This window comes from Xenopus tropicalis, chromosome 2 (genome assembly GCF_000004195.4).
Source record: "Xenopus tropicalis strain Nigerian chromosome 2, UCB_Xtro_10.0, whole genome shotgun sequence".
Classification (NCBI taxonomy): domain Eukaryota; kingdom Metazoa; phylum Chordata; class Amphibia; order Anura; family Pipidae; genus Xenopus; species Xenopus tropicalis.
The window spans coordinates 77,884,039-77,956,127 of record NC_030678.2 but is presented as its reverse complement, the minus strand read 5'-3'; the positions used below and the strand labels follow the sequence as shown (position 1 = coordinate 77,956,127).

The following is a 72,089-nucleotide window of genomic DNA, read 5'->3' as shown; positions in this document are numbered from 1 at the left end:
TGGCTTTCATGTACACCTAACTCACAAAGAAAGTTACACAAGAAAAGACAGGGAATACCTTCTGGTAACACACAGAGATGAACAGATATTTTCAGCTATTTTATCTGTACGTCTGACATATACAGTACATTGAAAAGTACTACATCAGGCCACGTGAAAATCCAGTACTACTACAAACGTCATCAGAAAATCTGCAGTACAGTACTTTCATAAGAACTGGATTGACAGGGTTTCTGATTGATCTGATATGGTCAAGGCAGCTATGTGATTGTGCCATTTGCTATGAGCTGTTCCTGCCTGCATCTTACACCCTGCCTAGGTCTGTGCACAGTCTGCACCTTGGGTCCTGTCTAGTGCAGTAGATTCATGTCCATTCTGTCCATGTCTGCTGCTGGCTCATGCATTCCCCTAGCAGCTCATGTCTGGGTGCCACCTTACTGCTGCACTACTGGATGTTCTGGGTTTTATCCAGGACTGTAGCTTTGACACTCACCAGACCCCTCCCTTAGAGTGGAAACCTCTGTCTGTCATTGTCAGGAGCTTCCACATCTTTAAATTGGCAGCTTCCATGTCCTCCTTTGGCCAGATCACTATACCAGCAGAGTGCCTTATGACTGGCAGGCCACACATGTTGATGGCATAGATTTTGACCTGGTTCTTTGGGGTTCTTTGAGATCTGTCTTATCATATGGTGGTACTTGGAGGTTGCGATCTTCTTTGCCTCCTCATTGTGGTTCCCATGTGACTGCTATGTGCCACTGCTGGCAGTTCCACTCCATCTGTCTAAACAACTTTTTCTCTCTTTGTTACCATCTGCCCAACTTTCTCCAGTCCTAATGACATCCCAGTGTCCTCACTGTAGATCAATGTCAGGTGGATGGGCTAGTTAATGTCTTGTTTAGTCTTAAGATATAGTTTGAGGTCATGTATGTAGAGTAGGTTCCTGAATTTATGTCTGTATCCAGCCCTTGTGATTATTTGGCTGAGGTGGTGTAAGCCTATGCAGAATAGTAGTGAGGACAGTACGTTGCCTTGGTATATGTTAGTTAAGTTCTTAAAGAAGGCCCTTTATGCCCTGTTAACTTTGTATAGTGCCAGGCATTCACAGATCCATGCTTGTAGCATTGAGTGATGAACTTTTCTGTAGTCAATTCAGGCTGTGTTCAGGTTGGTCTATCTAGAGCTCTATCTATGAGCAACTGGTGTTTTTTCCCAATGCCTTTCTGAGATGTGCTCATGTACTGGCCCTTATGGTCTTGTAACTTTGCTGCTATGATGCCTGATAGAACTTTCCATGTTGTTGGAAGGGAGGTTGTTGGCCAGTAGTTGAATGGTGCTATTCCTTTGTAAGGATCTTACAGGATCAGCACTGTCCTCCCTCTGTATTGCAAGTTGTCTATATACTGCCATTAGTCACTTTAGCCAGTAGGTGTGGATCATGTCTGGACCAGGTGCTGTTCAGTTCTTCATGTTCTTAACATGCTGTTGGATGTCTGCTACTGTGATGATTACTGGTTCCCATTTTGGAACATTGCTTTGTTCTGCTCTCAGGTCCTGCAGCCAGATTGTATTGGTATAAGGTGTATTTCATTCTTCCACATGCTCTTCCAGTATTGTTCAAAGAACCTTTTGGTCACTACTCATACCTTGTTTCCCAGAAAATAAGACACTGTCTTATATATTTTTAAGCTCCAAAATATGCACTAGGTCTTATTTTCAGGGGATGTCTTATTTTTCCATGAAGAAGAATACAGTACACATTTATTCCATCGTTTGGGTGAGATTTATCGCCCAGCCCTAGGTGGGTGTCTTATTTTCGGGGGGTGCCTTATTTTCCGAGGGGGGTAAAAAATCGGGGGGGGGGGGTGCCTTACTTTCGGAGGATGTCCTATTTTCGGGGAAACAGGGTAGAAGCCTATTTTTCATGCTGTGTAAAAAAAGGCAACCAAATATACCACACATCACCATCTGATCGCCAGGTATTATTGTGTAAAAAATGGCATATTTGGTAAACTGTGTTTAGATTTATGGTGTAAAATGCTGTATAAAAATGCGGTCCAAAAAATTGCTGTTTTTTTCACTTGCCACCTAAATTTTTCACACTGACTTGAATGGGTTACACCGTAAATATTACGACAATCGATGGCATAAAGGAAATATGTAGCTTTGTAAATTCGCACCACTTTTACGCAGTTCTTCCCATGTAAATTATTTTGCACAGCATGATAAATAGCCCCCTTGTTTTTTTCATTTCTTGGTAAGAATGACACAGTATATCTAAATGATTTATTATCCACTGCTAAGACCATAAGGTAAGCTCCAGCCACCACACCCATTCTTTAGTATTCATCTATTGTCAACACCACCATCGACCAACCAGACAGACCTGCTGGTGGTATTTTTTCTCATCACATTTTAAGCATTCTTAAAATCCTTTTGTTGTGTACAACATAGGTTGTTTATCACCAAAGGCCATAAAATAGTCTCCTTGTTTTGATTCATTTGAAGCTAGTACCACATAGGGCTGATTCTCAGCCTGCAGAAAAAGTCAGGCCGAGAATCAACCCCTATGCTGGCACCAGCCTGCTACTAGGGTTACCAGAACACTTGAACATGCAGGGATGTTTCTTAAAAATGCATGTTGCAAGGCTGCACTGATTGCATTTAAATTATATCGCTATCAGTGCAGCCCTTCCAGCTGGATTTTCTAGGCATGTCTCTAAATTTTCAAGTGATCTGGTAGCCCTACCTGCTACCTCCACCCGCATTGTCTCCACCCGTGTGCAGGCAGATTCATCAGGTATCAGCAAAAAACACCAGACTTTGCATTCTGAGCCTATATCCACTGCGTCTGCCTGCACCCAGGTGGAGACAATGCTTCTGTGTGCAGGCAAGGTAGAAGGCTGGTGCCAGCATAAGGATGATTCTTGGCCTGTTTTTTTTCCACGGGCTGAGAACCAACCCTGCATGGCATTAGCCTTAATCCCCCTTGTGCTGAAATTCTAGTGCCCTTACGTAAGTTCTTAAAAATACATTTTTTAGCCTATATCCCGATACCAGAGTTTTCCAAGGGCACAAACTGCTGATTTTAGAATAAACATGATTTCAAGCTCAAAAGAAAACATTAAGGAGAAACCTAGAATGTGAAAGGGCTGACAGGACACTGGGAAAAAACCTAATGGGCCCCACCAACCCACACCTGAAACTATGTGCAAGGTACGCACAGGGGAGTGGGAGAGGGGGTTGTGGCATTGGATACTCCATGTGGAGGACCTCAAGACCGGAGTGGGGGGCCCCTGAGGTGACAACCCTGATAGGCTCTGAACAAGCCAATCTGTTGCTGGTCACAATATGTATGTATTTGGTTTGCTCAACCTGTATATCCTGTTAGCTCTCTACATCTTGTGTCAGGTGATTTTAAGTCCTAGTTGAGCAGAAATTATACTGTTCTTCCATGAGATCATTTGTTTTTGATTATTGTATTTATCAAACTAAACAAAATCCATCTTCTATCCTTAAAGGAGAATGCAAGTCAAAATTTAAAAAGCATACTGCCCAATAGTCCTCCTATTGTTTAGAAAAAACACCACACTTTTGGCTCACCTAATCAAATCACTCAGTCACACTTGCTTCACATTTTCTATCTGTTTTCTTGAACAGGCAGCCATTTCTAAAAAGGTATTCTCCTTTCCTTTCCCTTCTTGCTTCATACTGCTCATGTGTTTCATTTCCTCCCCCCCTTCCCTCTGCCAGATCCGCTTCTGATTGGCTGGTGGGCATGTGTAGCTCAGAACAGGAGACAGGATCAAGTTACACACATGCTCAGAGAATAGGAAGGCTACAGGAAGGGAAGAGAGATTTCAGTGATGTCACTGTAGTCTTCACACTGCTGTAGGCTGCCAGCACCATATCTCAGAGAAGCAAGCAGGGATCTGGGAATTTAGATATGCAGTAAGTACTTAAAAAGAATGCCTTTAGACTTACTTTTAATTTATATTAACCAGTCCTTGTCCTTTAAAGGAAAACAATAAATACAGAATCAATACTTAACCAATAGAAAGTTTATATTATGTTAAGTGATATATTAAATAATCTCGCCAATCTGGATTATATATATATCAGTAACTATTGCTCTTTTACATCCTTTCCCTTGATCCACCATTTTGTGATGGGCTGTGTGCTCCCTCACATGACCAGGAATAATGCAGCTCTAACTGTAACAGGAAGTAGTGTGAGAGCAAAAGGCAGAACTCTGTCCGTTAATTGGCTGATAGTTACATAGGGTTGAAAAAAGACCAGAGTCCATCAAGTTCAACCCTTCCAAGTAAACCCAGCATACACAACCTATACTTACCAATCTATACACTCACATACATAAACTATATATACAACCACTAATACTAACTGTAGATATTAGTATCACAATAGCCTTGGATATTATGCTTTTTCAAGAACTCATCCAGGTCCTTCTTAAAGGCATTAACAGAATCTGCCATTACCACATCACTAGGAAGGGCATTCCCCAACCTCACTGCCCTCACCGTGAAAAACCACTTAAGCTGCTTCCAATGGAAGCTCCGTTCCGTTTTTATGGGAAAAACGAACACCAACTATCTGCCTATAATCCCCTTTAGTGTACACAGAGTAATTATGTCCCCTCGCAAGCGCCTCTTTTCCAGAGAAAACAACCCCAACCTCAACAGTCTGACCTCATAGTTCAAATCTTCCATCCCCTTAACCAATTTAGTTGCACGTCTTTGCACTCTCTCCAGCTCATTAATATCCTTCTTATGGACTGGAGCCCAAAACTGCACTGCATACTCAAGGTGAGGCCTTACCAGGGACCTATAAAGGGGCACAATTACGTTTTCATCCCTTGAGTCAATGCCCTTTTTTATACAAGACAGCACTTTATTTGCTTTAGTAGCTACAGAATGACACTGCCTGGAATTAGACAACTTGTTATCTACAAAAACCCCTAGATCCTTCTCCATTAAAGAAGCCCCCAACAAACTACAATTCAGTAGATAGTTCGTGTTTATATTATTTCTACCAAAGTGCATAACTTTGTACTTGTCCACATTGAACCTCATTTCCCAGTTTGCTGCCCAGTTTCCCAATTTTGTCAAATCGCTCTGCAAAGCGGCAGCATCCTGCATGGAACTTATAGTTTTGCACAATTTAGTGTTGTCAGCAAAAATAGAAACAGTACTGTCTATGCCCTCCTCCAGGTCATTAATAAACAAATAAAAAGCAAAGGACCAAGGACTGACCCCTGCGGTACTCCACTAACAACACTGGTTCATTTAGAAAATGTAATCTATCCTTCAGCCAGTTCTCTATCCAATTACAAATATTATGTTCTAGGCCAATATTCCTCAATTTGATCATTAAACTTCTGTGAGGTACTGTATCAAACGCTTTTGCAAAGTCCAAGTAGATGACATCAATTGCCATTCTAGCATCAAGGTTCCTGCTCACCTCCTCATAAAAGGCGACTAAATTAGTCTGGCAAGATCTGTTACGCATAAAACCAAATTAAGTGAAGAGGCTTGTTAATCACAGTGCTAAAAAAATACTTACTGCTCTAGTCCAAGTGTGCTACTCACGGACCATCTCCTAGAAGGAAAAATCTAAAAATTTAGTGGAACACTACAAGGTTTAAAAAATAAAAACAGTCTTTATTCGATCATCTGTAAAAAGCACATATACATGATTGAATAAAAAAACCTTGTGGTGCTCTGCTAAATTTTTCAATTTTTCAATCACAGCATTAAGCTTTTTTAATACCCTGGGATGAATCCCATCCGGTCCTGGGCCTTTGTTTACCTTTACATGTTCAAGTCTCTTTTGAATTTCCTCCCGAGTGACCCATGCGTCAGTAGCTAAATTACTAGAACTGGGCATATTACAAGGGAAGCCTTCATTATCTGGCTCCTCAGATGTATAGACAGATGAAAAATTAGAGTTCAAAACTTCTGCTTTTTCCCCGTTCTCATCAACCACTTACCCCCCTGTGATAATAAGTTTCCCCCCCCTTCTTGCTTCATTTTTTTTACTATTCACATAATTAAAAAATAATTTTGCATCTCTATTTTAGCTTGCCTGGTAGCTTTTTTGCATGCTTTATTTGCTTCCTTGTACCTGATGAAATTTCTGCTGTCCCAGCTAACTAAAGCTAATGCTTTAAAAGCACTTTTTTCCTTACCCACCTCAACACTAACACTTTAATTTAGCCATAAGGGTTTTGCTTTGTGATGCCTCTCCTTGCTTACAAGGGGGATATACTGATATGTATACTTGCAAAGCAATGTTTTATAGATGATCCATTTTCCTTCTGTGTCTAACCCTATAAAAAGCCTTTCCCAGTGACACATTGCAGAGATGCCCTTATAATGGCAAGTAGTATTTTTAGTTAATCTCTTGCAGAGCTGTCTCTGCAGCATTATCTCAAAGGAGACCATGTTGTGATCACTGTTCCCCAAATGCTCACCCACACAAATGTTAGAGATGAGTTAATTATTATTAGATATCACCAGGTCCAAAATAGAATCATTCCTAGTAGGTTCTTGAACCGCCTGAATAAAAAGTTGTCATTTAGCATATTTACAAACCTGCTATCTTTTTCTGACTTAGCCACCCCATTAATCCAGTCAATATCCGGATAATGAAAGTCCCCCATAATAACAACTTGACCTAGCTGTGAAGACTCCTCTATTTTCAACAGTAGCTGGGACTCATCCCCCTCACTTATACGAGGTGGTTTATAGCATACACCAATGATCATTTTCTTTGTGACCTTCAGCCCTACTGAAATTTCTACCCAAAGAAATTCCACGTTTTCCTTGGTAATGTCTTTATTACATGGCTTTAAATCTGACATTACATAAAGACAAACCCCTCCACCCTTTTTTATCCCTCTGTCCCTCCTAAAAAGTGTATAACCATTTAAATTCACAGCCCAGTCACATTTTTCATCCCAATTTTTAATCCCAACGCAATATCTTGCAGCTCCCCTAATTTACCAGACAAGCTTTGCGCATTAGCCAGCATGCAGCGGAGATTACTACTTCTCCCTCTGATATTTACATTATTTATTGGATAGTTAGAGCTAAGGTGAATTTTAGTCTGTTTTCCTTGTAACAATGAAAGCTCCTTATCTGATAAACTATGAGCTTGTTTATGCAATATATTTTTATAGAGACCTACATTGTTTGAGGATGTAGTTTTCCTTTAAAAGGCTTTACTCCTCAGCACCTTAATGCATCTCCTTACTTGCACCAATGTCTTTTAACACATCCACTGCCATGTCCCATCTTAAACCTTTCCCTCTTAAACTGACCAAAAACTTTAAAATCTGTTGTTTGGCGAGGATTTGGACCAATTTGGTCACCTACATACAAATCTGGCTAATGTAGTCGTTAATGCACTGGTTAATGTAGTCTTAATCTGTCCTACAGATATCTGCATATTTCTTTACTGTGTATTTAAAGTTATTTTAGCCATATATTGCCACTACTGTATATTTATCTTCAAAGAGTAAGAAATAAAATTCACCCCTACATCATTTCCCCAGAAGGGGAAAACAATCGCACAAATAACTGAAGCTGGAAATACTGGTTATATATATATATTCTTCCAGTTTTTTTTGTCACGCACCGGTTTCTTCAGAACCAGCAACATTTCTCCCACTCAAAATCCACATTAAGACCCAGTAGCAGACCAAGACTGGAGAGGATTGTAATTGTATTTGTATGCCCCTCAGTTGGAATACATTTGTGATACAGACACTAAGCAATGTAATTTGGCAGCTGGTCATATTGTGTTAAAGAATGTCCTCTTCTTAGCAGCTTTTCTGTTGGTCTTTATTATAGTTCTTGAATTTGTCTCAATCTCTGCCTAATTATATATTGCAAATGGGGGTTAATAGTGCTAAAACAACTAAAAAAACAATAGAAGACCAGCTGTGAATTGTCTCAGAATATATAACTGCCTATACATTACACGTGAACTAGCCCTTTAACTAATCATGATATATTGTGTTTATAGTGTTTATCAGCTGAAATGTGGCAGTGGTTAATATATGCCTCACTATGGCCCAGCAGAGCACAAGACATCTTCAATCTGTTACAATATTTCCACTTCATCAGAGGGGCAGTACTACAGAGCTTCCTTCCAAGGCTGGGGGTTCTCGTCAGTTCTCTCAAGCTCAGGAGATTTGGGATTTACAGTTTGAAAATGTTCTCTCTGACATTTTGGAAATAACAGCAGTCCACCAAGCCCTGATTCAGTTTGCTCTATTATTAAGGGGAACAGCAGTGGAGTTCAGAATAGACCATAGCAGTGTCATATATATAGAGACAGAGGGAACAAAGATCTCTCAACTTCTCCAAGAATACTCACCCATACTGGAGTGAGCAGAAATGAATATTACAGTGCTACGGGTAGTTCATGTTCTAGGTCTACAAAATAAACTGGATTTTTAGTGACAGCTATCCAAAAATTAAGGGAACTATGTGTGGGTCACATGGCCTTGACAGGCAATGCTCAGCTGCCCCTAGTCTTTTTGAAGAGTTATTATCCTCAAGCAGCAGGCACAGATGCTCTCCTTAAGAGGTGGAATTATCCTCTAACCTGTTCGGACAGTTGCCCCTTCTCTTTGCAGTACTGTTGGAAAATTTGACAGGAGAGAGCGGAAGCAATTCTAATTGCCCGAGACTTCTGTGATTTCCTTTGTTACAGCATTAGACAGGATCTTCTTTTGCAATAGTCAGTGTTTCATCTGGATCTAGTGTGTCTTTCTCTAATGGCTTGGAGAATGAGCAGACAAGACTGTCATTCTTGGGACTTAATGATACAGTAGTCCAGATATTTCTAGAAAATCTTCATCCTCTAAGCTCTATTACAGAATTTTGTAAACCTTATTTAGTCCAGCAGTCTCACGTTTTTGGCTTTCTACAGAGTGGGATAAATTAGGTCCACAATATAGAACTTTAAAAGTGTATTTATCAGCCCTTTCATCCTTTGTCTACTTGGTTACTGACATTAAAAACTCTGTTTTTGGTTGATATTTCCTAGTTGTCTTTAGTTGCTTCAAGATTAAATCTGCTCCAAGATCTTTTGAAAATAAAATTGTTCTCCCAGCACTATATCAGCAATATATCAGTATCAGTAGATAATCTAGTAATATATCAGTATCAGTATATAATCTAGTATTAGCAGCTAATCTATATTTGAAGATGTCAAAACCATAAAGAAAGACAGAAAAATTGTTTGCTGTTCCAGCTGGTCCAAACAGCATTTACAAAGCTTATCAATTTTAAGGCAAGCTAACTCCTTAAAGAGTAAAATGTGAACATTTGCAAAATGCATTGTAGTCAATTGGTGTTTTTGGCTTTTTTATGGCTACTTTTACCATGCAAAATACACTGGAGTCTATGGGGTCTTTTCACTGCAACTTTTTGTTGTGACAGCTTTTGCAGCAGTGACATTTTCTGTGAAGAATACATTGGGGTCAATGGGCATTTTTGTGGCAACTTTTTTATGGCAAAAATATGCAGCAGAAATTTTTGCCGTAAAAAAAGTTGCGGCAAAAAATGCCCATTGACCCTAATGTATTCTTCATCAACAATACCAATATGGCTGTTTTTCCTGACAAATTGGTTAATTTAAATCCTAATGCTCACAAAATGTGTAGTTTCACCACAAATCCATACCTAAAAAAAAAATCACTCATCACTAGTAAAAGCACATTCCAGCAGGGCAGTATCTGCCTTCTGGGCAGCAGTAGCCATGGACCAGACTTGTCAGACTGCCGAATGGAGATTATCCAGAATATTCATCAATCATTATCGGTTGAAGTTGAATTTTTCTTATAAAAATGTATTTGCTTCTGGACTTCTTCAGTCTCTCGAACGTATTTGCATTATGCTTCATTCCCTCCTTTTTATTTGCTCATTGTGGGGTACATTCCAGTGTTTATGTTGATATAAGGTGATCAGAAAAGGAAACATTTTGTAGAAATTTCTTTCATGGCCACTACTCATGTCAACATATCCTCCCTTTCTTCTCCTCAAAAGGGTAGGGTACTTATAAGCTTTTGCTTGGCAAGGCACTTTTTGATTTTACCTTGTGGCAGTTTATTCCAACATCATAAATAGTGGCCAGGAAAAGAAAATTACATCCACTACAGTTTAGGCTCATGTTTATATTAGTTAGAAATCCCCTTTAAAAAGTTGGCAACTATGCTACATCAGCCATGCATTTGTTTGGACTTTTTTAAAGCATCATTCACACCTATAATTGTTTGCTTGCCCTGATATGTCAGTTCCCGTACCAGTTATTCCCAAGACTAAAGGTGGCCATACACGCACCGATATTATCGTACGAAACCTCGTTTCGTACGATAATCGGTGCGTGTATGGCATGCCGGTGAGTCGACCGATATCGCAGGAAGCTGCTGATATCGGCCGACTCGCCGATCGGACCAGTTTGAAAATTTTGATCGGGCGCCATAGAAGGCGCCTGACCAAAATTCTCCCTTCAGAGCTGAATCGGCAGAAGGAGGTAGAAATCCTATTGTTTCTACCTCCTTACCTGCCGATTCAGCCCTGAACGGTGTGTGGCGGATCTTACGATGTTTCGTGCGACCGATGGTCGTACGAAACATCGTCAGATCGCCACGTGTATGGCCAGCTTAAGTGTTTCTGTGGAGCATCTATTTATGTGGTCTCCAATCCAATCATAGTAGATTTTATGTGATGTTATCTATTATATACAAACCCTCATACATTTAATAACCATCATGTTTGTATTGTGGCTTTTTTATAGGTTTCTTTTGTCTTTTCTCACCCAAAGTTAAAATACTTGCTCAGCTTGTTCTGTTTTATCTTTGTGCTGTCTGAGGTTAAGAGGTTACTATGCCTAGGGCTATAGTTTGCTCCTTTTTACTCAATGAAAAGTCCAGCAACGCATTTACTAAAATGAAGCATCTTCCTCTTTCATTTCTGAAGGAGAATTAAAGGAATAATATTATACAATTATCTCATTAACTGAGCATGGTTTAACAGTACTCTGTTCAATCATTTCATAAAGTAATTTTTTTGCCAAAGAGTAGTGGAAGCTGCTATCTATCTTGTAAGACACATGTTTAGATGGTTATTCACACTGACTGCCCCACTCTTTAGGGGATCGGCAAATAGCTGTTGTCACGAGAATTGACATGTACTCCTGCAGAGTGCATGTGTTTAAGAGCCAAATTACCTGCTTTAAACAGGTAATTCTGCTCTTTGCTCTCATCAGCTGTGAGAATGGCTGCCCCCCAACACATTCTTTAGAAAATACAAGCCCTCTATATAAGGTGATTGTGTGCAGGTCTGGACTGGCAATCTGTAGATTTTGGCAAATGCCAGAAGGGCTGCTGTAAGATGCCATAGACAGTCACTATTAATTGGTTTGTAGGGGGCTGTTTGGGCTCGGTTTATTTAAAATGCCAGGGCCTAATTGTGTGGATAATTATGGGGCTGGAATGGAATGGTGGGGTACACCCCTGGGTAACCCAAAGCAACCAACCAGCAATATGAAAACTGCAGCTTAGACAATTAAAGCAAATGTTTAATTGGCTGCCATGAGTTAGTGCACTTGTACATTATAAAACACGTGTGTACCCATTGAGGAGAAACCTCTGTATTTTATGTAGGTAGGTTGTAGGTTTTGTGTTGTTACAATATACAGAATAGTTTAGACATAAGTGAAGCCAGGGCATAAATAAGGATAGGGCTATAACAGAGATATTTTTGTTAAATATAAACCATTGTGCTAAGCCCAAATTAACATTTAACTATGCATGAATACATAATATATATGTTAGTTGTAGTGTGACTTATTACATTATTTCACCTGGCAGAAATACTTGTTTATAGGGAACACATAACAAGACATCCCAAAGTAATATACAGATGTTGCTACTCTGCTGCAGAGGTAAACTGTACAGTAGCAACAATTATGTGTATACTTTAAATAAGCAGAGACAGATGAACAGATGGAAGGCAAACAATACTTATAAGCAATACATATAAGTTAGCTTATATGGATACAATGTGTAGTTACCTGACAATAGATTTGCGCAAGACCATTTTCTATAAAAATTTTATACAGAATATTCATTGTTTTTAGTATCAGTCAGTAACATTATACTCCAATACATAGCTGTGCAGCCAACTGGGGGTGTGTCAGGCCTGGGGGTGGAGTATATTACAGTGAGTCAGTGTTATAAATAGTGTAAGCACACATTCACATACCTGAACTCAAATAAATAACACCTGCACACTTGGCTTGGATCTGCACAGCCATTAACAGGTAAGCAGCGGGAACAGGGGCCGCATATCCCTTGCTGAAATGACAAGGTTAGAAGCTGGACGCAGAGAGGACATAGTTTGTCACCTGATAGCACCTTCTGGCATTAGTTTAAGTAAATGGAGCCTGATGCCAGCAGAGCAATTGCCTTTTGTGTGAAACTTTGGAAAGTGCTAGTGAAACTGACTGAGGGTGCCACTTTCTTATGTGAATGTGTGTATTGTTACAGACCTAGGAAATATTTTGGCTATTCCTAGTCAGTAAAGAGCAACAGAAAATGTATTTTTACTAATGATTAAAACACAAAGCTGTGCAAAAAGATCCTTTTAAAAAAATGCACAGAATTTGCCAGTCCGTTGTGGCAGTGGCAATAGGCAAAGCAAGACAGCTGGGGTGAATTACGTGGTGATGACTTAGGCCCTGGCATTACCAATCCTCCCTCCCCTGTGACCTGTATACACAAACAATGATATTTTGCAGACAATTTAGTCGCTTTTTCCTTAACCATGCTCATTACACTTAAGTGTTTGTTATGCCACTGAAGTATGGAGCATATACAGGTATACACCATATAACCCTAATACAACAAAAGATCTGAATAATGGGCTTAAAAATGAAGTATGATTTGTTTAAGAAGTATTTATGTGTAGCAGAAATCCATCTCTTTTATCTAATAACAAAAATTCAGTCAGAATGAGATGTATTGTACTTTTGTTTAACACACACATTAAATGACCAAGCTGGGTGTGTCACCAGGACTTTTCTGACCTATTTAGGGATTGGGAGGCCACCTGGCTAATATCTTACAGGCCCAGCTGATAAAATAGTATTTTTCTGTGTCTCATGTGACTTTTCCTTTATGTTACCTGGACATAATATTTCTGCTTCTGGAAAAGACCCATGGTTCCTGTGCTGGTATTTTTTTACGCATTTTTTGTAATGCTGACAGATGGAGGGAGCCTTTCTCGTGTGTTTTTGAAACTGAAAAAGCAAGCTCTTGTGTGCTTGATACTGACAGATGGTGAAAGCTTATTCTGTGTGGGTGAGACAGTGACATACCAGAGGAGCAGCATTCTTTGTAAGCCTGAGGGCTCATACTTCTTGAGTACGTAGGAAATAGAGCCTGAGGGGGAACTTTCTGACACTGATATCACAAGGGTCTCTCATAATATTGTGTATACATATCCATGTCACCCAAGCCAAAGGATCTACACATAAATCTGCAGATGGAGTAGAATATCAGGAGAGTGTGCTAAATATTACCTTATGTTACACAGTTTGTGTGGGACTCACTTGCCTGTTCTGTGTTGAGACCCACAATCATTTATTTTTTTGTTGTTGTGTATGTGTATCTTATTTCTTAAAATAACCTGTCAGCAATACACAAATGCAATGGTCTCAGCACAACAGTGAGTGAGACTAGTGAGGAAGCAAAGAAATAAAAATTGCACCCAAAATGCCCCTTTTGCAAAATATCCATATATAAATATATATACAGGGGCTCATGATGTAGAGCATTAAATGTTATATTTTACTAATTTTGTAAAAAATGTTCAGACCCTGGTTGTGGCCATAACCCCTGTACCTAGGTTCTACCATGTTTTCAGCAACACATTATTGTTGAGCTTTTGCACCATATGACAGTGATGTGCACTAAAATTAGCCATAGTTAGCCACATGTGTTGTCCTCTGGATATTATTGAACTATATTTCTCAACATTTTTCATTAGTTAAAGACTTTAAGTTGGGGATACTTGCTGATGAATGTTGATACAGTCCCTCTATATGTTAATTGCCAATAAGTGGAAAACGTATATTGTCATTGTCCTATAAGCTGTCCTTGTTTTAAAGTGTGTCCAGGCCACACCTTGACTTTCTTATGGAGCACTTGTCCTGTGCGTGAGACACAAGAATTGCATTAGCTATATCCCTGTGCTAAATGCACACTAACAGAAAAATACAGGTTGTATTAAAATATAAGTGCATGTTATGCAATTTAGGAATTCAGTATATAAATAGCTATATGTATTGTTTTATATACAATATAATCTATTTATATACTACTTATTTCTAGATTAACAATTATTTATCAATATATATTTAGCAATTTATGCTTCTACATACTGTATGATCTATCTATTTATCTATCTGTCATCTTCCAGAAATGGTCACTCATTCTTGAAAGAGTTCTAAAATTATTTCAGAAGTTAATTTGTATCCATGGTAGGAATATTTCCGCTTTAATAGTTGCAATGCTGTACAATGTTAATAAAACCTGTGGTTTCCTCTGAAATATAGATAGATTGTAAAAAGCTGCTTTCGTTCTGATTTTCCATGTTCAGTTTCCTGAACTAAAGCTGGGCAATGAAAGTCAATCTAAGCTGCATTACAAGAGATGTAAACTCAAAATAACATTTTGCCCAATAAAAGAAAATGCCATTATAAACAAATGTTAAATAGTTATTTAAATTATTTTTCAATTCCAATTATTATCTTTCTCCCATTGCTGCTTATCACATGAAAAACATACCAACGAGAATCAATTTGAAATGCAATTCAATTCAGAAAAACGTATCTCACTATGTATCCAATAAAAACTCTATTGAAGTCTATGGAAAAAAAACTGGAAATGAATTAGGAGAAAAGTTTTTTCTCTCCAAACTAAACCTCGCCCATGAATTTTCACATGAAAAACCATGAGATACATTTTTCTCACTGAACTGAATCAGGCCCAATGTAGTAGAAGGCAGCTGATCCATTTTGGTTGCCAGAAAGCTGACTTTTGTCACACTATTTTAAAAATAGTATGCTTTCTCTTTAATTTCCTACCCAACAAAGCAGTACCAAGAGTACATATTGATGGCCTCTGCAAAAGGTACTTCTCTTTTTAGAACTTTATTATTATATTCTAACATATACTAAGTATTATTACGTAATGACTAATACAGAATTTACATTAGCAAAAACAAACCACTCAAATAATTCAGTGAGGAACATATGAGTGCATTTTTGAGTAGGGGTAAATTACAGCTAGAAACCAAAGGATATAAAACACTGTAATTTGGGGTATATATAAAGTACCACAAAGTGGTTATTTATTGGACAATTAATACAGTTGTGTGTATGACTTTATGTGAAAATTAGCATAATCTTTTTACAAAAATGTGTTGCTTTCAGTTGTCAGTATGGTAGCCATACTATAAAACCTGTCTGCAAATTATGAAATTATTAGTTATGATACAGTGGCACAGGTTCTAAAACAGCTTATCCACATGGGTAACAATAACCTGTTAAATGTTAACTTTAAGGGCTTGGCTACATGGGCGTTGTAAATTGCTCTAGCCAGTCACCACTTTTCTTTTAAAGTCTCACAGGAGCCAGACAGGTTGTTGGGCAGGACTTATACATTTATATTAAAGAGAGAAAGGAATTGCCAGCACTTGTACTAACCTGTGCTGTAGTGTCAGCCAGGTGCTAAAAGCCAGCTTTTAGTCTAACTTACATGCTGCAGTTGACCAGTTGCTAAATCAACCATACGATTTGGCATATCATGTGGTCTAAACTACATTCTGAAGTTATTGAGGATATGTCTATCTTACATTCAGGAGTTGACTATTCACTTGAAGCAACCATATACAATCTCTTTATACTACATTCTGGAACTGATGAGGATATGCCAGCTCTTAGTCTAACCTACATTTTGGAGTTGACCAGCTGCCATTATTTGTCCACAAAGAGAAATACAATAATTAGCAGCATATGGTTTCAGCCTGTCTATTGATTTGGGTATATATACAATGTTTGAGAAAGGGGTGCCTGTGCAAGAAGAAATCCACAACTTCAAAATACATGCAGATCAATGAAGCACAGCACTCCCATCATCGTTTGCATTGCTCTTTAATGAGGCACGTAGCGCTCAGATGGTTATAACAGACAGCAACATTAATGTTTCGGAAGCATCCACTCCCTTTGTCAAGCATAAAGTACCTGATTAACCCACCTGGGTTTTAATAGAACATCATCAGTCACGTGATCTTATCACAAGTCCTATCCAATAAGGCAAAAAATATATACCATTATGGTCTATGGAACAAGACACATTAGTGAACACCTTCTTAGCATATACACAATAAGTCCAAAATTACAATATAGCCCCAGTGACTAAAATCCTTTTTAGCCTGGGCTGGTCCTTTTCTCTAAAAAACACTACCATCTGTGTGTGTTTTTAGAGAAAAAGGGGATTCCTAACAAATTAGCACCTAGAAGTGATTTTCATTTTTCTTCTCCTGTATTGGGAATGCAATGGTTAAACCTTCAACTAGTATAGTCATCATTCTGTAGTTACATGAATATGGCAGTAAATAATCAAAAATTATACAATTTTTCTCAAAACTTTTAAAAAATCACTTTCTAGAGGAAGCACTTTATTTGTCTTCCACTGCATCAACCAACCCTTGACCTATGTACCTTTTCTCTCTCTCTCAGGGCCGGAACTAGGGGTTGGCAGAACAGACAGTTGCCTAAAGTGCATCTCCCTGGGTGGAGAAGGTTTGCAGCCATTGGGAAGGTATTGCTGCAACCACCACAGGCAGGGGACTGAGGTCAAGAGGAGGTACCTGCCTTGGGTGCAAGTACCTCTTGGTCCACTACTGCCCTCCTTATTTTGTTTCTTTCTGTCTTCTTTGCCTAATAGATAGTAAGCTCTACAGGACAGAGACCTCATCGCCACTGTGTATTCAAACTCCTAGCACAAGTATTTATTTTCACTTATTATTAATTTAAATAAATTAAATAATAGTCCAATATATAATAACTATACCCCTGTTTATGTTTACGCCTTGTAAAGCATTGTGCATATTTGTGGTATTATATAAATACCATACAATACAAAATAAACTTTTGTCCTAATTTCCACCCAAAATGCCCTTTACACTGCACTTGCTATCTTTAGCCCACCTAAAGGTGGTAGCATCATAGGCTGGACACCTATGTACTACAAAATTAGGGCTTTAGCACATATAATTTATATCAGTGCAACACAAATGTGTCAATCAGAACTTCCAAGAAATGTGATGGGTCCTGTAAATATCAATTAAAAGAGACATGGACAGGCAAATTTTTTACTTGTACCACTGGGGAACCCCATCTCCTGTTACAGTCTTACATAATCATATACTGTGTATGGGGCTGCCATAAAAAAACTTGGGGCCCCAGACAAGTTACAAATTATTTGTCTGCAGCCCTCCCATGAATACTAGTGTGTAGAAACAAACATTTTGGCCCTTGTATGCTTTACACTAGTGATCCCCAACCAGTGGCTCATGAGCAACATATTGCTCACCACCCCTTTGATGTTGCTCGCAGTGGCCTCAAAGTAGGTGCCTATTTTTTACATTTGTGGCTTGCAAACAAGTTTTGGAAGCCCAAAGACACAGTTTTACTCCTAGCAGAGCCTCCTGCAGGTTAACAGTCCATTGTGGGCTACAAAATAGCCAATCACAGTCCTTATTTGGCATCCTCAAAGAACCTTTTTTCGTGTTTGTGTGGCTCACCAACACTTTTTACATCTGAGTGTGGCTCACAAGCAAAAGTTTGGGGATCCCTGCTCCACACAAAAGAACAACTAGAAGTTATGCAGGTTTTGCTAGGACAATAGGTTGAACTTGATGGATGTGGTGTTTTTTTCAACCCAGCTAGTATGATACAAACTCATAAACCATTTTAATGAAAAGCAGGCTTATAACAATAAAGGAAACACACCCAGGAACTGTGGGGGGATTTCAATTGATAAGCAGCTGCAATATATGTTTATTGAAAATGTCTTGTTCCCAAATTCTAGGGGCCCAATATTCTTGCTGTGGGGCCTAATAACTATGCATTCCAATGTTTAAAAGCTTATATAATTCAGTAAACAGATCACAATATAAACAGTTGATGTTACTCAATAATAAGTAGCTCATATAAATAGTTAAATTAATTATTGTGCTAATAAGTCAGTCCTTTGGGGGTCAATATAATTTACATTAGATCATTTACAATGGGGGTCAGTGAATTGTGCCCTAAGTATAAATACACACCAGTCTGTCCCTGTCACACTGCTCGGCATTGTCATTGCTTGAAAAGTTACATTACATAAAGTTATGTAAGTTTTTATGTAAGTTTCAGAAGTTTCTTGGTAAGTTATGGAAGTTTGTAGGTAAGTTACAGAAGTTTCTAATTGAGTTACAGAAGTTTCTAGGTATGTCACATATGTTTTTATGTAAGTTACGTAAATTATGTATGTTTTAGCATGCCCTTTTATATAAGTTTGTGCCATACACCCGGGCTCTCTTCTGGTCAATACTTCACCAGGTCTAGGATACAGTCCCCACTGTACCCCCTTTGATGGTGGCCCTGACTGTATACATATCATTGGCTCAATAAAATCTCATAAAGATCTATTTCCTGGGTCATGCTGACATTTAAATACCTAATTGTATGCAGCGTAGTAAAAAGCATATATGCTGTCTGAATCTCAGCTCTCCTTTTGTGAACGGAAAAAATTAAAAACAGAGGTTTAACTATAAACAATGCAGACCCTTCAGTTGCTGGAGGACCAGGAATAATAGGGGGACCAGAAGAGCACTGACTTATAAGGAGTTACAATTTAAATGTATGAAAAATGTCTTACCCCCAATGTTTAGGTGACCCTAAAATGATATTGCTGCTGGGCCAAGTAACTAGTAACTAGTGGCGTCACTGAATACAAATCAGCATTTTGTGTGTTTACTTACAGTGTTTTAACTGTTTTAACTGAGTACATTAAAACACTCAGTTTTAATGTAACATCGTTTTATCATAAATATACTGTTTGCATAAGTATTTAATCCCCACACTTTAACCTTATGCAGCAATAACAGATAAGCTAAGTAATTACTAACATTTTTGGCCCATTCATCCAGGCAGATATGCTCTAGTTGTTCCGGTTAGGCAGGTTACACATATGCACTCCAATACTGCCGCAGATTTTCAGTTTGACTGAGATCAGGGCTTTGTCTAAGCTGTATGTAGGATGTTCAGCTTTTTGTTGTTGAGCCATTCCAATGTTACTTTGGCTTTGTGTTTTGGATTATTGTCCCGGGCAACATGTTAAAACAGAAAGAAGAATGGATGGTGAAAAATTCAGGGAAAAGCTGCAAGAGAAACTATTGCTGTCTACTAAAGACTGAGCAAAAGTTTATTTTTCAGTAGGACAATTACATTTTAAGGCCATAATCTGAGAGTGTGCACTCAAACCCCTAAACTTAGTCCAACAAGGAAGCAAATGTGTCTGGAAGAATGGACTGAAATCTCTCCTGAACAAATCAGAAATGTAATATATACTCTCCCCAAACAAGTTAAAGAACGTCAACCCCAATGATAATTTTTTTCCTAATAAAAGAAAACATAATTCCAAGCAACTTTAGAATGTGAATTCACTGAAAATTTGTATTGCTTTAAAATGTAATTGCTATTGGAAGTAGCATTTGCTGAACTCCTGGTTGTTACTTTTTAAACAATGTTGCAAAGGTCAGTCTCCTCCAGCAAGAGAAGTGTGTCAGGCTGCTGCCTTGTGTTACATGGTTTCAAATGCCAGAGCGACCAGGGAAGAGAATATAAAAGGACAGGCAAACACTACTTCTAATAGCAATTATATATACAAATAAGTCAAAAAACATTGAATACATGTTTTCTTTTATTAGGCAAAAAATTACATTTTGGGGTTGACTTGTCCTTTAAATCTACAAAATATAAATGCTAATATGTGGCAAAAAGCCTTACATCTTTGAGGGGTTCTGTCAAAAACATCATCTAATTTGTTTATATATGCCTGAAGAGGTTTATATAGCCCATGTTTACATGGTAGCATTGGGTATACGAAAAGCTCTTCCACAGAAACCAGCATCAGGACCCACAATCGATGATGAAATGCAAGAATGCAAAGAGAATATTCCGTGATATGGGAAAACTAAACCTAATGGCGAGGCTGGATAGGCAGCCCAATTCTATGCCTCATTCAAAAGGTCATAAATAAATTCAATACAATCCAAGATTCTCCATACATTGCACAAGGATATGTGCTGTTTCCTTATTTCTATTTTTTAGTGGTGCTGTTTTTTCTATTATTTCAAGTACCTTAAAGATGCAGTATACATCCAATGAACGGGGCTTGTGTTAAACATACTATTGCCTATTGTTTTAGCCATGAAAAATATATTACTTTATACTGGGTCACATATATGTGTCACCTACATTTTTCAGAATTAAGTACATGATGTGCTACCCAGTTATATAAATACAAGCCTGCGTTGGGCAGACTGATCATTTCTATGTGCATATATATTATTCTAATATTGTAGATAAAAAGTGGCTTAAATCAGTGTTTTCTTTTTGGGTGGGGTATATTAAATCTTTAAATGTCATACATGGCTGCAATAGTATGTCTTAACACCATTTGGCCCTCGTTTGCCAGCATTCTGAGGGCTGTTGTATGGTTAACCCATTTATTACTAGAAACCTGTTACTCATCATTTCCTACCTCTGGTTTGCTATTTGTGCTAAGCCACATCCTGTATAAGTACATAGAGCAACCTGCACAAATGCACAGATATTGTGTATGTTTATTGTTGTTCTTTGTAGAGTCTCATGTGGAGCTATTATGTGTGTTTTTTTTTATTAAGTGTTTCAATTGCTTTATTATATGTTTCTATATATCTTTGGAATATATTTTTGGTATCATATGGCATATTATTATTTGTATGTAAGGTATTATTATACCATGTATGTGTATTGTATGTGTCAGCTTTATGTGGCATCCAGAAACTGGCAGACAGATACAAGAAGGTATACTATAAGTATTAATTTCTTTTTGCAGGTGCCTGGAGCATATCTTTGCCTGACTGAGAGGTGGAATAGGACTTGTGCACTATAAGTATGAGAAGCATGTGATCTTGCTGCAATCAAAGCTGTAATGATCCCATGTGGGGAAACAATGGATCTGGGGGAGAATGGGGACCTTCTGGACCTAAGTTTTCTCACAGGAGAAGAACAACTAATGATAGTACAAGTACTAGAGCGAGACACAGAGCTAAAGGCAAAAGAAGATCAGCGGATAAAGTAAGACACATAGCAACTTGTTCTTAAATGAGACTAGAAGTAATAAGCTGATGTATTGCAAGCATTTGTAAGATAAACACTATGGGGGTGATTTATCTACGTTAGAATTTTAGTTTTGTTGCGCTAAAACATGCAAGATTCAAATTATGGTTCAGAAACGCAAATGCCTGATGTTGATTAAAACCTAAATGTAAAACATTGGCATCTAAAGGCTTGTGAGATTATGTAGAAGTCTATGGGGTTGTCCTAACCAAAGTTCTAGCCAAAGTTAAGCCATACTTTCAATTCAGGATCTTCCCATTTTTTTTGAGGTTTTCCATTTTTTTCAAGTTTTTTCTAGCTTCTATACAAATTCGAGTTATTCGAGTTTTTAATTTAAATGAGTTTTCCATGTTAATAAATAAGCAAGTATTCAAGTTTTTTTTTTTTAAATGTGAGTTTATCTGAAGTAGAAAAAAACTCACTAGAAAATTGATAAATAAGCCCATATATTTTACCAAGCAGTAAGGGCTAGCTCAGCAGATCTCAGATATATGAGTTAGACTGAAATGTGATGAAATGCATCATTTTTGTTTTTTCTTCCAGAATTGATCAGTTTAAGGGCTGTAGCCTTGGTTCAACAAAATATAAATGGGGCACATACAAATATATTATGCATATATGTTATATATCAGTAAAAACAGAAGGAATGTGCCTACTACTAGTATAGGATCACTACTATATTTGCACATTAAAAAATTGTCTGGCTACCCAAAGCTGCCAGACAAATGTTTATTTAGGTCACAACTACTTTTTGACCATTCTGCCATGACCACATTCACTCATAGTCACAACCACAAAGTTCCATTTAATAATAAACATTAAATATATCTGTTATATTTTATGGCTGCTGGCACTGCTGCTGTCAACCCAAGCAGCTCCCCTACAGCATAATTCTGGGGCAGATGAGCTGAAAAATAGGGACGTAATTGAGTCAATGACTTGAGGGGTCGCCTCAGTATGGAGACATTTTACCCCAGCGTAACAAGGTCCTGAAACTAGGGCATGTCCCTTTGAAATGGTGACTGATTATAACTTTATACTAGTACTACCCATACTTTCCACTGTTTTCCAAAGCCTATGCACAGTACTTTGCATTATAGGATGTGCAGTATAGGATCAGCAGATAGACAGACTTTACAGGTAAAGGCTGTATGTATTTTTCCTGTTTACAGGTAGAGCCCTGACTAGCTACTCATTAGTGATGTGCAGGTCAGAAAACACTCAACCAACACTCAACCCACTCGACCCTAACCCACAAAACCTTAACCCACACCCAACCCTAACCAGCAAAATGTTACCAATGTAGGACCTGCATCCAACCTGTACCCAAATCTTTCGTCTCTGTATGGTACTTCTGTGTGTACTTAAGGTAACAAGGCAGGAAAACTTTGTGAGCAGAGGAAGAGTATACTTGCCTAGTCTGACCCACACCCAAACCCACAATAGTCGCTCAAACCTTAAACTTAACCCATCTGACCTGAGGGTAAATCCACAAGTCATGTGGGCTGTGGGTCAACCCGCACATCACTACTACTCATATCCTACTGTGTTTTTGGACAAAGACAATTAAGACACTCTCAGTGTTCATTAATAAGAGACCAGAAAGGATCTATGAGAATCTCCAATAAGGTGCCATTTTAAAGTCTGTGGTCTTTTTTAGCCCACACTAAAACCATGCACCATGTATTATTCCCCATTGTTTATATAATTAGAGTTTTTTTATTTATTTATTTATTTTAAATCACTTTAAATCACTTAAAAGTGGTGGTTCCTCTTTAAGTTACCTTTTAGTTTACCCTACTCTTTACAACTTTGCAATTGGTTTTCATTAGTTATTTTTTCTATAGTTTTTGTAAGCAGTGGCATAAGTAGTGTGCACAGGCCCCCCCTGCAAAAAATTATTCAGAGAGGCCCAGAGCACAAAGATCCCTACTAGGGCCCCGACCACCCACACCTTGTGGAGTCTCCAGGGTCTTCCACCCACTTCTATCCACACTCACAATTAGATGAGTGGCTGAGGAGGAGGGAGTTCTTCACTGCTATAGAGATCCTGCAGTCCGGGGCCCCCTGTGAGCACGGGGTCTGCTTCCACAGTCTGTGAGGCTACAATTTTATTGTTATTGCTACATTTTATTCTTTATCTTTCTATTCTGTCCCTCTCCTATTCAGTTCCCCATCTTTCATTTAAAGATTGCATGGTTGATAGGGTAAATAAGGCCCTAGCAACCAGATAGCTGCTAAAATACCAAACTAGAGCTGCAGGAAAAAGCCAAATAACTGAAAACCCATAAAAGATAAAACAGACCAATTGCAAATTGACTCAGAATAGCAATATCTACATCATATTGAAAGTTAATTTAAAGGTGAACAACCCCTATGCCACTAAAGTTAGAGCCACAATAAATGTACTTACCATCCTCTTGTGCAATCATCCACCTCCATTTCCAGGATTCTGCAACACCCTAGATTGGATGGTTGTGCTACAGGTTCATGGAAGAAATGCTAGGGAAATATGGGGGCGGTGCTAATGTTAATGCCATAGGGATGCTTCCATGAAAAGTCCTCTACTATTAAAATAACACATTTTGCTATGATAGTGATATACAGGCATGTACCTATCTAAACTGCACAGGTTGGCACATCAATCACAATACCTAAATGTTGCTGCATAAAGAATTCTGTAGCTGGAGTGACATATAGCCAACATAAAAAATGCTAGAAGTAATAACAGTATTTCTTTTTTCAGCTGCAGTCAGACTGATCAATTTGGACTGACAAAGTTACCTTTAGGTCTGGGCCGTACATCTCAAAATTCTCTAAAAGGCGTAAAAATCAAAGTTGCAATCACTACTTCTGTCTCCTCCTCCTTTAGGAAGCTGCGGTCTACTCTTCCAGACAAGAAAGCATTCAAACGTCTGTCAGGGGAATGGTTCTGTGATGTGAGGGCTACACGTCCTTGGGGACAGACAGGTGGTGTTGACATAGTGAGGGCATCAATTAGAAGGAAAAAAAAGGTCAGAGGTAGGTCCTAAAACCATTCCCATATCCTTAAGTTCCTGTGCATTAATCTTGAAAATAATATCTTACTGTAAGTGTCACAAACTAAGAAGTAACTAGATTAAATTATACTTATTCCAGGTGAATGCGACATAAACTGGGACCAAGATGAGAATGAAGAAAGGGAAGGACCAGAAGAAACATGTGCACCTGTCAAAATGTAAGACATGGGGTATACAATAGGCAAAGGTGATAATATGCTGTTAGAGATGGCACAGAGCAATGTGATTAATTGTCACCATTTCTTACCAAGTATACATTTATTTCAACTTGTGCTTTATCTATGTCCTTTGCCACAGATCATCCAGTGAATCCCTTCCAGATCGCCTCTCCAGTGATGCACAGGTACATGTCCTTAAGCAACAAACCATGGCATACCTACCTCAAGAACTAGTTCTTCTACTGAAGCCCTGGCTAACACTAATTTTATCCTCCACTGCCCTCATTAATGTAGCTACCCCAGTAGCAATTAGGAGTCCTTTTGTGCAAGGACTTTTGTGCAATTCAGAAATGGCATGATATGGACAGATGTACGTGATTATCAATGAAGACCTGGTGAGAATAGTGAGAATTCTTCCTGTACTCGGTGGTTTATTAATAGATGTACTTGTATATTGCACAATAATATATATATATATATATATATATATATATATATCCTACTAACCGGCCTCCCAGACTCCCACCTCTCTCCCCTGCAATCAATCTTAAACTCTGCTGCCAGGATCCTCCTGCTCTCTCCTAAGAGGGATCCTGCTCAGCCTCAATTAAGCTCACTAGCATGGCTGCCTGTCAAGCAAAGGATAGCTTACAAAATCCTTCTGATGACATTCAAAGCTCTTCACTCCCCTGCTCCTCACTACATTTCTTCACTGGTCTCCCTACATGTTCCTGGTCGTCTCCTCCGCTCCTCTCAGAGCCTCCGTCTCTTTACACCATCCACACCCACTGCGCTCTCTGGTCTTAAACCTTTCTATCTCGCTGCTCCTTACCTCTGGAACTCTATCCCTGAATCCCTCCGTAGGGAACACTCACCCACTCTCTTTAAGAAAAAACTCAGCTGTTACCTTCTGGAGCACTAAGACATTATTTTGCCCAGTCCTGCGCTTAAGGGCAAATGCCCATACCTGGTGCACTCTTACCTTCCAGTTTGTGCCTGTATGTTACCCAACCACTCAGATTGTAAGCTCTACGGGGCAGGGACCTCCTTCCTACTGTGTCTCATACCACATGGCACTTATATATATATATACATATATGTATTTATTGTATTTATTTATTATATCACTCATCCTCCCTGTGTGTAATTTTGTATTCTGTAAGACTGTACCCTTGTGGCGCTTTATAAATAAAGTTATACATACATACATTATATATAAAATTTGATTAATTTTTGTTGTAGGATTGGAGCAGCTCAAAGGAAGATGTGGGGGGAGACACAACAGGTCAGTCAAGCTTCCATCTCTCTACATTTTTATATAAACTTTTTTTTGACCATTTAAAAAGGTTGGGCAGGCTTAAAGGGGTTTATCACCTTCCAAACATTTTATAATTTCAATTGTTTTCTAACAGTTCATCAGAAATAACTTTTTCAGGTTTTTTTTTACTAGATATAAGGGTAGTGGACAAATCTTCAGAAGAAAGCTTTCCCCTCCACGTACTGTACCTTTAGATAGCCACATTACTCACAGCAATCTGGCTTAATTGCAGGTAATTGCCTTCTTTCACATTTTCATGCGATTAAGCCGGATTGCTGTGAGTAATGAGTTTTATGTACAGTAATACGAAGGTGGGCGAAGGGGAAGGCATTTTCAGGAGAATAGTCACCCGCGGTAACGACAAATCTCCCATGTGCCAGCCCTTCCAAAGGCATGGTACTCCACATTACTTGAGAAACCACTTTAATGTAATATGTTTCAGAAAACCACAGGTCAAAGGTAAACAGATCACACACCTGCAGTTAGTTTCTATACTTGTCTCAATGGGGGCATGTCAGGGGACTCCCATCAATCTCCCATGAGCACGCCCTTGCAATGCTGCACACAGAAAAGATGCATATCTCTGCTCTCGATTAAAGTGTACCCTTCCTTTCCCTTAGAAATGTTGTCATGCCTTGTGGCTAAGAATCTAGCCCATTGTTTATAGTACTGTGGCCTACAGGGCCCTTATACATATGTTTGTTGATACAAAATAAGAATCCTAAAGAAAAACAGCTGTAGTGTTAAAGCTGATTCTACTGAATCCAAATGCCTGGCTGAACTGAATTTAAACCCTTAAAATCACTTGACTTAGTACATGTAACATTGGAAACTGATGATGAAACAGATTTTATTCAGGAATTTCACTAATTAGGATTTAGTTTGACATTTGGGTTTAATTCTTCATGGAAGATTCAGTATTTGGCCAAATCCATAAAAAGTGGATTCAGTTATCTCTAGTTATAGCATGCTGTTTTAAAGCAATGGGAGGGAAAACTGCTAAGAATTATTTATTTTGAATAAAACAGTAAATGTACATAATAAAAGGGCATCTGAAGGAAGATAATATAAGCAGGACTGGAGTGGAGAAGTGGAGCAGGAAAGTTAAAAATTCCCATAATGCTTTATAGGAGGAGTCCCCTAGCAGTAGATGTTGAGTTGGACATCTGTAGATCATGCAGCCTTGAATTACACACAAATAGTTCCATTAGATTACTCATCTGGGTGTATTCCCATTACTCAGATTTTAAACAAAAAAGTTGTATAGTTGAAATTAAACAATTGTTTTCTGTAATGCAACAAGTAGACCCCATATCAGTATATTCTGGGCATTCCTGATTTATGAAACGCATTCTGGAAAAACACACTCTGATTCAGCAGCACATGAGTCTGGTTCCTTTCTCCCTGTAGGATTTTGAAAAGTTCCTTACTATAGATAAATTCTTATTAATCTTCCTGTAAATCAGACTCCACAATTTAGAATAGTGCACGTTATTGCAGCAGCAGCAGATCAGTGTCATAGAACATTAATATTGCTAAGCTATCTGATAAAGATAGATTAACCCCAGTTATAGAGTGCATTTAGTAGACTTATTCTAGCATTATACCATTTCATCATTTCCTTGTCCCTGCAGATGGAAAGAACAGTATGGAAGATATAAATTTATCCCCAGTTAATGGCACGATTACAGTAAGTAGATTTGAGCAGATTTGAACACAGGCCTAGTGTGCGCTGGAAGTTGTTTGATAGAATGTGCTGATCATCACCTGATTAAAAACACAACACATTTGCCTTTCAGAGTGGAGATACTAATGGGGAAATCCTAGAAGGAAAAGAGAACCTCAATGACAGCCCACCAGTTCCACGCCTGACAAATAATTCTGTGAGAAAATGGTCCTATTGTCATTCTGTGGCAAACCTGTTTCACATATGTTGTGTCTTTCTTATAGTTCCAATATCCTGCAGCAGAGAACACAAATATCATTAATTTGCTTTTACTGTAGATTGCATAGTTTTTAGATAAAATGTATCTGCATGGTGATCTTTTGTTTTTTTCCACACTGGAAAAGTATGTAAAAGTGGGAAAGTAACTAGTTTTTTTAATTCTGTTTTACAAAAATCAGAAAGCTTGTACAATTTCCAGAGCACAAATATATAATCGCTCCAGGTATAAAGGGCAATATATCTCTGCATTTTGAGAATGTGGAAAATGCCAACATCGATAAAAAACGAGCTTTGGCATGCACTCCATTGACCCCTGTCCTGGCCATTGGTTCCATCAGCAGTTTTATGTAATGTAGCCCTGAAATATGTAGAATATAGAATAATGAGCACCCTATATTTGGCAGGGTTGTGTTACTGTAAAAGGTGAACTGTGGTGCCCAAAGATTCTCTGCTCTATATTAGTGCCTTACATTAAGAAATATCAGCTCTATCAACTGACTCTAACATCTCAATAGCATTATGCCATATGAAGAAACATACAGCTAGAGCAACAAAGCTGAGATATTACCTAATTACATGCATGATGTCATATTTGGCTATACTGTCACTGCAGGAAACATAAACTGAAGGATTACTGGCACCAAAACCTCAGAAATGCTGTTCTGCAGAATTACAAGGAACTACCTCAAAAATGTTTAAGCAATGAATGCTCTAAAGAGGAGACAGACTGCTGCTTCTGTACTCGTGTGCCTTAAGCTAGAGTTGAACCTGAAATTCCAGTTTTTTCAGAGATCCTACAAGGCTTTCAGGGCATTGTTTAGATTTCAGATCATTACAGTCCTGGACAGATTGTTGCCTTATTTAAAGACATTGAGCTTTTTTGGCAACATTAAATACTAAAGCAGGGAGGGTGTGTAGTGCACAGCTGTGTTATACAATGTTACTGGCTCCTTGCTTGCAGATTTCTACTGCATTCTATTTGGAACTTGCACCTAGAGGTATAAGAAGTTACTGGTTTCTAAAGGTGACCATACAGTATAAGGTTCGCTTGTTTAGGGAGATCACCAAATCACTTTAGGTGTATGTTATCAGGCTAATTCGATTGTTTGGCCTGACAGTGACATGACTGGTCAAAGCGAGGACCACACCAATGACCCGACTAAAAAATCAAACCTGCCCGATCAACACCTGGCCAATATTCGCCTAACATCTCCATACATGGGCAGATAAGCTGCCGAATCAGTCTAAAGGACTCTAATTGGCAGCTAAAATGTGCCCTTGTATGGCCACCTTAAAGCAAAACCTTTTAGGACCATATATCCCATACTTTCTTAAAGTAATGTCAGAAACATGCTTTTCCAGTGTAGTGCTGTATCCCTATTTTTAAGCAGGCTTAGAGGTTGGGCACAGAAGTATAAAATTAAGCAGCATAATGCCAACTTGAAAGTAACCTCAACCATGGTAACCACGAGGTGAGTTGGGAACAGGCACCAGAAAGTACATCTGTGACAATGCAGTGGGATGGGCAAATCCCTGCAAGATTATTAGCCAGATGATTAGCTTAAAATTGTATGGTTTTGTCTATCACTTTGCACACCTACATGTGACCCCCTGATCCCCCTGATTACAGCAAGACCCCTTATCCAGAAAACTCCAGGTCCTGATCATTTTCCGATAACAGGTGCCATACCTGTACTTCTAGAGAAGATGCTGAAACCTGGTTATGACCACAGTAAAATAAGTACAAAAGAGTTTTAGAATGAACTAAAAAGGTATGACATCAAAATAAATACTTAAAGATATATCATTTTGTTAATGATGATTAGTGGCAGCAAACAAAAGAGATTTTATGTTTTCCAGCTAGATAACATTTTAAACAGGCCCGGATTTGTGGAAAGGCCACAAAGGCCCGGGCCTAGGGCGGCACAAGTTTAGGGGTGGCATGCCGCCCCGCCGCAACAGAATTTTTAAATTTGTCTCCCATACGGAGCAGTCGGGAGCGGGGGCGGGGCGGGGGCGGCCTCGGGGCGCCGCCAAGTGAAATCTGGCCCTGATTTTAAATCAATAATATTATCTATTTTTCTATCTATCTAATTTCCGCACCAGATTTCTGGCAGTATGATAAGCCTGTTCAGCACAGGAGACATGCGATCAGTTGATGTTCAAGGCTGTGTCCAATTCTCACTTCAGTATGATCCCTCCAAGAAAGAGTTGAATGTCTTAATTATTCAATGCAGGGACTTAACACCCGCACAGAGAAAAACCTCCAATCCGTAAGTGAAACACATTGTTTAAAATGGAGGGTCTTTATAAACAGCTGACAGGGGGCACCTAAATGGATGCAGAAAAGAGATTCATCATGATAATGTGCAGTGTACAGTATAGAACTTTTTACTCTACAGGCTAAAATGGCAGGGCCCACACCGTACAACAAAGAAAGTTCACCCAGCACACCCTTACCTCCTCCAACAATTCTTACTCTGTATATTTTGCATGACCCACACCATGCCATCACTAATCCTTTTAGTAGAACTAGGTGTGGTTAGAAAGGAAACTTGGAAGAGAGCAACATAGGGGCAGCTAATAGGGGGATTCTAAAGAAGAAAGCTATCTACCATAGCAATCTTTGGATGGTCCTTATAATTTATTAAGTGCTACTGCTAAATCCAAAATAAAAATTTTGCTTCATGAAATAAAATGTAATTTCAAGCAGGTTTTAATATACATTAATGATAGATGTAGTGGTTTTAAAGGTGTTTGCAAATATTTTTGCTATTCAAAGCAGTATCTGTCAGTTCTGGCTCTGATTCTTGAAACAACATAGCAGAAGCCATTCCTCTTCCTGCCAAGACTCAAATTCCCAAAATGCCCTGCATGCTTCTTTATGGGCTTGTTAATAAGCCGGCTTCTGCTACATTGTTTTAATAGTCAGAAGCAGCAGTTTAGAGAAAAGAAAAGGGCAGCTTTCAATAGTGGTCACATTTACAAATAAGTTTAAAGCTATTTAACATTTCTAATGAATGCATGTTGGAAAATAGTCTTGCATTTTTGTTCATCTGGCAAAATCTTATTTTTGAGTTTACAAGCCCTTTAAAAGTAAAAAATTAGACAGGGAAACAGAGGTATTAATTAATATTACTTTTCTTGATCTCTCCACCTGTAGCTATATAAAGTGTTATTTGCTCCCTGATAAAACTGTTCAGGGGAAGAGGAAATCAAAGGTGAAGAAGAAGACTCTGGAACCTTTCTTTAATGAGACCCTGAAGGTCAGAGAACTTTTGCTGTTTGCTCCTTTCTCTATTAATGACAGCTTTAAACACCATATGGCAAATGATAATAGAGACCCCAAGCTGGTAGAGTTATTTATTGTGTATAAACTGAAACTCCACAGTTTGTGTTGTGAGAATTCACCTTAACATACTGTTCTTTAGACTTTCTGCAACTATTATTTTATTTAAGCTAATCATAGGATATCCAGCTGCAGCTACAGCTATTAGCTGAGGTAACCATTAGGGATATACCAAATGATGGATTTGGTTTTAATGGGGATTCCAAATCCTGCTGAAAGTGCAGGGATTTGACAAATCCTTTTTGATCATATGAATTGGATAAGATCCTTTAATAGTATAAAAAAAAACAAAGTGACACATTTTTTTTACAAATTCTGCAATTTTTTTTTTTGCTTAATTTGGATATGTATTCAGTCCAGTATTCAGATACATTTTTTGAACATTAAATGAAATAATAATTGTGTCAGTGCATCCTGAATAGAATATACCAGGGCACAAGGTAGTATAAAGAGTACAGAGCACTATGGGCATAAGTGCACCCTGAACACCTGCCTATGACCAGGCTTTCCTTTAAATGCTGCACACATTTCTTTTTTTGAACAAACCAAATTGCACACAAATGAAAAGCATACAAAAGGATGAACATGCCCTGCCTTAGTGACACCCATTATTAGGCAACTTTTGTTAGCTTGAATAAACTAACAGAAACAGTAACAGATCTCAGACAGTGTAGTTCTAATTACCAATTAATTACTGGTTAATAGACACTTTCTACTGTCTTTGCTTTGTAGTACAAAGTGGAACGTTCAGAGCTGCAAAGCAGAGTCCTCAATCTGTCTGTGTGGCACAGGGGGTCTCTGGGAAGAAACATTTTTCTTGGTGAGGTAGAAGTGGATCTTGTATCCTGGGACTGGAGCAAAACCCAGCCATCCTGGTTCAATCTCCAGCCAAGGGTAAAATAGCTTAATTCATGTTTTAAACTAATACTGTATCTGTGTCCATCTGCATATTGTAATAAACATTACAAGGTTTGAACCAAGTCTAGTATGCAATCCTTAGCTCTACCATACTAAATGAGCTCTGTGATTGCATTGAATTCAAACAACAGTTCAGAGTTTGGCCAGAACTTAACATTTTGTGGTGACTGCATACCTAAGCATTGTACTCTACAGTTAGAACCATTTACTTAATTGTATAGTCAGTATATTAATATTAGTCTGATATGCTACTGCTGCAGGAATGTTGCACTATAAAATGCTCTGCTTCCCCCCTGCAGACCCCTCTATCTCCAGACTTCCTTTGCAGTCGAGGTCGGATTAGTGTTGCTTTGAAATATGTACCACAGGGGGCAGAAGGTGAATTATGTTCTTTAGATCTCCGATTTCTCCTACTTTTCTTTTTTTCAGTTCAAGACCTACAACCTGATTTTTTACAAGTACAGGAGAACTGATGGGGGACACTTGCATCCATACTTGGATCACATGCACCATTAGAATTGGCAGTTGCAAGCTGTTCTAATTGGACCAGTGTGGTTAGTGGAGTACCGCAGGGGTCAGTCCTTGGGCCTTTGCTGTTTAACTTGTTTATTAATGACCTGGAGGTGGGCATAGACAGTATTGTTTCTATTTTTGCTGATGACACTAAATTGTGCAAAACTATAAGTTCCATGCAGGATGCTGCCGCTTTGCAGAGCGATTTGACAAAATTAGATAACTGGGCAGCAAACTGGAAAATGAGGTTCAATGTTGATAAGTGCAAAGTTATGCACTTTGGTAGAAATAATATAAACGCAAACTATCTACTGAATGGTAGTGTGTTGGGGGTTTCCTTAATGGAGAAGGATCTAGGGGTTTTTGTTGATAACAAGTTGTCTAATTCCAGGCAGTGTCATTCTGTGGCTACTAAAGCAAATAAAGTGCTGTCTTGTATAAAAAAGGGCATTGACTCAAGGGATGAGAACATAATTTTGCCCCTTTATAGGTCCCTGGTAAGGCCTCACCTTGAGTATGCAGTGCAGTTTTGGGCTCCAGTCCTTAAGAAGGATATTAATGAGCTGGAGAGAGTGCAGAGACGTGCAACTAAACTGGTTAAGGGGATGGAAGATTTAAACTATGAGGTTAGACTGTCGAGGTTGGGGTTGTTTTCTCTGGAAAAGAGGCGCTTGCGAGGGGACATGATTACTCTGTACAAGTACATTAGAGGGGATTATAGGCAGTTGGGGGATGTTCTTTTTTCCCATAAAAACAATCAACGCACCAGAGGTCACCCCTTTAGATTAGAGGAACGGAGCTTCCATTTGAAGCAGCGTAGGTGGTTTTTCACGGTGAGGGCAGTGAGGTTATGGAATGCCCTTCCTAGTGATGTGGTAATGGCAGATTCTGTTAATGCCTTTAAGAGGGGCCTGGATGAGTTCTTGATCAATCAGAATATCCAAGGCTATTGTGATACTAATATCTACAGTTAGTACTAGTGGTTGTATTTATAGTTTATGTATGTGAGTATAGATTGGTAGGTGTGGGTTAGGTGTGCTGGGTTTACTTGGATGGGTTGAACTTGATGGACACAGGTCTTTTTTCAACCCTATGTAACTATGTAACTATGTAACTATGTAACTATGCATCTTGCGCTAGAATAAAAATCTAACTCAAGGTGCAGAGGGCAACTCACATGGACAAGTATGGGGCTTTCTGGTGCTTTGTGTTCCCCAGCACTTGCCTGTTCTAAATAATAAGCTTGCTTTTTGCAAGCAGCAAATTTAAATAGTATAAGTGCAAAAAACTAGCCTTCCCATTATACGCTGTCATTCCTTTTAGCTTTTCATTTCCTGCTCTTGCTTTGTTTTTTCAGCCATCCTGTAATTTATTTCTTCTCCCACTGCAGGCCTAGGACTCCCTCCCACTGGGGAACTCCATGTTTGGATTAAGGAGGCACGGCAACTTGTACCTCACAAGGCTGGGAATGTCAGCACTTTTGTAAAGTGGTAATGTACTAAGTCATCTGCTTCTAAATTTACAAAGATGCAAAGAATGGAGAACATATTTGAACTACACCAGTGTATGTGTGTGGCCCTTTAACAATCACATACAGCAATTTATTATTAGTTATATTAATGGGAATTATCAGAAATTTTACTACTGCTGTTTTGTTTGTAAAAGGGCACCAATCACATGCAGCTTGGAACTAGGGCTGCCACCTTTTATGGGAAAAAAAATACCAGCCTTCCAATAATCTTATATTTCTGCCCTATTAATAACTTTGGCATGAAACCACCGGCCAGGTGGCAATCGTATTTCAAACACATGCATATTTACACAATTTTTTTCTTGAAAGATCTAAGGGCAATGGCATATTGTGTTTTGGTGCATTTTGTTATTATGTGTTACATCAGGGGTCTCAAACTCGCGGCCCGCGGGCCATTTGCGGCCCTCAGTACAATATTTTGTGGCCCGCACCAACGCCTTCGCAAAAGCAATGAATGGATCGCGATTTTTATTGCGATTCAAGGGATAATGCAAGGCACGGCGGGCGGGAGCTGTTGATTGCGGAAATGATGTTATGGGAAGACGTTCTGTGTGCACAATTAGCTCCTTAGTTAGCAGCTAATTGTGCACACAGAACGTCTTCCCATAATAACTGTTATGATGGCATAACGTCATTTCCGCAATCAGCAGCTCCCGCCCGCCGTGCCATGCATTATCCGATAATGCAAGCCTTCATGGACTTTTTTTTGAGAAATCCCTTATGCGGCCCAGCCTCATCCTGACTTTGCCTCCTGCGGCCCCCAGGTAAATTGAGTTTGAGCCCCCTGTGTTACATGGTGTATCGACAGATGAGAAAGTGAAGAGGAGCTGCAGTTGCTTTTACTTCCTACTGTTTTGGTTGTGCTCTTTGCATAAACAATCAGAATGACAGAATGTTGGCCATATCATATGTGGTCCCTGTTGCACTTTTCATAAGGAAAGTGTACCCAATGAGTCTGTGTACGGCTGCCTTAAAGGGATTCTGTCATGATTTTTATGGTGTACTTTTTGTTTCTAGATTACACTGTTCACATAGCAAGTAATTCACTCTACCATTTAAAACTTTATTCTTGAACCAACAAATGTATTTTTTTTAATTGTAATATTGGTGTGTAGAGAGCCATGTCAGTGCATTGTGCCTGATTCTGAGCTTTCAGAAGGAGCCAGCGCTACATATTAGAACTGCTTTCAGGTAACCTATTGTTTCTCCTACTCCCATGTCTCCTAGTCCCAAACCGGACTTGGATCTTGAACTATTGAGTTCTGTTCCCATATCTACCACTTTTTATACAGGTGTCAGGTAGCTGCTATCTTGCTACCTTCCCATTGTTCTGCTGATCAGCTGCTGGGAGGGAAAGGGAGGAGGTAACACAACTCCAACTTGCAGCGCAGCAGTAAAGTGTGACTGAAGTTTATCAGAGCACAGGCCACATGGCTGTGGCACCCTGGGAAAATAAGAACATGGCTAGCCCCATGTGAAATTTCAAAATTAAATATAAAAAAAACCTGTTTCTGTTTTTGAAAATGGATTCAATGCAGGATTCTGCTGGAGAAGCTCTATTAACTGATGCGTTTTGAAAAAACATGTTTTTCCATGACAGTATTTCTTTAAGAAAACTGCCCTGATTGATGTTAGTCAAAGATTCCACAGGAGAAAGTGCTTTTGTAAATTCTACCTTTACTTTCCCTACTCTTCCTATTAGTCACTTTAATTTATTTATTTCAACTCCCTCTCTTGCCCTTTGTAGCTTTGTGCTCCCTGATTCCGTTCCATCCAACTTCCAGAACACACGTGTGATCCCACATAGCTTGCACCCGATGTTTAACCACACTATGGTGTATGATGGCTTCAGTGGAGAGGACCTCAAAGAAGCCTGTGTGGAATGCACCATCTGGGACCAGGGGAAAATAGGAAGTCGATCCCTTGGGGGCATTCGTCTCAGCACTGGAAAAGGTTAGAAGCCATTTATGTTTTATGAGCAGACGCCACCATCTCCCCAAACTCTCCCCAAAAGTGCCAGTACTTTTTATTTACTCTGTATGCATATGTTACTATACAGTTGAACTATAATAAGTGGAGAAACATTTTTTATAATTAGTAAGGTCCAGTCTATTTAGAGTTACCACTACTGGACAGATCATGACCAGGATGGATAAATCCTTCACACAAAGAACACTGTGCAACACAGTTTTACCACAGAATGGAAAACTACTGAATACAATGAGGGAAATGACAGCATGTAATCATCTGATTTCTTCCTCAAGCGATAGTGTTGCAAATAGATAATTGAGACTTAGATAAGGACTAATTATCATGCCTCGATTTACTCCTATTGAGTAGACGCTGAAAATACTGTAAATAAACACAAGAAACAGACTTAGCTTGCTGCTAGAAAATTCATAATTTCATTGCAGGGCATTACAGTTACTAGTGTCTAAATGCACTCTATGCACTTTCATATAGTTGCACTCAGCGCCAATCAGACCTTCCTGCCTTCCATTAAGAATTGAGGGCCTTTTGCACAAACCCTGGAGCTTCCATTACCTTCTGACCAGGCGGTAGTTTTAGGGTTCCCTCAGTGCAGTTGCACCTAAAGAATCCGTGCAGACATCATTCGCATGGCGGACACTAGAACTAGTACCAGACAGACTGCGAAAATATTTGCCCATTTTTTTACTAATCAGACACAGCATAGAGTCACATGCAGTGCAACTACATCTGATTCAATATCTACATTGCACCTGCAATGACACATGAATTCTGGGAAAAACAGTTGCATTGTGGTAAAGAAACATGCCGATTGCATCTGAAATGACACTGTTTGCTGTGACAGGGTGAAGGCACCCTTACATGTTGTTTCAGAAATATAAGAGATTTTAATATGAGCAGTGATAAATATGGACCGTTGTCTGACATGCCATTTCATATTAATCGTATATATGTCCTTCTGTATCCTAATTAGTTACCTATGGGCCCTGCCTTGCAACGTCTCACAGCTCAGCTCACCAGCCAGTTAGATGAATCAATCTTCATTCAAACCATTCTCAGGAGTGTGGGGTAAAGCATGCCCTCACCAGAGCCAAACAAGGGGCAGAAAATATTAATACAGCCCACTACTGCCCCAAACACAAAATTCACTCTTGAATTCAGTGACAGACGTATACTAGTAACAGGCATATACATTCATGCTAGTTATTGCATGTGGGGTGTGGTACCTGGCAGAATTGCACATATCTCTATTTAAAATAACTCAGATGATTATAGGGAGAGGGAGATGGATGTAGTATAAAAAAAGAACAGTGATTTTTTTAGTGCTCTTTGTTAAAAAATGTATAGTTATACAGTAGATGTATCCTGTCCCTTTTTACAATAAAGCAAATGAAATTGTATGTAGCTCACTATTAATACTAGCCAACACATAGCACTTGCTTTGTAACTTGTCAGCCACCAGGAGGTGATGGTTGATGACATAATGGGCACAGGGTGCTCTTGTGAAATCCTCATCAATCTCATATAAATACAGTGTAACACAGTAAACCAAATTTGACCAACTATTATATTGTAAAGACACTACTATCAACATAAAGTTTATTTTTCAATTGGTTGTGAATCACTTCTTTACTGGCAGATGTACAGGACTTTAATCTGTACATATGGTTTTACTAATGCGGAAGTAGGCTTACTGGAATTATTGGAATTACTGGAATTATCTGGAATTTATTGTGAGTAAATTTATCTCATCAGGGTCTGACGAGGCCTACATCGGGATTAGGATGCCCTGGAACTGCTCATAGGTGCTAACATATACTGGTCAGCGGGGCAGGATTTACTGGTAGCTCACTTTTAGGGTATCCTGGCCTAGATAAACAAAACCTAAATAAAAAGGTATATATAAACCATGGACCATAACATTGAATTTCCCTTCTCATTTCTATGCATACTGGAAACAGATCTATCTATCTATCTATCTATTTATCTATCATCTATCAATCTGCAGTATTTATGTTGATGTTACACCAGGGAAAAAGATGAAAACTTGCTATTTGTCAGAATGCTTTTGTATGCCATGGGGTGTGTTTTTGTATATTAATTATTAAACAGTTACCAGTTTCTAGTACCTAGTAATGTGATACAGAATGTTAAAGAGACTTTTGTGTTACAGGAAGCAGCTATGAAACAAGTGTCAGCTGGATGGATTCCACAGTGGAGGAGAAGGCATTCTGGGAGTCGGTTATAAATAATCCTGGGGAGTGGGTAGAGGCAGTGCTGCCACTGAGACAAAATTTAACTTCACGTTGACAGACTGATTAATTCCAGTTAAAAAGGTGACCTACAAAAGAGACTACCCCTGGCAATAATACTAACACCCTAGGCTGATGAACATTTTTGATTCCATGCAGACAGTTCATACTCAGGGCTCGCTGACAACTGCTGCATATAATCCCAAGTGGAACCAATCGTGGGCGAACGTGACCCCACACCCCATCCCACCATGCCAATTTTATTAATTGGGAGGAAAGATAGAAATATAGGAGATCTAGTCTAATTTTGTCCAGAAACACTGCCAACCCTATCATAAGATAACCACTCAGCTGTTAATACAGGGACAACACCTGATGCCTCAGTAGAGACAGGAACTACCTACCTTCACTTTACACCAGCTGAGAGTGCTTGCATGACCTTCACAAAGAAGAATATTTTTGAACGACTTGGAGACAGCAACTGAGTTCACAGAGTCATCAACAGAATTCTGAAGCCCCATGAAAACAAAAAAATGATACTACAAGCAGTGGAGAGCATGCATACCCATTATAAAGGACAGAACACAGCAAATTTGTATGAAAGTAAAATCTAGTAAAGAGTATGCCAGTTTTAGAGGAGAATATGTACAGAAAAGTTGAATGTTTTTTGGGCACAGTTGCATATTAGCTGGAAAATAATAAATAAACAAGAATAAAGTACTTTGGGGGTGAATTATAAATATAATATTTAGACATTAGCTACTATTACCATTTGCAATACTGTACACAAAGCCAAATTACAGTAACACAATCCCACAAGCAATTATCAGGAAAGCACAACAAACATTTTATTAAGAGGCTGAATGGGTGCTCTCTTTTTAAACACACATGAATAGTCAACAACATGTGGTACTTTGTTCAAGATGGCTGCCAGGCAATTAAAAGCTTAAAAGTTTTACTATCAACACATAAGAACACCCTTTTATTATAATGCCATTTCATTATGTAAACAAACTTTAATAGTGATGTGCTTTTTTCATATAGTGGCTGCACTATGTATAGTGTTGGGCAGATTTCTTTTGTAGTCAAAGACAGGCAGTGCCATAAGGCAAGAAAGCACTTCTCTTTTTTTGCCAGTCACTAGTACTGGGAAATAGATTCCTTCAAGAAAGTATTCAAAGTGACAAAATAATTTTCAAAGTACACTAAAAACAGACAAATCACCAGGGCAATATGTAAGTTTAGAGAAGTAATCCTAGGCATATTTTTCTGATTTGTAAATAGAAAACATGTGATGAGGGAGAGGTATATATATATATATCTGTATACCTATATATTTGTGATTACATATAAATTTAGTAGATTGATGCCTTTTTTTCATCTCTTTCTCACAAAATACACATTAATGTGGGTTATCAGAAATTCCTCGCGTGTTGGTTTTTACTGAGGTGTCTCCTCCCTGCAAAAGAAAAAAACTTGATAAGAGTGGTAATTAAAGCACTAGTAACATCAAAAATGATTTTTAAGTTGCATTTATATATTTTGTATTGCTATGATGAAAAACCTAAAGCTTAAATCAAATCCTCTTTGTTTAGTTTGTTTGCCGTTTGTCTTTTTTGCCTTTTTTGGTATCTAAATATCCAGTCTCTTGTGTTCAGGGACAACAAAACCGTTCATCCGCTTTGCTCTGCCTGCATCCTGTAAGCAGACAGAGAAAAGCAGATCCACGGTGATGGCCTGTGTGGAACTACACTGAGCAGATATTGGCGCAACAATTCACACTTTTGCTCTTCCCTGTGGATGTTTGCTACACTTTCCGTTGGCTGTGTATGAAATGCACGTGGAGGAAAGCAGATAATCCCCTACGTGTGCCACTGGCCTTAGAAAAGGCACAAATTGGTACTGACTAAATGAATGAACCAGCGATTTACATTCCCGCCAGTGGGACGTCATATCAGGGAGATTAGTCGCCCGCGACAAATCTCCCTTGTCACGGGCAACTAATCTCCCCGAGATTAGCGTGTGCCACAGCCCTTAAGCAAGGCTGTTTTATCAAGAAGGAACTTTAAACAGCTGTGAGTAACTGCGCAGTGTGGGCCTTGGAGTATGCTGCATGAAAACATTGGTGCTTTATTGTTTTCTGCAGTATTGATATTATCTAGTTATTTTGAGTACAGGGTCTAATAACTAAACAGTTCTGTGGAATATTCCCGGTGTGTAACTATATGTCACAATGTAATGAATGAATATTACAAGAATATCTCACATAGCCTGGTAGTCGCTTTGAGTTCCTCGCAGGCGTTTCACAACAATGAATCCAATAGCCTGTAATATGATGACTAAGACACCGCCTCCAATGAAACTCCCAACATGGAAGACAGTATGAGAGGAATCTGCTGAGGGAGCGTCATCTATGGCAGAGAGAGGTAATTGTCAAAATAAGGACACAATTAAATGAGATAACAGAACTACAGATTTGCTTTCAGCTATTGTGCATGTCAAGTGCACCAAGCGTAGTATTGGTTATATTACGTTTTCATATTTTCCCCTATAAAACAAAAAATCCATGAATAACCTGTCCAGTATATCAATAACGATGCAGTGGTGTGCACAATTTGGGTTAGATAGATGACTGCTCTTTCTGATTTTGCCTTCAGCCTAATGTCTTTATAGAGTAATCGAACTCCAAGGTCACTTCTATTTTGCGCATATTTTAAAATGATGCAGACACATTATTCTGTATATAAACAGTGCTTACATATGTTATCAGCTATAATCTAAGTTTATTGTGTCACATGACTTATCTAATCTAATAGGTGTTGGCAACTTTACAGCCCTCAACTGCACACACTTTTGCATTCACAGGAAAAATGCACAACAGATTCAATACTTTTATTTATTTTATTTCTTCAGTCCTGTGTCTATTGGTTTATTTACATTAATCGTCACTGTGGGTTCAAGAAAACACATTAGCCTTATGTTAGGTGTGTTTCATGGGTGCAATGTTGGATTTCTGTTGGCCTTAGTACTTGGGTCCCTGTGACCCTTGGCCATTTGTAGTGCTGTTACTAAATTTGTACTCAAAACAGGGGTTAAGTAGCAATGTTAGACTGCAAACAAAGGGGCAGTAATTTATTCATCTCAGGATTATATTTCACAGATTGGAACTTTTCCATCAGAATAAGATGGAGGCCAGAACTGCAGTTAATTTTTCACCAGGGAAAGCCCCCTACCTTCCACCCAAGTACTAAGAAGCAGTCTGTCAGACAGTGTCAGACAGTGTCTGTCAGATAGTGCTAGAATGGCATGCCATATCTGTACTTTGGGTGCTTAGCAGAAGAAGCACTCTGTTAGTAAATAAGCCTCTGTATCCATTTAAAAGTATGTTTTACCTAACAGCCATGATTAATATTAACATATTAATGAATATTAATTATCATCTTTACTCATAAAGGCCCGTTGTTACTGGTATCAATCAGCTATACAGTGTAAAGAAGTGAATATGGTCCTTACCTGATTGTTCCTGGGTAAGCCTGTTGTGTTCACTGTGTTGTTCTGGCTGGGCTGAGTCTTCTTCATTTTGTGCAGTATCTTCAGTCTCAGTGTGTTCCACATGTTTAGTATGTAATGTTTCCCCTAAAGAAACAAAAATGGGGCTTATCTAGGCATTTTCAGAACATTAACACTTATAAAAACCACACGCTTTGTAATGTCTGGAGATTGAATCCCATAGATATGTTTTTAGAAGTACCACCATAGTTGCAGTTAACATGTTTATTTGTTAGTACTATCGGCTACACTTGCTCCTCACACTTTCCTATACACATGTTCAGTGCTCTTAAAGAACTAAGCCTTAACTAAAGAAGTAGGCTACAAAGGCTATGTACGTATGCAGTAGGCTATGTGCCTCCAAAGATGCCCCCAGTAGCTCCCCATCTTCTTTTCTGCTGATTCACTGCAGACCGCCACAAAATATAGAGCACAGTCCCTGCATTGTGTTCCATATGAGAACATTTACTATATGACTACACTATATAATTAAGATTACAAAAGACTGAACCAAAACACTAATGCAAAACTTGGGCTACACAAAAATATTTTGCAAGTGTTGGAATGCTGGTTTTTTAAAAATCCTGTTGGGTTAGGACCATAGCAGCTTGTTGATACAGTCCTTGTCCCAACTACCCACATTCCAGTCACTGTGATCTGATCATTTGGCTCAATGTATGATTAGCTTTAAAGGAGAAGGAAAGGTAAAAACTAAGTAAGCTTTATCAGAAAGGTCTATGTAAATACAGCCATAAGCACTCACAAAAACGCTTCACTGAAGTCAATCAGCAGGAAGCTTCTTCATAGTCTTACTAACTGAGCATGTACACCGGTCTTGGTGCAGGAGCGAGGTATTATGGGAATTTTCTTTACAGAGCTCAGCATTTTTTTTCCCTGAGGCTTCTGATCATCTGAATGGGAGAAATATGGGGAAACTAAAGGGCACTATTGAGAGAACTGAATGTATGCCTGCAGCTTCAGATTAACTCTTTATTAGCCTTTCCTTCTCCTTTAAAGAAGAAGGAGAGGTAAAATCTAAGTTAGCTTCATCAGAAAGGTCTATGAAAAGCATTCACAGAAAAGCTGCACTCTATCCCAAGAATCACAGGATTTCTTGTCTTCTTTTGTGTATACATGTTCTTCAGTATCAGACTTCCTCTTTTAGAAAAAATCTTCATTCCCCTAGCCGGAGTCTGCGCAGCTCTCTCCTCTCTTCCTTCTCCTGCTCCCCCTTCCCATAAGAATTCACTCCCCCTCTCATCAGAATGTGTGATCTGAGCTACCAACAGCTAGAGCTGCAGCAGGAAGCTATGAAGACCAAGCTAAATGGCAGCTGCTATCTTAAACAAATAGAGGGAGCTTCTAGGGCTCTGGTAAAGCTTTCTGCAGAATAAATATAGCGTTCCAGGTGGCACTAATGTGGTGAATCTATTGGCAGTAAAATGCCAAAATGACTTTCCTTTTCCTTTAAAGTGGACCTGTCACCCAGACATAAAAAGCTGTATAATAAAAGTCCTTTTCAAATTAAACATGAAACTCAAATTTATTTTTATATTGACACATCAAAACCCATTATAAAGGCCTTTAAAAATCCCAGCTGTCAATCATATATTGCTTGCCCCACCTCTATGCCTTAGGCATAGAGGCGGGGCAGACAATAACTTTAGCTTTCCATTCAGCACTTCCTAGATGTCACTGCACATCTCACTTTCCCCCCATCTCATCTAATTGTGTAGCCAGTGCATGGGCCTGGGCATCTGGTCCCCCATTCTGGCACATACACAAGATTTTGGCATGATACAAAGTTTGCCTTCATAACAGTGTCCACAAAATGGCAGCTGCCTGCTTGCTGTGATTGAGTAATTCCAAGAGAGAAAGAAACAAGATTTATATTATTTATATAGAGTAAGTAAAGTTTATTTTGCTCAACTAAGAATATAGAAAATAATTTGGATTTATTTCTTAGGGTGACAAGTCCCCTTTAAGCTCCCCAGTACCTTGTCTTCTCAGATATTCCAGGGGAATCTTAACACGTCAGCTTCGCACTTGCTTTTTTGAACCGTGCTCCGTTTATATTTTTTTGGAGAAACTAAAATTTCCTACTTACAAACCAGTAGGAATTTTTCAACAGAAACCTCTTCAGGGACAAAAATTGGGACATTTTTGTTTCTGAAAAGGCTACAATATATTCTTTAGTACAAATGTGTTAATACTGTTTCCTCTTAACATTTTACTTCTTATTTAGAATGCTAACAATAGATCCCCTATAGTCTTGCAGGAAATTGCAAATAAATAATGCAGACTTATTTGATCTTGATGTACTTAGTTACTTTACCCTTGTAATGACCTATCCATTACAACCCATCTAAGTGCAACTTGATGCACTTGGCTTTAATGCCATCCATAGTTTTTAACAATGTTACCCAGTGAATGCAACAAATGTTTTGTCATACTCACCCTCAGACTTTTCCACTGAGCCTGTTTTAGGGACTAAAAAAGAGAGACCAGTGCTCACATGCTTGTCTTAGATAGCACATTACAGTACAGGCAGCTTGTAGCTAGATTCAAAGTCCCTTGCAGAACTGACTATGGAGATGCATATACTAACATCTCCAGGTTCCCTTCCTTGCTGCCTGTCCTGTCATTGCTTTTGTAGTGGCACAACTGAAGCCCCTTAGCAACTGAAATTACTACACAGTGCACCCCATACAGGAATGAAAAAGAGGGGAACAGAAAGTTCAAATAGCAGTAGTTTTATTATTTTATTACAACATACTAATTAAGCTTAAGTGAGCATAACTACCGTAAATCACATCAAACTGATGTTAAAACTGTTTTTACATGGCTAACCTTGGTCTAGTGTGAGATGTCACTTGCAGCTTTAACCCTTATGCTGCTGACAATTTGATCTTGCTGTGTAAATATCTTGCAAGTAAATAGGCAGCATATATCCTGCCAAGGCTAGGAGCAGTACTAGGTACTGGGTCCACCACAGTAAAAATTAGTCAGGCAAAATCTATAGAAAAAAGAAAATGGTCACTCCAGACTGCTCCTGAAATCCTCCCAGTTGCAGTGATAAGTTAAAATTTAACTTTTATTACATTAATCCATTAAACATTTCTCAAGAAGCATTAGCTAAAACACCCACATACAGCAAAGACAGATGTGAATAAAATGGAATAATAATAAAAGTTATGCCTTATCACTTCTATCTGCCCCCAGGAAGAATTTAGGGAGCAGCCTGGAGTGCCCAAAACAAAGCTTTTCTTTTTCTATGTATTTTTTCCAGATAGATTTACCAACATGCCTTATCAGCATCTGTATAATTTATTTTAGATTCCAATTGGACCCAGCCTGCTTGCAGTTGTCACTGATTTTGGCATAATCCCATTGTCTACTCTTTACACTACTCCTATTTAAAACTTTAGCCATTAAACTGTAAAGCACAATGCATCATTTCCACCATTATCTAAAGTGGTGTAAAACTATAGCATAAAAAATTACAGGTACAGGTACAACCCCCGCAACATAAAATATGTACCACAATTTTAGTGTTATTTGTGCATTGTGTGCAAGTTGTGGTAGGGAAGAAAGTTAAATTGTGAATAAAAAAAACACGAGGGGTTGCATTTAGATTTGCCACTTCGCACTGCATCTGTAAATGAGCCCCTTTGTTCCAAGATGAAATAGATAGGGGGCAGATTTTTAGTATCAATGGGTGAAAGTTAAAACTCACCATTTCATAAATACGCTTCTAAAATACAACATTGGTAAGTTTTTATGTATTACGGTCTAAACTCACAATTTGATAAATCTGCCCCTTAGTGTTCTCAGTTCAGTAAAGGTTCCATGAAGGCAGGATATGAACTATGAAGCACTTTATAATTCTGAGCGAATGTGCAGTACTGTTGCATCTCCACCAATGAAAGCATCTTACCTGCACACATGCTGCTGGTGTTAGTAGCAAAGCAAGACTCCCCAAGTTCTGTTCCATGATGAACACAGCTACTGTTAGCTAATGAAGAAGAAATACATTAAGAGTTTACAAACCAATGTATTATATCTAAAGAATAAAAGGTCATCATTAGCTGTCTCATCTATTAACAGTTTATATAGTGAATAGAGTAGCTCAAGGTAAAAGATGTAATATGGCAATATTTACTGATATACATATACAGGTATGGGATCTGTTAACTGAAACCCGTTATCCAGAAAGCTCCAAATTACGGAAAGCCTGTCTCCCATAGACTCCATTTTAATAAAATAATTCACATTTTTAAAATGTATTTCCTTTTTCTCTGTAATAATAAAACAGTACCTTGTATTTGATCACAACTAAGATATAAATAATCCTTATTGGAAAACAATCCTATTGGGTTTATTTAATGTTTAATTTATTTTTCAGTAGACTTAAGGTATGGAGATCCAAATTATGGCAAGACCTCTTATCTGGAATACCCTTGGTCCTGTGCATTCTGGATAATGGGTCCTATACCTGTACTCCAGTTTGGTAAGATTCTTTAATAGGCCACTTAAAGGAGAAGGAAAGGTAAAAACTAAGTAAGCTTTATCAGAAAGGTCTATGTAAATACAGCCATAAGCACTCACAGAAATGCTGACTTCTTGTGTCTGTAATTCATGTGCCAGAGACAAGCAAATCTCTGCTCTCTCCTGCTCCCCCTCCCTTAAGAATGCTAAGAACTCACTTCCCCCCCTTAGGAATGTGGATCTGAGCCAATCAGCAGGAAGCTGACTCATAGGGGGAGATTTACTAAGGCACGAACGCTTCGAATGCGTCCGAATGCGTTTTTTTTCGTAATGGTCGGTATTTTTGCGACTATTTCGTCGCCGTCGCAAAAAAATCGTATTGTTGTGCCGAATACAAAAGTTTCGTTTCCAATATGAATTTTTGCTATTCGGGATTCTAATTCGTGCTTTGGTAAATCTGCCCCCTAGTCTTACTAACTGAGCATGTACACTTGGTCTGGGTGTCGGTGCAGGAGTGAGGCATTATGGGAACTTTCTTTACACAGCTCAGCGTTTTTTCTTCCTGTTTGGCTTCAGATCTTCTGAACAGGCCAAATATGGGGAGACTTAAGGGCACTATTGAGACAACTGAAGGTATGCCTGCAGCTTGAGATTAACTCTTTATTAGCCTTTCCTTCTCCTTTAATATGCTATACACTATCTATTGATTATGCATTCTGAATATATTGTTTTCCTTTAAAAGCTTCTATGCCACACTAGGCAGATTACCTGCATTTCTCAGCCTGCAGTTCCTACACAGGCTGAAAAAAGCAAATCTGCTATTATTCAAAGCCATAATGCAATGTAGCTTAACTGACAGGCAAAGCTTAGCCTTTTTCTCCAGAATTAAAAAAATACCAGGCTGGATCATTTATCAAAACATTATCCACTTTTTTCTCCAGCTGTCAACAGTAGAAATCAATTTTTTCCTATGGACCAAAATTTGCAAAGCTTGCTAAAAATTACAATACAAATCTAGGGGAAAGTCTCATAATGCAATAAAATGGCTACATATTTACCAGGGATTTTTTTTTTTTTTTTTTTTAAATGATATGGGAAAAATTCTAGACAATTCAAATTTTTCACTGGTGATAAAATGTTAAATTAAATAAATATTACATATGACCTTTGATAAATCTATCCCTTAGAAAAAAAAATTGCTACTGTAAAGAGAAAATTTACACACGGATGTACACAGAATGTAGTTATGGGATGTGCATTCTGCTTCAGTATGGTAGCCACATGGCTGGTATATTATCAGGTTGAATAGCAAAAATGTTGCTTGGTGTCAATATTTTTATAGGGAAAATGCTAGTAAGATAAGATTTAAGAAAAGGTGACAACTCTTTGTTTGCAAGATATGGTTGGAAAAACTCATTTAATATTTTACATAAATTCAGTTTTGAGAATGAAGCTCAATAGTTTATATTATAAAGAAGCCCACTCTGCTCCTATCAGGCAGCTGGCGTTCTTCTGTAAACCTACATCAGACAGCAGCCATTCCATCAAGAAGCTGGGTCATCTGACACTGAGCTATTCAAGATCAAGATCCATTAACAGAATATTTTTTTTTTTTTTAAATATCCTATGTAAAGACTACACAAACACATTAAAGCAATGACTAAATAAAGATTCTAGTTTTCCACTGGCAAATTAATTATGTTGGTTGGTGATAGTGCTCCTTCATATTAAGCCAAGCTAAACTGTACCAAGTGGCCCACACAGCGCACAATTTAAGACACTGATGCAGAAACTGAAACCATGACTTCTTGATCCTCATTTCAAAAACACTATGGGGCTGATTTACTTACCCACGAACGGGTCGAATGGAGTCCGATTGCGTTTTTTTCGTAATGATCGGTATTTTGCGATTTTTTCGTATGTTTTGCGATTTTTTCGGATTCTTTACGAATTTTTCGTTACCAATACGATTTTTGCGTAAAAACGCGAGTTTTCCTATCCATTACGAAAGTTGCGTAAAAAGTTGCGCATTTTTCGTAGCGTTAAAACTTACGCGAAAAGTTGCGCATTTTTCACGTAAGTTTTAACGCTATGAAAAATGCTCAACTTTTTACGCAACTTTCGTAATGGATACGAAAAACTCGCGTTTTTACGCAAAAGTCGTATTGGTAACGAAAAATTCGTACAGAATCCGAAAAAATCGCAAAACATACGAAAAAGTCGCAAAATGTTCGTTTTCAAGTCGGAACTTTTCCAATTCGGGTCGGATTCGTGGGTTAGTAAATCAGCCCCTAAAACTCAACTACTTATCAATATAACAAATTACTGAAAGGAAAATTCTTAATACAAAAGCAACGCATGACCTACAGATCACAGCATTCAACCAGAAGAATGACAATTTGCAGAATATGTACTTTTACCAAATACATATACCTCTATACATTCTTAGACCCCCCATGCAAAGTTTTGGTCATATTTTCTTACCTGAATTACGACAGGTAATCCACTCGCAGGAGGTATTTAATGTGGATGTAGTGCAGTGCACACAAGTCTCCAGTTGCCTGCAGCTCCCTGTAGTACATAAAAGCATTTATATATTAGGTATAATAAGAACATTATTTTGAGCTTGTTGGGTTTTTATTCCTTACCTGCGCAGCAAAGACAGAGTGCAGAGGAAAGAATGGCCACATAGAATAACTGCTTCATGTCAGACGAAGGGTGATGAAGGAATGGTCTGAAAGAAGACCAGATGCTCTTTATGTTAAAAAAGGGGGATCAGAAAAGACTGCAGCAAAGGAAGGTGGTGAAGGTAGACAACAAAAGGAAACTCTAGTGCAATTTATTTGTGCCCCAGTAACTGATCACGTAGCAGCAGGAAGCTGATGATGACTGAAACCTGAGACAGGAACAGAACATTATACCTGTAGATACTATTGCTTGCAGCCAAAGAAGAAGGAGAGATAACAGTTAATATGGTGTTTCTTTACCAGCTTGAACTCCCATGAAAAACATTTAAAGAAATGTTTGCAATTCATGTTTTTTATCTAAACATAATTAAGTTCTTTGATTAAAATTTGCCATAATTTTTATACAATGCACATTTTATACATTTTCCCCAGAATTCCAGATTAACTGTGTAAATACATGCTGCTGATTACAAAGGCATATAGAGGCCACCATGTAAGGAGCTTCATGTGGATTGCCAGTTGGAGACCACATGCATGGTATTCAGGCAGTAACAGCTTTCTGCACTTGGATCTGGTGCACTAATTAAAGCACAAGGCATTTCGGTGCAGGTTGCCCCCTTACTGGAGCACTAAGCATTATAGAGCACTTGCCATAATGCCTTGAATGTTCTGTAAATTACTGATCTTTAAAGAAGGATAATCTTGGAAGTGTGCAGGCAATGTGGGAACTGGAGATACAGTGGCTTGCAAAAGTATTCGGCCCCCTTGAACTTTTCCACTTTTTGTCACATTACAGCCACAAACATGAATCAATTTTATTGGAATTCCACGTGAAAGACCAATACAAAGTGGTGTACACGTGAGAAGTGGAACGAAAATCATACATGATTCCAAACATTTTTTTACAAATAAATAACTGCAAAGTGGGGTGTGTGTAATTATTCAGCCCCCTGAGTCAATACTTTGTAGAACCACCTTTTGCTGCAATTACAGCTGCCAGTCTCTACCAGCTTTGCACATCTAGAGACTGAAATCCTTGCCCATTCTTCTTTGCAAAACAGCTCCAGCTCAGTCAGATTAGATGGACAGCGTTTGTGAACAGCAGTTTTCAGATCTTGCCACAGATTCTCGATTGGATTTAGATCTGGACTTTAGAGATGTAGCGAACTGTTCGCCGGCGAACTAATTCGCGCGGACTTTTGCCGCGTTTTTTCGCCTTGGTTTTCCCGCCGCGTTTTTCCACCGCGTTTTATCGCCTATGCATATACATAGGAATAGCTTGCGGGTTTTTTTGGCGTTATTTTTTGGCGTTATTTTTTGCCGTTTTTTTTTTTTGCGTTTTTTTTTGGCGTTTTTTTTACAAAGTATTTTTCAGAGAAATTTTTGCTTGATCCCCCTCCTGCATGCCACTGTCCAGGTCGTGGCACCCTTTAAACAACTTTAAAATCAGTTTTCTGGCCAGAAATGGCTTTTCTAGGTTTTAAAGTTCGCCTTCCCATTGAAGTCTATGGGGTTCGCAAAGTTCGCGAATATTCGCGAGTTTTGGCGAAAGTCCGCGAACGGGTTCGCGAAAATTTTCGGCGATGTTCGCTACATCTCTACTGGACTTTGACTGGGCCATTCTAACACATGGATATGTTTTGTTTTAAACCATTCCATTGTTGCCCTGGCTTTATGTTTATGGTCGTTGTCCTGCTGGAAGGTGAACCTCCGCCCCAATCTCAACATTTTGGCAGCCCCCCAAGGAGAAATGAGCTTTTCTTGTCCTTTAATGTATATTAGAATGGTGCTCATACTTATATTTGCTTTTATTATGCAACATTATATATTAGTGTTTTTAACCCCATTTAATATATTTAATATTAGTGTTTTTTTAGTATTTAAACTGTTCTTAAGATGACTTTTTCAGTAAGTAATATAAAAATAATTATATCAAGATTTATTGCAGACTCCTGTAATAACAATTTCAGTAGCAATGTTTTAAATAGATAAGTGATAGGTTTTTTTACTATGACAAGCAGGTATTGCATTTCTGCTATAAGGAATCTTGTGTTATGCCATTAAAACCTTCTTTAGTGCAGTTGCAAAAGGGGCAATTTTTGGCATTTTGATTTTTTTACATAGTCCTGTAACATAAGTAAGGTTTCAGTACCAGTGTAATAACAACCCCCTACAGCTATAGCCCTCTGGTGGCTGCTTTCCAAGACACTGCACGATTATTTTATTACTTATTCCTGTTCTGGATTAATTTGTTTTATTATTTCACACCCTACCAGAGTGCAGTGTCAGGAATAGGCACGTTACAGTGTCAATACCCATGTTACAACGCTCAGAACTCTGAGTTGGGTGGCTTTGTTGGGAAGGGGCCTATGTCTTAAAAACAGTCCAGGCCCCAAGGTTTGAAAAATGTTTTTTTTGTTTAAATCTACTCAGATCCTAACTTCTACTATGCAAAACGTCAGACTCAGATTTCTCTGTGATTTATATATCTATTTAACCATAAAGCAACAAATTCCAATCCAGTGAGGATGTGCCCCTCCTATACACCAAAATGTCCCCACCCTTCACCTTATTAAATATTGGCAGAGTTAAGAACAGCTTTTTCACAAGATAAGTAAGCAAGTTTTCAGTTATCTCCAATAATACAGCAGTAACACAGTAGGATACATAGTTCAGTGGTAATTGGCTCAGAGTTTAACAAGTGGAAAGAGTAAGTTTGTATAGTGGTGATAACATTGTGTTGCCTTCAAAAATACCCTGCATGATCAGAGAGCAACTGTGTGCATTGTGCATGCAAGTGGCATAAATAAAACTGGAAAATACTGTTTACACACAAATTAAGAAAACAAAGATTTATGTACACTCAAAGGGCCTAAATTATACAGATTTACATGTTTTATTATGTGTATTTTTACAACTATAGATTCACCTTTTTACAGTGTAAGTGCAACCTGTTCTCAAGGGAGTGGCTAGAACTTACAAGTTGTTAAAGTAAGGTCTGACCCATCCACACATTTTAGCAAATATCATAAGAGATAAAGCAGAAGAGAATTAATCCAATACATAACAACACAGAGATTTTGTTCATAAAAGCAATTAGGCATGAATACGCCAGTTTGTGACTTCATATGTTTCTTTCGTCTGTAGGAGAATTAAATGTAAGATGTAGGGGGCGGGTATTGAAATTATCCAAGGATCATGGCTACAGTACTGAATCTAGGAACATGATGTATTAATAATGTTCATCATCACTTTATATTTCCATAAATCTGTTTTTAGAGTAGGCTATTCATAACCAGGAGTATACCCGTAAATGGCGGAACCGAGAAGTCAAGCCATGATAAAGTAAAAACAAGGTTTAAATAATAATAGGGGCAATCAGCAGGCTGAGGCAAAGTCCAGTAATGGGCCAGAAGTCGAGACGGGCGGCAGACATGTGGAGTTCAGTATTGGGCCAGAAGTCAGAACAGGCAGCAGTCAAATGGAGAAATGAAACAAGCAAGGAAGCAAAACTGGGAGAGCCACAGGAACAAAACTAGATGGTGTATTGAGCAAGGAAACTGGGCAGGAAACAGGAAGGGACCAAGAGAGGATACAGGCACAGGGACCAGAACACAGCCAGGTAGATTAATGATCAACAATAGCCAGGGGCAGGCTTATAAAGGGTGTAAATTAATTAATGGACTTCACATAGGGATAACGAGGTATGCGGAGGAAAATGAGCAGATGGAAGGAAATCAACAGGTACATTAAAGTAGCCGATCAACACCAGCACTAAAAGCCTCCAGTGGCTCGGTTGGTAATTACAACAGCACTTTAGCTCAGAGTTCAAGGATCGAAACCCATTAAGACGTGACAGCTATTTTTACTTGGCATATTATTACACTAGAAAGTAGCCCAAAATGTTGTGCTGTAGTGAGGAAGTGGCAACACATTTTGGAGACTCAAACAATTCAAATGCTGGTCTGTCTAAGGCAGTGGTTATTAAACTTTTTGTTTAAATCCCACTGGAAGCATTAACTTTTGTTCAGGGCCCCCTTAGCTCATACACTGAGTACAGATATAGGATATCAGTGTATCAGTCATTCAGTTAAAGCTTATCATAGTCTCAAGACTATCTAGGACAGGAAATATATTCACCCCAAATGTCACCCTAACTAACCTTCAAGCTGGACTTTTAGGTATATATATGACAGCAAATGGCTATTCCCCCATAATTCTCTTTCTAACTGGCCTTCAGGCTGTACCCTCTGATACCACTGCCCCAAGCTCCCCTGGAAGCCACACAGTTCACAGGGGTAATCTGCAAAAAGCTCACCACTGAAATTCTGTGGGAAATATTTTTAAATATAATTGTGCCATAGTGCTGACTTCTGATTCTAGCCTGTCTTGGCATTAAATATAATAAAGAAATATTTTGTATTGTATAGCTTGCCTGTTAGAATGTAATATGCACAGATACCACTGGCTGTACTGCTAGTCTCTCTAGACAAAATAACTCTTTTCAATTAAGAAATTTAACATTGTTTCTAAGTTGTGCATTTGTGTATCACAATAAATTCAGTAGCACACATAAATGATTTATGCACACACAAAGTAATTCTCTATTGGCGCAGACCTATATCTCTGTTAGCTCTGCATACACAGTTTTCTACAGAGGACACTTGGAGGCTGTGATGTTCTACAGGTGAAACTGTAAGGCTGTAATATGCCACAGAAGATCTTTCTGGGTATATATATTGCATTAAAAGACTTTTTTAACACCAAACACTTCAGACAAATAATGCAAATGAAAGGAAGGATACACGCATACAGCTCCACACACCCCCTAAAGCACAGATCTTGAGATCCATTTGACAGCTTTGTCCCACCACTGTTTCAAACTGCATTGGACTTTGGACTTCACCTTGAATATCAGTCTAATCACCTTTTCAAAGGTGTCTGGTCTGAAGCTGGTCAAAGATGGCTTGCACTACTTCTACAAGGATATTTAGGAATTTCTCAGTGGATCTTCCTTCCTTCCTGACCATACACAAAAATGGGCAGATTTAATAACATCAAGAAAATTAACGTAACTAACCTATAAACATAAGTAACTTGCATAGCAAGCAAAAGACAATGCAGACAAGCTTGACAGGAGCAAACTCGACTGGTCACTTATGGCTTAAAAAACTTAAAGGAATACTGTTATGGGAAAACAAGTTTTTTTCAAAATGCATCAGTTAATAGAACTTCTTCAGCAGGATCTTGCAAACAGATTTTTTTATATTTCATTTTGAAATTTCACATATTATTATTCAGCCGTATTCTTCATTTCCCAGGGTGCCATAACTATGTGACCTGTGCTCTGATAAACTTCAGTCACACTTTACTGCTGAGCTGCAAGTTGGATTGATATCACCCCCATCATTGCAGCCAATCAGCTGAACAATGGGAAGGGAGCAAGATAGTCTGGCTTGGGGCTCCTCCAGTTACATGGGAGTAGGAGAAACAATAGGTTATCTGAAAGCAGTTCTAATGTGTAGCGCTGGCTCCTTCTGAAAGCTCGGACTCAAGGTGGCCACACACGTAGCGATTTTAGATCTTTCGTGTGACCATCGGTCGCACAAAAGATCATACAATCTGCCACTAACAGTTCAGGACTGAAACGGCAGATAAGGAGGTAGAAACAATAGGATTTCCTTCTGCCGATTCAGCCCTGACGGCAGATTTTGCTCAGGCACCTTCTATGGCGCCTGATCAAAATCTTTTAACCTGGCCAATCGGCGAGTCGACTGATATCAGCAGCCTCCTGCGATATCGGTCGACTCACCGACTTGCCATACATGCACCGAATATCGTACAAAACAAGGTTTCGTACGATATTATCGGTGCGTGTATCGCCAGCTTCAGGCACCATGCACTGAGATGGCTGCCTATATGCCAATATTACAACTAAAAAAAATACATTTGCTGGTTCAACTTAACAAAAATACATTTGCTGGTTCAGGAATAAAATTTTAAACGGTAGAGTGAATTATTAGCTATGTAAACAGTGTAACTTAGAAATAAAAAGAATACCATAAAAATCATGACAGTATCCCTTTAAGGGAAAATCCACTGCTCCTCAATTAGCTGATTGACTTATTAGCAGATTAATTATTATTTTTTTTTAAGAACAAACAGAAAAACATGTTTGGACATATTTCCCAAGAGAAAAAAACATGTATTCCAGCCAACTTCTCCATCATTCTAGGCATTAATAAACTGTTTCATACAGGCAAGTCTGAAAAGCATGAAGAATTTGTTAGAAAGGGTGAGGAAAGAAATAGAAAAGGGATAGATGAGAATAGAGCTATCTCTTATAGCTGATTCAGTGTTTAATAATCAAGCAGTAACATGTGTGGGGTTTTAGGATCTAGGATCAGGTAAGATTTACTTCTATGGAACTGAGAAGGAAAAGAGAACAGGACAAGCAACCACCACCCGATGAGGCTAAAACCAGCGCTATAGATAGTTGTCCCATGTGGAGTATATCTGTTAGGAATGTGATGCAGAAGACTGAGCTCTCTGGCCCTGTATCAGTCCCAGACCATGCCAGGAGACACAAGGAGTTCCATGTTAGAAATATTATAGTGTATAGTATTACTCAGAACAAGGTTCAATATTGCATTAAGCTCTTGTATTGATTTGTTTCTTTGTATCTAATCCAATAAAACCATTTTTGAGATAATTGTTGCTCCTCTTGTGCTGTTGATGCTTTGTAGCTCTCAAATCTTTCGATTTCCATGATCTTACGTAACTAATCAGGAAAACTCGGTGGCAAAGACTGTCCTCATCTCTAAGGTATTAGAAGTTTATCTGAGTCCAACATAATTGGTACTAGCGTTTTCTGGTATATTTTTCTGCTTATAGGTGTATGGTGTAAAACTATAGTAAGTGGTTCATTCAGGACCTCCGCATTTGTCACATCAGTGATAGCTTTGCATACTTTGTTCCAGTAATCAGACAGCATTGGGCATTCCCAGAAAATGTAAGAAAGTGTGCCTGGCCCAATAGGACATCTCCAACAGGTGGATGGAACTGTTTAATATATCTTGGCTAGTTTGACTGGAGTTCTGCACCATTTACTTAATATTTTGTAATTTAGTTCATGTATTCATATACAAATAGAGGTAGAGCATATTAGTGAGACTATTTTCTCCCATTCCTTGTTCTCTAAAGTTCTGCCCACTTGTTCTTCCAATTTGACTTTGAAGAAATGATTGGGGGTATCTTTATGGTTAAGTATGGCTTTCCATAATAGCTCTATTTGGGTATGCAAGGTTTTGGTTACACGACATGACATGGTAATGTGTGATAATGCTAGATAAATGGTAAATGTTTAATTTGTTCGTATTTGAACTGGTCAGGTGGTGTAGGCTGGAGATGAGGGAGAATGTTGTCTATAGGTGGGATAGTATTTCCAGAGAGAAAAAATAGACTACCTGGTGTTGTTTTACTTGCCATCTGTCATATAATTTGTGATTTTTTCCCAGTGGAAAAGTGGGGTTGCCAAATATTGGGGTAAATCGGGATGGTTTTCCAATTCATTTTGCAGTGTTAACAAGATTATCCCATACTTGGAGGGAGTATACTAGCTTTTTATCTGTTCTGTCAGCGATAAAAGGATATTCATATTCATTAAATTTTTGAGGTCTTGTTGCACTCTATTAAGCAGGCCCTAATAGTCTAGTTTTACCATGGTGTGTATAGACAAATTCGTTTTTAGACCCTAATTATATCAGCGGGCTACTTTTAAAGGGAAATTGCTCATTATGGTGTTATATTCATTCTAAGGTATGCTTATATTCATAACCTCTGATTTAGCTAAATGTATTTTAAAGTTGCTTAGATTGTTAAACTGGTCCAGTTCTGGTAATAGGTTTAGTATAGAGAACTGTGGACATCATAGAAAGAGTAACAGGTCATCTGCGTATCCAGCTATTTCTGCTTTCTTGTGCCCACTTCAATACCTGTGACATTTATTGCGTGATATAATTGAGGAAGCTCTCTATGGATATGACAAATAAAAGGGGCGACAGAAAACATAATTGGCAGGTTCCTTTGTGGATTGAGAAGGGTGCCATTGATTTTTAACCTAGCAGAGGGGGTTGAGTATAGAGCTGAAATCCAGTTAAGCATTTGGGATCCTAATCCTATAGTTCAGATTTAACGAGAAACTTCCAGTCTACTCTGTGAAATGCCTTCTAGTCGTAGCGGAAATTGATCGTTGCACTGGCCAGTAGCTCTCGCAGTGTGCGTTCTCTCAGCACCACATCAAGCCACTTATTAGCTCATTATGTTTACAATTTTAACTACTAGTGACTAGTTATTGGGCCCCTAAACATACACAGTTTATGTTACTTGTGCAAAAAGTTAAGTATTTTTTATATCAAGCAATGACAGCCAGAGTAAGGTTAGGAAAGAGGTAGACCTCCAACACATTAATGAAAGTCTTAATATGAACTGTTTATTATAGAGTAACTTCAGCTGTTGATATTGCATACACAAAAAATGGCCAAAATCTTGATACAGTGTGCTTGTGCTCATGAGGGGTTCCATATAAACCGCTTCTTCTACGGGGCCCCTAAGTTTCTGGAGGCTGTCCTGGCAGCAGGTACTGTTGGCAGGCCCGGATTTGTGGAAAGGCCACAAAGGCCCGGGCCTAGGGCGGCAGAATTTAGGGGCGGCATGCCGCCCCAACAAAATTTTTAAATTTGGCTCCCATACGGAGCAGTCGGGACCTCTCCCCACTGCTCCGTATGGGAGTTTAAAGGTTTGCGCATGCACACTCGCACCTGCGCACGGGGGTGTGTCGCGCGTTCGTGCATGCGCACAGGGGGCGGGGCGACCAACGGGGGCGGCCATCGGGGCGCCCTGAAGATAAATCCGGCCCTGACTGTTGGCATCCCTACCAACTGTCCCAATTTTCGAAGGACAGTCCCTCTTTTGACAGCTCATCCCACAGTCCTGTATTCTTACTAAAAAGTCCCTCTTTTTCCTTTGATCTCCTGCACTGAAGCTAAAAAAAGATACAAATTTAATTAAAAAGTAGCTTTTGGCAGAGAGCCCAGGAAGTTAAAAAGCCCCCCCAGCACTTAAGATACAATTGTAAATAATAAGTTAAACAGGTCTCTTGGGGGAACCAAGACTTCCAGCTTAATTTCAGCTTTTTTAACAAAACTTTAATAATACATAAAACAAGACCCCAAACCCCCCAGAAATGTGTTGAAATTAACCTTCCAAATATAGTCAAATGGGAGTGGTACTTAAGGGGTGTGGTTTTAAAAATATCATTTCTTTTTGTCCCTCTTTCCATTTTCAAAATGTTAGGAGGTATGCTGTCGGCAACCAGGAAAAAGTATTAGCGCCCTGGCACAATTCAAAAGTCTGAGCAACATGTATAAATGACTTCTAATAACACTGGGGACTAAGGTGACAGACGGAAAGGCATAAAACAACACACTAAAATCTCTGCTGTTTCTTTCCCTCTAACAGAAGTAGACAAAATAGATTTAAAGTTGAGCTACGGCAACTCATTTCCAGCTTCTGAACCCCGCCGACTGCTCACTCCCACAAGGCGTCTACGTGATGCGTCACTGCTCTTACCTGTGGGCGTGACGCAAGTCTCGCGAGATGAGACTTGGGGCGTTGAGATTTTCTTAAAGACAGGAGGCTGGGAACCTGCAGTTAACAATTTTGCGGGAGGTCTAAGTAGCGTACGGGGCTGGTGGCTGTGTATGGGAACTCGGGACTGTTTGGCATTATAAGCTGTGTAGGGGAAAGAACATACAGGCACTTTAGCGACCGGAATTCCTCCCAAAGTCTGTAGCTCACTGAAAGCAAAGGGGCCGGTAATTGAATAAGTGCAGCATAGCCGGGAAATCCTTTAAACCACAAAACCCACAGAGATTGTGACGGCTGCCCTCCTTTCATTCCCCGATGGCGGCCTTGGTTGTATTGGGAGTACATGTAGCCTTGTCCTTGTCTATGGGGATACACAGAAGTAGTTAGTCTTGCTTGTTCTTGTGTGTATATATATGTATATGTGTGTGTACACAAAGCCATTCCATAGCAGGCTGATGCATACTTTTATGCAGGTGTGTTATCAAGTGGTGTTTAAATCACGTTGTTAGGTACACAGGGTCCAGTAATTAATAATGGAGAAGAAATTGTTTCTAAACTACTTTGGCTATATATTTATTTTGACTCTGATACCCTTAGTATTTAGTGAGGCTAGTTATCCTCCTGAATCTGGTCATCCTGGCATAACTGATGCCTATGATGTGTTTGAGGATACCCACCATGATAGTACCAATCACAGTCACGAAGGAGGGCATCATGGAAAAAAGAAAGCTTTCCCTGTTCTTGATCTGGATTACACTCGTATTCGGATGCCCTTTGAGATAGCATTATGGATCCTTCTGGCATCACTTATGAAACTTGGTGAGTAATGACAGGTGTTACATGCTATCAGAATACATGTCTTGGTTTGCCAGGAAGAAGCAAATGAGTCAGTTTTCAGCCAACAATCTTCCACCAAAAAGTTATGTTAATTAGTTCTCTTTTTTTATTTCTATTAATGCATTTTTTAAAATTATTAATTACATATTACTTTATGTGTATGCAGCTCTTTGCAGAGACTGTTCATCATTTACATCAATCTGCCCAGTGGAGCTTGCAGTCTCAGATCCCTATCAGTCACACAACAAACAAGGTTCTGAGAAGTTTAACCCCAAACATACAGGGTAACACTGTAACAAGAACTCAGGCTTCAGTTGCTAAGGTCTGTTATCTCTAAATTAAAAGATAATATGGATTTTTTTTTAAATATAATAATACACCTTTAACAAATATTTGTGTGATGGAGATTGTATGAGTACACATAACTTAGTAAACATGGGAAAAGGAGCAGCCACAGTTTCTGAGGAGGAATTACAATTATTATAAATAATAAAAGCTAATAAGCTAGTATCACAAAATGTAAATATAAATAATTTTACTATTTCCTTAAATAAGGTGCTATCAGATTCAATAGCAATTTAATATAATGGCTTGTTAAATATTTGTTTTACAAAAGGAAAACTTCCATACAATATTTTTGATAGATGAACTGTTTTTTGTTTTATTATGGTTTATAAATTGTCTGGTTTGTAAATAAATTTGCAATATTTTTGGATAGCGGCCTCTACCATATATATTTTAATGTTAGTTATAGAGAACACCACCCCACCTTGGTAGGCAAGCACTGAGTAAAGCTCTCCTCTGAACTTAAAAGTGGTATCTTAAAAGTGTAATATAAAAGCTTTAAGCCGTGTTCTGCTGAATGTATAGAACTATGGCTATGTTATATTTAACAACCTGTGTGATTGTTGGTAGTGCCCAGGAGGAAGTTTTGTTTTATAGAAGTAATGTCAAATTGGGGATATCATTTTACATTACATAGTCTCTTACATGAGTGCTGCTTACGTGCGTGCTTACAGTGCTGCTTTTCATTTAACATTCACAATCCCATACATGAGTTAGTTATAAACCACCTATAGAAAGTGGTTTATTTTGCTGCTTGGACTGGTGATTAGCAACATTTGGCAGTACTCTGAGTCAGTTAGTCAAATTCTGTTTTTAATAGAATATAATGTAGTTGTTTGCATGCAGATGAACATAGAACAGATACGCCCTGGGGCTCAAGATGATCAGATGATACTGTCACAGGTTTTGCTTTATTTTGTTTTCTGTGTAATTCTTTTTGTTCAGTAGAATCAAAAATTGCCATCAAGTATCCTGTGCTTGCACACATTTCAGTTACTAATGCTTTTACAGAAGATATGGGAGTTTATATGGAAAATTGTTCCACTTTAGTTAAAAGGTTCTAAAAGTGTTTTTAAAGAATGAGAAAAGCACAGAATGTTGTGTTCTAAACGCTCCCAGCTGAGTTTTCAGGACAGTAGTATGCAGAATAAAAATTTCATTTGATTTCTATTTTTATTTTTTGAAAAATGTCTTTAATTTCCCTAAGCTTACAGTGGTGTTTGAAAGTTTGTAAACCCTTTTAAATTCTCAGTATTTTGGCCTAGAAGTAATCTTTTTTTCGCGCTATAACTATATAACGAGATCCCAATTAAATTAATGGTTATTGATGCTCACTGGGCTGTAAAGAATTTACAAAACCAAATTCTTAGGCTAATGCCAGATGTGATATATTTTCGGCAAGCTGGAAAACACTTGCCGAGAATCCGCCCTGCTACTGTAAAAACCTCCTGCTTGTGCCTGAATACTCAAGGGTGCCGGTACAAGTACCGTATTTCTGCCTGAAAATGTTGGTGTATGCAGTTTCCGGCAGAAATACACCACATGTGCCTGCACCCGAGCGTATTCAATGCTTCCAGGTGCAGGCTCTAGTAGTAGATTTTTGCAGCGTAGGGGCGCATTCTCTGTAAGTGTTTTCGGTGTGCCGAGAATACACCACATCTGGCATTAGCCTGACAATTTGGACTCCACCTGTCCACTGCACAAATATAGGCAATTCAACACCATCATTACCCTCTTTGGTGTGGTGGACCAACAAAGATCACACCAAGGGCTAGATTAATCTAAGTACGAATCCGAATCATGAAATCCATTAATTTCTGATGTTTGGAAAAGTCATGAAAATTCAGTTCGTTTGAATACAAAAATTTCGTACTTATGATCTGAAGTTTGTGTTGAAACGATCGTTTGCGCAAATCACGAAATTTTCATATCCGAACGGTCGTAAATGGCGGGAAAACCTTTCTGACTTTGAACCTTCAGTGCATGATTTTGGAAATCTCCCATAGGACTCTATGGCACTCTGCAGCTCCAACCTGGCCCAAGGAAAGTCACGATACCAAAGCTTGAATGATTTTGTCGCAAAAAAGTACGAAAAATATGAAAAAGTCGCGCAAATTAACGAAAATATTGCAGAAAATACACAAAAGTAAACTTTAGAAAGAAATACTAATTTTTTGCATTCGAACCTGTCGTATTTTGATGAATGTGCCCCCAAGTGTAATAATTGAGTATGTTGAGTTGAGTATGTCATACTGCAAGTTTGAAGGACAGATTAAAATGTCACACAATGGAGTCTATGAAGCCCTTAAAAAGACTGGGGGGCAATAAAATTTGGCATATCTGGCTCATAGACATCCCTTTTGACTGATGTCATCAGGACATGGCTTACTCTGAGCCATATTTAAAACAATACGATTTTTTAAATGAACTACCTCTTTAATTTCACAGGTATATTTAACTATGCATATTTGCGAAATACAGCTGTAAAGCAATGATCATTAGACCAGATAGTTATAACAGCACTATGTAAATCATTCCTTCATCGGTTTTGAGCTTTGGTGTAAGGGTGAGAAGAATTAATTACTAAATGTTTAAGGTTACCTGTGTGCACCTCGTTCACTGTATAAAACAAACTGCTTTTTATAAAGGCCAAGAGATTATAAAGCACTACATGTTCACATAATAAAGTTGTGAAGAGAACAAAAGTAAATACTGAGTGCCTGAGAAAAAAAATGGGAAAAAACGATATACCTTTGTGGTGTGCAATTACTAAAAGCACAAAGAATTCCATAAGTAGAGAATCATTAAAGGTATTCATGGTTACTATTATCAAGGCAACAAACAAATAACGTGTGAAATCTTACACTTATTGTGTGACAAAAGTACTAGTGGAAAATCTCAGTTTATCAAGAAACAAAGCTAGTAACCCCGCAATTCTAAGGAATTTTTACATAGTGTTTTCTGCTGCTCTTTCATAAAATAACCTTATTTTAAAAATAAACTGCTCAGGATGCTGGGAAGTGAAGTTCAGAATACGTAGCAAAAATTATTTCTTTTTTGTATTGGCTCTGCAGTAAATGAGTGTTCCTATATTTTGTACTGTTGAAATAGTCTGCAGTTCTTTTGAGGGATTAATTTTGGTGATCCCAAAAATATACACAATAGAAAGTGATTACTGAGGCCTAAAAACAATCTGAAATATGTGCCAAAAGGTGTGGCTCTGGAAATCCCGATTCATTTACTTTTCAAAAAGTAACTGCCTGTTCTGTGCTTTTATTCAGAAGTCTTTCTGTAGGTCATTGTGCAATTTGACCTCATGACTAGTAAAACTGGATTTGAGGGGATAGAGGAAAGGTGTTGGCTCTCGCTGTAGTGAGAATGCTAATGAGCTGTGTGGCTGCACTTTTCATATATATCTTTTTGTTTTTTGTTTTGGGCACTCAGTGCTCTGTTACAGCAACTTGGTATCATAGCTACCATATAGTGCTATAAATTCCACAATGTGGGACAAAAGTTAGTAAAAGTGAAAAAGCTTTTTGTGTTTTAATGCCACTTGAAAATTACATACACCATTAGCATTATACTGGTAGCTAATTTTCAAGGATGAATATCTTTTTATCTTGCTATCATTGCTAGAAAACTGCAGGGATTTAATTTAAAAATAGAAAGAATTGCACTACAAAATTCATTCAGACTTAACACTGCTGTGATGTGAAAGGCCAACCTTTCCTAATGTGGAACCTAATGTGGAACGGTTCACTCTGGTCTGTTTCATCAGGAGCCAATTAACCTGCTTGTATGTTTTTTTGCGGAATGTGGGGAGAAACCACAGTACCCAGAAGCAACCCATGCAAACTCCTAGCAGATAACATTAAACATTATTGGTGGTTTTAATTTTATTATTATTTGTAAACATATTTGCTATTGAAAACCGCATTTGTTTATTCCTTCAGTTCTCCGCAAGGTCTGATAATCAGCTGGTTTCTGCTACATTGTTTTAAGTAATCAGAACCAGTAAAACAGAAAAGAACAGCCAGACAGATACTGCTTTCAGTTGCAGTTGGGCCTAGAAGTTCAGGCTGCTGTAGGATCAAAGAGTAAAGATCAACATATTGAAAATTAAATGTATCTGTATAAGTATTCTTTGAGGGCTTTGTGGCAGTCTATTGATATTATTTTGTTCCAGAACATAAACAAATACCTTTTTCATAGTCTGAGATGACAAAGTAAGCCTCAATACTAATAACCTTTGTTATACTCCCAGTTTTTACAAGCAAGCTTGACATTGTATGCATGGAGTAGGCCTAGGTTGAAAAGCAACTGAACTTGTTTTAAACAAAATATATTTTCTTTTTATGTTTCCAGCTTGTCATACCATTTTATGATAATAACACCAATTTGATATAGTAGTGTTGCTGGTTTTTTTGACTCTGGTAAGTGGAAGTGCCAGTGAATATTGTACTTTCTGTCTGCAGTTGATACGGTGTCCTCCTGACCAATTCTAGAGTCACAGATCGCAGTGGGTGAGGCACATATCTAAAAAAATTATCCTGTATGAATGTTATCAGTGAAAAGATTTTTTATGTACCCAGGGTGATTCATAGATTTGACTTTTCTGTTCTTGTATTGATTGCATTAAAGTACAACTTTATCCTACTAATGGTTTGTTCAGCTACTTGAAAACTATGTAATTCAGTTTTTCTAACTGTTAGTTTCATCCCACTGTGAATATTAAACTTACCCCCAGATCTCCTTTATGGCACCTCTGTAATTTACAGTCCCAGCTGCCTAGGCCTTTGCTTTTTTGCAATTGAGAGCAAAACTAGAATTAGGCTCTTTTGTGTACTTCTGCCTCAATCCTAGTATAAGATAGGGCAGTGGGAGGGTATTGCAAGCATCAAAGAGCCTAAAAGCCTCCACTAGCTATGGAGCAAATGCTTATTCTGTATCCTATATGAGACAGTGATGCTTAATAGTTATGGCAATTGCATACTAGAGAAGTGCAATGTGTGCAGTTGTTTGCATTTTAAGAAGCTGTATTTAACTCCTTTTTTAAAACTTTTAGACCCTGCATTTAATAATTGTCCCTGCCCAGCAATTTAAGTATAGGATTTCAGCAACATAATCCCTCTCCCGTTATTTGTGCTTGTAATGTGCACCTAGTCTGCCCAATGTACATACTCTTTGCATAGGTATAGAATTTTTCACACACGCCATACTTAGGAATATTTAGTGGCAAGTATCAGTATATTTTGGTGTTTCCAGAATTTGGCAGCATTGAAGACACTGTAGTAAATCAAATTTTTTCCTGGCTTCATGTTTTGACGGAGTGCTGCAAATTCCGATATATTGAAGTCTGAAGGTATGTGGAGGTGAACATATGATGCTGCGTGCACCCCTCTGATAAACTCCTCACAAGTGTGCTGGAAACCCATTGTACTTTTCATGTTTTGAGACAAACATAAAAAAAGCTAAAGTCTTAGAGAAAGCCAAAAGCTTTGCAGCAGAGCATATGGATTCAAAATATTATTTTCATTCAAGTAAAAACTCAATATTTCTGGATGTCACAAGAGATTCTTGTGTAGTAGCACCATTACTTTTTTGTGCTGTAGCTTTCATTTACACCTTTGTACATATGACTTATTTAACACTGGGCAACCACTGCAAAATAAGAGTGACAGCAGCTCCAGTAATGCTAACTCCTGAATAGGGTTCTGCTTTTAGATAAAATAATAGTATTGTATTCCCATCTTCTATTTCTGTACTGACCTTCCATTCCCTGCTTAACAGACACATTTCCTTGTCATTGCACCTCTGTCCTGTCCTTCAACCACCCTTGCTATTCTTGGCTTGACCCTTCACAGTTGTTACAACACCTACTTTGCTGTTCCTAAACTAAAGTGCCAAAGTGTTCCCCAAAGCAGTGTTAATGTTATACAATGTGTGTGTATCTATAATTGTTCTGACATATTCAACTGTGCAGTACAGAAATTATACATCATTAACATAAGTCTTTACAGAGCTTTAAATCACATATATGCATTATGGTCAGTTTCACCAGGAGCCATTTAACCTTCCTGTATGTTTAACATACCTAATCTTGGAATCAGACCAGTAATTAGCAGTCTGGGTGCTGGAGAAGCAGGTTTTAATAAATGCGTAGTTTGAAATGTATAATTTTAATGTACCCACTTCAGTACCAGATTATTGCACCGACTTGTTTACCCTGCAAAAGCATATATGTTTGGAACAAAAAGACACCTATTTTAAATTTAGCAGAATATGTGTCTTTCTAAGGTATGTAATGTCAATTTAAAGTCTTTTAAACCTCTAAAAATTTCTTTACATCCATGTGTCCTTATGTACGAAGATAGCAGTCTTCTAAGCAGTTACCCAGTATGCATACTGATATCCACTATGCATAGATATATTTACAAAACTAAGCATGGCATGGCCAGGCCCCAGAATAAGAAAATTGTGCTCACATTTAAAGACCACAATCACAATCAATAACAATGCTGAATGCACTAATATCACCGAAAATCCACTAAATTCCAATTCCACTAGCCTTGCAGTGCAACAAACGTTTAAGGGGCACAAACAAGACATAAAGAAAAATTTAAATAAATAAAATAATTGCAGTGTGATTAGTGCTCACAGTAATTGTACTGGAAATAAGAAAATTTACATGGGGTATAATTTCACATGAGTGTATTTTGTGAAAAAATAATACAATTTAAAATAGACAAATGTTTTTTAGGCAGAGCAGCGAACATTTATTCCCTGTGAATGTAAAAATGCTGAATCAAATCTCTATTTATGTTTAATAAATTAGGGTTTGAATATTTGCTGATATTTAGTCTAAAGCAGGGATCCCCAACCTTTTTTTTTTTTTTTTACCCGTGAGCCACATTTAGGTGTAAAAACACTTGGGGAGCAACACGAGCATGAAACATGTACCTGGGGGTGCCAAATAAGGACTGTTATTGGCTATTTGGCAGCCCCTATGTGGACTGCCAGCCTATAGGAGACTCTGTTTGGAAGTACACCTGGTTTTATGCCTCCAAAACTTGCCCCCAAGCCAAGAATTCAAAAATAAGCACCTGCTTTGAGGCCCTTGGGAGCAACATCCAAAGGGTTGGAGAGCAACATGCTGCTCACGAGCCACTGGTTGGGGATCACTGGTCTAAAGACTAATGATAAAACAGGGCTGTTGCAGCAAATTGACAAAAACTGTAAACTTGTATTGTGGTCTTAATCTAGAACTTATGTTTGTTTTTTGGGTTTTTTTTTTTTAAACTTCTGCTGGTCTGTTTTTTAATGTGTTACGAGTTTAATTTAAATTCTGTCTCAGAAAATCAAGTTTATGAAAGAAGGATGTCATCCAAGGGTGGGAGATCCTGGAAGGAAGGTGGATAGCTATGGACTAAAGTAGAAGTGCTGCTACTATCCTTCTAGAAACCATGCTTAGTAAAACCTTTTTTATCTTTTTCCCAGGGTTCCATGTGATCCCCACATTATCCGGCGTGGTCCCTGAGAGCTGCTTGTTGATTGTCGTGGGTCTACTTGTGGGCGGTCTTATCAAGGCAGTTGGGGAAACACCACCTGTATTAAAATCTGATGTATTTTTCCTGTTTCTGCTGCCACCAATTATTCTGGATGCTGGGTACTTCTTGCCACTGCGTCCTTTCTCTGAGAATTTGGGAACTATCTTAATGTTTGCAGTAATAGGTACGCTCTGGAATGCCTTCTTTATGGGCTCCCTTCTCTTTGCTGTTTGCCAGATTGGTGGGGAGGACCTTAGGAATGTGGGCCTCCTGGCCAACCTGCTCTTCGGCAGTATCATTTCAGCAGTGGACCCAGTGGCTGTTCTGGCTGTTTTTGAGGAGATCCACATCAATGATCTGCTCCACATTTTGGTGTTTGGGGAGTCCTTGCTTAATGATGCTGTCACTGTGGTGAGTTTCTATTCCTATAATCGTATATTATCTCAGGTGGTGAAAATAATTTCAGCATAATTATTGGAGCACTGAAAAATAAATGTTTAGGCATAGAGAGGATTGATCAAACTGCATGTCCCAGACTAAACACATGCCACCTGCAACATGATTTTATAGTTGGTAAATATGGAAATGATGGGGGCATTCCAGAGGTACATGTAGTATGAGTGAGTACAGGTCTTCTTCTGTTTAAAGACATGTCCCACAGTGGTGCTCAGTGTAGTTTATAAATACATTGTGGCACTGTTTGGAGTTATCAACATCATAGTAAATGGGCCCCAGTACGTGTCTGTCCTTATATCAAAATATAATTTCACTTCAAGGTGCAAGGAGATTTAAATTGCTAGTAACTGCACCGTAACCCAGTAGGTCTGGATTCAGCCAGTGATGTGACAACTAGCCACTTTTTTTTTCTAATGGTAAATTTCTAAAGCCAGTGTACACCAAAATGTAATATCCTTTTAGCTTAGGTTTAAATAGGTTTTTGTAACTTTGTCAGGTTTATACCAACATTATTTAGATTTCTTGACCCCTCCCTTACCTTTTTGTCCAGCCAAAAATCAAGCCTATTTCTCCCCAAGCTCACATTTTGTACTTTTTCCTTAGGTCCTGTACCACTTGTTTGAAGAGTTTGCTGCCCTGGAGCAAATCACATTCCGTGATATCTCCCTAGGCTTCTTGAGTTTCCTAGTGGTGGCCCTGGGTGGAGTGTTTGTTGGTTTGGTGTATGGAATAATTGCTGCTTTCACCTCCCGCTTCACCTCCCACATCCGTGTCATTGAGCCGCTGTTCGTCTTCCTCTATAGCTATATGGCATATTTGTCAGCAGAACTCTTCCACCTCTCAGGCATCATGGCGTGAGTTCCTTTTCTCTCCTACATGTTTTAACCTTTTTAGGGTTTTTTTCTAATTTCATATTGGTGTTCTATACGTTTCTTCCTCTGTATTGCAAACTCTCCCTTGCAAAGAATCAAACCTTGTTATGGTACTTCCAGGGAAATCTTTCTTATATCTTGCTTTTAATTTTACCTGGACACTGATGATGTATTTCTTATTACTGCAGTCTCATTGCTGCTGGAGTTGTAATGAGACCCTATGTTGAGGCCAACATCTCCCACAAGTCCCATACAACCATCAAGTACTTTCTGAAGATGTGGAGCAGTGTGAGCGAAACCCTTATCTTCATCTTCCTTGGGGTCTCAACTGTGGCTGGACCTCATAAATGGAATTGGCCCTATGTCATCAGTACACTTATCTTCTGTTTTGTAGCTCGTGTTCTTGGTATGCTACCACATATAAATATTTTAATATATGTTTTTATCTATTCTGTAGTGTCTTTTCTATTTATGGATATGCATGTATCTTAAACCAACCAACTGCCAAGGTGAAAGGAGGGCTCAGGCCTTTCGCTGGAGAAACAGAATTTATAGAAGGCTCAATCACTCAAGCTACTTTGATCACATTTTTTTTAAAAAAAAAAGCAGTAGCATATTTCCAAACTGCCATTTGTTCTGCCCTAGCACTTAGCCATCCTGCTTATGATTATAAAGCATGAAACACATCAGGTTGAAAATATGTCCAGGTTTATTTAATAAATAAATCAAACTAACATCCCTTTTGGATTTTTATAAATTATTTGAATGGTGCCCACATTTTTATGAATTTGATGGGTTAAGTATTTAAGGTACTGATGAGTGTAATGTGAGTCGACTAATTCTAATGCAGAGTGCAACATAATTTAATGGGGCAAAATTATATATGACTGAACATAGTGCTGGGCGGTATGACCAAAAATTTATATCACGGTATTTTTCAAAATTATATCGGTATCACGGTATTTGACGGTATTTTTTTTTCCCCATGCATGATTAGGTGACCACCCCAAACACCCCCCCCGCCACCCCAAACACCCCCCCATCTGCACCCCCCCCCACCACCCCAAACACCCCCCATCCACACCCCCCTCACCCCGCCACCCCAAACACCCCCCCATCCGCATATTACCTATATTATAATTGTGAGGGATTAAGCTTTTAAACAAAAACTTAAAAGGCTTATTTCCAAACACAATGTGCAAATTTGGACAAAAATTGCCAAAGTTTTTTCCCACAGAGCAGAGTTTTTGCTTAATTGCGGGCAGATGCTAAGTTACTGCAACAGACTATGCACCAACATGGACACAAATTGCTATCTGTTTCAGTACATTGTGCTAAGGCTGCAGTACATGGGTTCTCCCCTCTGCATTTGTGTTTGGATGGCATAACTTCTAATGTGTGGCATTAATAATGACATTAGAATTCAACTCACTTGGTGCAAGTCACTTGTGGTTAATGATGCAATTCGCTATGGGCTGAAATTTTCTCAGGTTCAGGCTGTTAATAGTCGCAGGATTCCCTTGCATCAGTAAATGTACTTGACCAGAGTAAGCTGAAGTGGCACACTGGCACAAAGTATGAACCCAAATACCTTACTGTGCGCGCTGACGTCACGTGCGCGCTGACGTCACGTGCGCGCGCACCCGGAAGTATTCGGAAAAATTGCCAGGTAGCGCGCACACCGGTATGGGGGTATGTAAAAAATTGATATCGTTTTTTAAAAAAAAACCGGTGTTCGGTTTTTACCGGTATACCGCCCAGCACTAACTGAACAACATCTGACAACTGGCTAGACATGTCGTAATATGATTATGGAAAAAAACAGTATCTTTTGTACATTTTTCTAAAAAATGTAAAAACTTTCTACAGCTGAAATGGAACCTTCTGTCTTTTAATCTGTCATTGTATTCTGCTAATCAGTAGTTTGTTTTGTTTATTTGTAAAGGCTGCTTAAGGTTTAAATACTCATTAATGCTCATTAGGGCATACTTACAAATACGAGTGCTAAATGCAAAATATGTATATACTGTAAAATTGCACAGTCATTCACAAAGGTTCTTAAGTTTATACACTCACCTAAAGGATTATTGGGAACACCATACTAATACCCTTCTCTGACCTCTAGCATCAACAAGGCATTTTCGCCCACAGGACTGCCGCATACTGGATGTTTTTCCCTTTTCACACCATTCTTTGTAAACCCTAGAAATGGTTGTGTGTGAAAATCCCAGTAACTGAGCAGATTGTGAAATACTCAGACCGGCCCGTCTGGCACCAACAACCATGCCACGCTCAAAATTGCTTAAATCACCTTTCTTTCCCATTCTGACATTCAGTTTGGAGTTCAGGAGATTGTCTTGACCAGGACCACACCCCTAAATGCATTGAAGCAACTGCCATGTGATTGGTTGATTAGATAATTGCATTAATGAGAAATTGAACAGGTGTTCCTAATAAACCTTTAGGTGAGTGTACATGCTTATCTGTAATTATGGCACAAAGGACAGGGCACGTGGATGCAAAGGATCCCTGTAATTATACACCCATCTCATGCCACACTGCTATCCAACTTCGAGTCCTTTGAAAAGAACAGTCAGTTGGAAAATGTGTATTATTGGTTGTCATTAAGGTTTTGACTGTTTTTTTTTTTTTTTCTTTTCATTCTACAGGTGTCTTGGGCCTAACATGGTTCATAAACAAATTCCGTATAGTGAAGCTGACCCCCAAGGACCAGTTCATCATTGCATATGGAGGTCTAAGAGGAGCTATTGCTTTTTCACTGGGATACCTTCTGGATGATAATCACTTTCCTAGAGAAATGTTCCTAACTGCAATCATCACAGTGATATTCTTTACAGTCTTTGTTCAGGTGAGCTAAGAAAGGGGTAGATGAAATATCGGAGAGTGAATTTGTGAATGCTGAGCATATGGGATGGTGCAGATGCCCTTTTGGCGTAAAAGGAAGTTGGAACAGTATCAACATGGTCTTGGCCTTTGGCAAGATTTGAGCAGAGAGGAAGATTTTTTAAAAACATGCTTTCCTCATTATTTTAAGCTGCGTGGGAGCAAATTTACTTCCACTTCTGTTTTGGGTTTG

At 38.6% G+C, this 72,089-nt stretch overlaps 3 protein-coding genes across 5 annotated transcripts in view; 2 read left to right on the top strand and 1 right to left on the bottom strand.

The window, feature by feature from the left end:
• Positions 1-12,327: 12,327 nt before the first annotated feature.
• Positions 12,328-40,149, top strand: sytl1 (synaptotagmin like 1). 2 transcript variants are annotated; one of them, NM_001006772.1, is given in 15 exon segments: positions 12,328-12,357; positions 21,248-21,489; positions 24,404-24,552; positions 24,670-24,748; positions 24,888-24,933; positions 25,991-26,033; positions 27,701-27,756; positions 27,866-27,949; positions 30,118-30,284; positions 31,175-31,277; positions 32,093-32,254; positions 32,578-32,656; positions 34,182-34,281; positions 36,070-36,275; positions 38,485-40,149. In NM_001006772.1, coding segments are annotated over 14 exon segments (1,557 nt in total). In that variant the 5' UTR covers positions 12,328-12,357; positions 21,248-21,343; the 3' UTR covers positions 38,622-40,149.
• On the bottom strand, positions 39,387-49,506 carry cd164l2 (CD164 molecule like 2). 2 transcript variants are annotated; one of them, XM_018091886.2, is made up of 7 exons: positions 49,249-49,506; positions 49,085-49,171; positions 46,050-46,127; positions 44,570-44,602; positions 42,077-42,199; positions 40,830-40,974; positions 39,387-40,022 (listed from the first exon to the last, which is right to left on the bottom strand). In XM_018091886.2, exons 1-7 carry the CDS (start codon positions 49,304-49,306, stop codon positions 40,004-40,006), a joined length of 543 nt encoding a protein of 180 aa, XP_017947375.1. In that variant the 5' UTR covers positions 49,307-49,506; the 3' UTR covers positions 39,387-40,003. The 2 variants fall into 2 exon arrangements, with proteins under 2 accessions (XP_017947375.1, XP_017947376.1); XM_018091887.2 differs by lacking the exon at positions 44,570-44,602 and having other exon boundaries at positions 49,249-49,501.
• Positions 49,507-58,931: 9,425 nt separating this feature from the next.
• The window catches only part of slc9a1 (solute carrier family 9 member 1), an 18,911-nt gene continuing 5,753 nt past the window's right edge, over positions 58,932-72,089 (top strand). Inside the window, exons 1-5 of the mRNA XM_002934657.5 lie at positions 58,932-59,754; positions 67,615-68,075; positions 68,724-68,974; positions 69,181-69,398; positions 71,662-71,861. Coding sequence (XP_002934703.2) covers positions 59,469-59,754; positions 67,615-68,075; positions 68,724-68,974; positions 69,181-69,398; positions 71,662-71,861 — 1,416 coding nt within the window. The 5' untranslated portion in view covers positions 58,932-59,468. The remainder of the gene's footprint in view (positions 59,755-67,614; positions 68,076-68,723; positions 68,975-69,180; positions 69,399-71,661; positions 71,862-72,089) is intronic.

What these genes read in the sequence shown, in the direction of transcription:
- cd164l2 (XM_018091886.2), bottom strand. Translation starts at nt 49,306, where the DNA reads ATGAAGCAGTTATTCTATGTGGCCATTCTTTCCTCTGCACTCTGTCTT. An exon ending in ACTCTGTCTTTGCTGCGCAG is followed by an intron (nt 49,172 to 49,248) that starts GTAAGGAATAAA and finishes TATGTACTACAG; the next exon opens with GGAGCTGCAGGCAACTGGAG. An exon ending in GCTTACCCAGGAACAATCAG is followed by an intron (nt 40,975 to 42,076) that starts GTAAGGACCATA and finishes TCTCTGCCATAG; the next exon opens with ATGACGCTCCCTCAGCAGAT.
- sytl1 (XM_031895857.1), top strand. Translation starts at nt 21,344, where the DNA reads ATGATCCCATGTGGGGAAACAATGGATCTGGGGGAGAATGGGGACCTT. An exon ending in CACGCCTGACAAATAATTCT is followed by an intron (nt 27,950 to 30,117) that starts GTGAGAAAATGG and finishes TTTCCGCACCAG; the next exon opens with ATTTCTGGCAGTATGATAAG. An exon ending in GGTTCAATCTCCAGCCAAGG is followed by an intron (nt 32,255 to 32,577) that starts GTAAAATAGCTT and finishes TCCCCCCTGCAG; the next exon opens with ACCCCTCTATCTCCAGACTT.